This window comes from Diospyros lotus, chromosome 6 (assembly GCF_014633365.1).
Source record: "Diospyros lotus cultivar Yz01 chromosome 6, ASM1463336v1, whole genome shotgun sequence".
NCBI classification, from domain to species: domain Eukaryota; kingdom Viridiplantae; phylum Streptophyta; class Magnoliopsida; order Ericales; family Ebenaceae; genus Diospyros; species Diospyros lotus.
Window position 1 is genome coordinate 41,338,095 of NC_068343.1, and position 72,089 is coordinate 41,410,183.

The 72,089-nt window shown below is 42.2% G+C and overlaps 1 protein-coding gene across 1 annotated transcript; it reads right to left on the reverse strand.

The window, feature by feature from the left end:
* Positions 1 to 13,265: 13,265 nt before the first annotated feature.
* LOC127804529 (uncharacterized) lies at positions 13,266 to 19,931 on the reverse strand. The gene is made up of 5 exons (XM_052341402.1): positions 17,102 to 19,931; positions 16,709 to 16,924; positions 14,625 to 14,664; positions 14,433 to 14,531; positions 13,266 to 13,269 (listed from the first exon to the last, which is right to left on the reverse strand). The coding sequence occupies exons 1-5, from the start codon at positions 19,929 to 19,931 to the stop codon at positions 13,266 to 13,268; spliced, it is 3,189 nt and encodes a 1,062-aa protein (XP_052197362.1).
* Positions 19,932 to 72,089: the final 52,158 nt, after the last annotated feature.

Sequence of the window (72,089 nt, forward strand, 5' to 3'; positions counted from 1 at the left end):
TAGCTTTGCCACCTTAGTTGTCCCATGTGCATAACGTGTTTCATGTTTTGATGTTGAGGAAGTATATGCCAGATCCTTAGCATGTGATTGATTTTTTAGACTCTTGAAGTTAGAGAAGATGTGTCTTATGAAGAGATGCCTATCAGTATTCTAGAGTGAAGAGAAAGGATTTTGTGGGATTGATCAATTCCTCTTGTAAAAGTGCAATGGCAACGTCACTTGTCAGAAGAGGTAACGTGAGAATTAGAAGAAGAGATAAGGAGCTTTGCCGCTCATTGTTTGAGTAACCAGGTACGAATTTGGAGGACCAAATTCTTTTAAGGAGGGGAGAAATTGTAACGACCCATTAGAGGGCCCAGTATTTATTCAGGAATTATTTAATTAATTATTGAAGCATCGATTAAGAGATTTTGTCAATTAATTATTTAATGTGGCAATTTAGAGATTTTAAAGGAAAAGAATAGCATTTATTTCTTTTTAATGTTGGAGTTAAAGGAATTTGCCAAGCTGGCAATTTAGATTCTTAATTGAGAGAATAGTATTTAAATAGCATTTAAATGACATTTATTTTGTAGAAATTAAATGCAAGGGCATGAAGGTAATTTTGGAGTTTTATTATTATTTGAGAGTTTTAATAATAATTTTTGTATTATTATTAATTAAGTGGGACTATGTATTTAAAGAAGAATGAGAATCCATGTATGAGATGGAATTGGATTAAGAGTCTCCTAGTCCCAATAGGAGAAGATTTTGAGAGTCTCAAAGTTCAATTGGGAGAGGGATTCCAAGTTATAAAAGGAAAGGGATCTAGGACTTTATGTCTATATATAGAGCCCATAGCTTAGCTTTTCTTCACATTATGTGAAGAACAGAAAGGCTAAGAGATAGCAGAGGCTTGCTAGAGTCTTCAGGATCGCTCCAGGGTTCGATCAAAGAGTTCTATCAGGCAAGTATTCTTCCTGTAATCCCTTCCACTACAGGTTCATATCAGTTTTTCAGATTATTCCAGTTCTTCATTAAGTTCTCAGATTTTATATCAGTAAGCAGAGACGTATATATATTATATATGCGTATAACAGTGAAGTTATGAGCAAGTTTCATTAATCCTTATCCATTTTGGATTGCAAGTTCCATTAATCCTTATCCATTTTGGATTGCAAGTTCCAGTAATCCTAATCCATTTTGGATTGCAAGTTCTATTAATCCTCATCCATTTTGGATTGCAAGTTCTAGTAATCCTAATCCATTTTGGATTGCAAGTTCTATTAATCCTCATCCATTTTGGATTGCAAGTTCTAGTAATCCTTATCCATTTTGGATTGCAAGTTCTATAAATCCTTATCCTTTTTGGATTGCAAGTTCTATTAATCCTCATTCTTTTTAGATTGCAAGTTCCAATAATCCTTATCCATTTTGGATTGCAAGTTCCATTAATTCTTATCCATTTTGGATTGCAAGTTCTATTAATCCTCATCCATTTTGGATTGTAAGTTCTATTAATCCTTATCCATTTTGGATTGCAAGTTCTATTACTCTAAGTTCTAATATCCAGATACCTTGTATCGTATCCGGATGTATCTAAAGTTCTTCAAGTATGATATCCGGATGTCTCGCCTGATGTCCGGATGCCTCCCTCAAAAGTTGAATTTTTCATTCGAATAGTCCCCCAGTTATATCTGAATGCATCAGTGAGATATCCGGAGGACCAAAATCATATCCGGATGTCCTAGTTCATATTCGAATACTTCCTAGCATATCCGAATAGCTTCTTCTTTGAATGTCAGTGTATCCGGATGAGCCTTCTTCATATCTGGATGTCTTTCTTCTTATCCTGATATCCTTTCTGATATCCGGATGACTTTTCCAGAAATCTAATTTAGCTTCCAGTGAGTCCTAATTCAAGTTTAATTCAATCAATGTATTCAATACCTTCCAACATTGAATTCATAAGCCTGAACATGACAAGTTAATCATACCCATACCATAAATCATAATTCATAGAATCTTTGTATTCCAATATATAGATGAAGATCATATCATGTTCAGCATTATTTTATTTTGACATGATCAGCATTATTTTGTGAGATTATGTGCATACATTTTGGTATGAGCATAGAGCATGACTTTATATGGAGCACTACATATCGTGTGCCAGCATTTATGTGAGCATTGCATTGCATTATGCGCGCTAGGCGGCTTGTCCGTGGGGATCCCATCAGTTTCAGTTTCAGCTCAGTTTATGAGTTGCTCGCTTGGTGGCAACCAGGGGGCTAGGGGCTTTGCCCACAGTATGTGCTTACAGTTTTTTTTATGTATGCAGGTTTCAGATCAGACAGGTATGTATTATCAGATTATGTGGGCCTATGAGCCAAAGTTGCATACCTGCATTTAGTTTACAGTTTATGTGCATTACATTTTTATGAATATAATCAGACAGTGATTATTCAGTACAAGTTCAGTCAGTTATTTATCAGTATCGATATTCTTTGATTCAGCTTCAGTATTCTTTCCAGCTTATTACTTGCTGAGCTTTTGTAGCTCACCTTGTACTCTTCCCCCTCCAGGTTCTAGCAGGGGAGTACCAGATGTGGGGCCTAGCAGCAGTGGTTTATAGTGTGTGTACATGGAGCCACTCAAGATAAAAGATGTCTGGGAGTCTGTTGAGTTTTATAGTGTTTTCTCAGTTTAAATCTATTTTATATTTCAGTTGAGGGATTGTCCCTCAGACAGAGTTTATGGCTTTTAGTCTGTATTGACTCAGAGTTTTTATTCCAGTTGATTGAGATGTTCAGTTATGGTATCAGATTTCAGATTATCAGTTAGTTTATTTTATTATCCCCAGTAGCACCTCTTCTCGGGCAGTTCTAGGAGAGGGGGTGTTACACTACAAGTCCTAGTGGTTTTATATTTCTTGCTCCTCCCTTAACGACCTCAATAATTTCATCTTTGTCCTTGTACCAAGTGAGTAACCTTTGAGCTCGCCCTTATAACCACTATATATTTGTTCACTCTTCTTTCATGGATCTTCATCTCTTTTTTTTTTTTTTTTTTTTGCAGATGTCGCTAGTGGGAAACTCGAGCTGACCATCTCCGAGGCACAGGGACTTCAAAAGGCTTCCGAGGAGAAGACATACGAGGACGACTGCGAGTTCACGACTACTTACTCTGAGACTACCAGCTTGCTGCTTCTCTCAATCTCAAAAAAATTAGAAAGGGGGACATAGGAATTCAAGGCCAGAGAGAGATAGGGTTAGCCTTAGACATAGCTGATTTCAGCGGGAGTCCAGTTAGGGAAAGCATAGTTCGTCCAGAGGTGAAGGTTGTGGCCTTGCCAACGTTATCTTAAGCAATGAAACTCCAGCTTAAAGACTCGAAACCTCTACAATCTATAGCTTACCTAAGGTCGTTCGCGCGTCTTCTTCTCCTGTAAAAGTGCAAGGGACGAGAGTTTGCGTCGAGGCAGCCGACTCGAGTACTTACTCGCAGCGTGCGGTGGCGACGACCGTAGTGAATCGTGGTAAGGCTGTGGTTCGCGAGGAAATCCCTGCTACTGGGAGCAAAAGAAAAGCTCCACCTACTTCGCAGGCCACTCAATAGGCTTACGCAGATAAGGGGAAAAAGACAAATACTCTAGACAAACCGAGTGGACCCGAGGTCGCGGCCGGTGGGACATACTTCACTCATTTTCTCGATAGCTTAAATAGGGTTCTTGGTAACTACACCAAAAATTTGGACAGGAAGGAAGTATCGGGCGATGTGTTCGATGACTATGTCGCTCACCACGATCTTTTGGTAAGGTTCTTTACTCTTTCTTCATACTTTTTGTTTCATTCCTTTCAAGTGTATTGACCTTTCGAATCTTGTAGGCTTTTCTTGGCATTTTCAAGCAAAAAGAAGAGAGAGCTCGAGCCATAAAGGAAAAAGATAAACTCGAGGCTACCGTCGAAGTGCTGAGGCAAGATAAGAAAAAGTTGGAGGAGAGTCTGGCCTTTGTGACTAACGAGTTCAGAAAATACTGGAACCAGGTCGAAGGCTTGGAAGATCGAGTAAGGGAGGCCGAGCTAGCCAAGAGGGAGATTGAAGACGAGCTGTATCGCTAGAAGCAGGTGCTCGACTAGGCCTATTCCCAGGTTACTTCGAAGTTAAACAAAGCTGAAGTAGAGCTGGCTGCAATGTGAGGCGAATTGGAACAAGCTCGACAAAAGGTTGAGCAGTTAAAAGTCGATGTCGAGGTTCGGGTCGCGAAGAAGCGTGAGGTGGTTGAGTCTGACGTCTGTAGCGCATTTCTTTTCACTTTGTGGATAGCGCATCCAGATCTCGACTTCTCGTTCTTCGGTGAGGAAGCGGTGGAGGTAGTGAAGAAGTACGCTGCCGATGCTACGAGTTTAAGAGTCACTGCCACCTCGTCCAAACCCGACCAGACCACGGCCGATCTTTCTACTGGGGACGCCATCAATCCTACTTGCCAAGAAGCGACAGCTCCGAGCCCAGATCCTCTAGGGCATTAAACTCTTTTCTTTTTCCTTTATTTGTGTACTCGGACTTTGGAAGCAATACATTTCTATCATTTAATCGAAATTCTGCTTCTTTGTCATTTGCTGCGAATTGAAAATCGAACATAGAGAAAAAACTTAAATTTAGTTAATTCAAGAATGCCTGTAGCTTACTGCCTAATAGATCTTACAAACAAGCAACTTTATATAATATGTTTGAGCAATATATCGTTAGTTCGAGCCGTATGTCCCGTAGGTCATGATCTAAGCTAACATACGATAGCTCGTTGAATTGTTAAACTAATTCACTTTTCACAGTCAAGTTATACGCTCAGGTAGATTATAATCCAATCCCAGCTAATGTACCATGACTTTTAAGGGCTTAGCGAGGTCAAGATGAACATCCAGGTAGGTCGCGGTCCATGACCTTTGTTAAGATAAGAGGACCCCAGTTGGTGAACTATGACTCAGAAGTTTTTTTTTTTTTTTGGCTAATGTGGTGACTTATTTAGTGCCAAACAATGACACTACGGTCAAGATGAATGGGCTCCAGTTTGCCGACCATGACCTAGGGAAAACACTAAGATGAATGCTCAGATATGCCATAAATCATGGCACGCTGGCTAAGTTGAATGGGCTCTAGCTCGTAAACCATAGCCTTTTAACCCCTAGAGTATTTTCTGACTCTTAGTCTTAACAACCAAAATGTGGGTGTAAAAGGATTTAGCAGAGATGAAAGACACATTAATATTGTTCAAACAGAATGCTCGATTTAATAAAGAGATATCAACGAAGGTGAGACGTCAATTGATAGCTAAAAATACTAGAAAGAGAAAATGTTTGCTTATCGGAAATACGGTCTCAGATGCTTTGCGTTCCAAGCTCGTGGGAGAGCTGCTCCGTCCATGTTGGCCAAGTGGTATGCTCCATTGCCGAGGCTTTCCTTTACAGTGTAGGGGCCTTCCTAGCTTGGGCCTAATGTCCCCTCGCTGCTCTTACGAGCTCTAGGGAGAACAAGGCGTAGCACGAGGTCGCTGACGTTGTAGCATCGGACACGAACCCTCTAATTATAGTATCTCGTCATGTGCTATTGGTAGGTCGCCACTCTTAAGTGAGCTAACTCCCTTGCTTCTTCAAGCATATTGAGATTCGCGGCTAGTAGCCGGTCGTTGTTCTCTGGGTCGAAGATGGCTCTTCGCTGACTGGTTACCTCATTTTCTACCGGGATCATCGCCTCAGATCCATAAACCATAGAGAAGGTAGTTTCCCCCGTGGTTGTACGAGCTGTAGTTCGGTAGGCCCAGAGCACAGTTTGTAGTTCGTCCACCCAGGCTCCCTTTCTGGCTTCCAACCTGTTCTTTAATATCTATTTGATTATTTTGTTGACAGCTTCGACTTGGCCATTTGCTTGTGGGTGGTCCACGACTGTGAAACTCTTCTTGATCCCTAGTTATTCGCAAAAGTGGACCAACTGCTAGCTGGTAAATTGGGTTCCGTTGTTCGTGGCTATCTATTGAAGGACTCCGAACCTGCAGTTGATATTGCTCCGTACGAATTTTTCTACCTTTGCAGTAGATATCTGTGCGAGCTCCTTCCCTTCTGCCCACTTGGTGAAGTAATCTACGACCACAATAGCATGCTTACACCCGCCGTGAGCTGTTGGAAGTGGCCCGATTAGGTTGATGCCCCATATGGCGAAAGGCCAATGGCTGCTCATTTGTTGTAGGTAGGCGAGGGGAACTGGCGGTATTTTTGCAAACTTTTGACACGCGTCACATTTCCTCACCAGGTTTGTAGAGTCTCGCTTCATGGTAGGCCAGTAGAAACCCTAGCGAAATGCCTTTTGATCCAAGGATACTCTCCCAGCATGATTGTCGCAGTGGCTGACATGGATTTCTGTGAGAACCACTTGGCAATTAGGCTCGTCGATGCATCTAAGTAATGGGACTGAAAACCCTCTCTTATATAGTATATCATTGTAAATCCAATATCTGGATGCCCAAGCTCGAGTACGCCATGCTTCTAACTTGTCACTTAGCAACTTTCATTCTTGTAAATAGTCAACGATGGGCCTCATCCATGAATTGGGCCTTAGTTCGAGTGCTAATGTCTCATTTTGCCTCTCTGTGCTTCGTGTGGCTAAGGACTCCACGGGGATGACCCCCAATGTGTTTGCATCTCCTACTGACACCAAGTGAGCAAGGGCATCTATGTGAGAGTTCTGGCTCTATGGGACTTGATTCAATTGGCACTCCTCAAAGAGGCAGAATAACTCCTTGACTTTCTGAAGATATGCTGCCATCTTTGGGCACTTTGCCCGATACTCCCCTTATATCTGATAGACCATGAGTTGGGAGTCATTGAAAATTGCTAATCGCTCTGCCTTGACTTTTCTTGCCAAGCGCAGGCCAGTGATAGCATGCATATTTATGCTATATTTTGGCATTTCACCTCAGTCTTATTATGCCATTTAAAGTAATTTTTGCTGATCTTTCATGGTTTCTATTTTATTATACTTCAAATCATCCTTACACTATTTTCTATCTTACTTCTATGAATCCAAGCTTGCTCAACTTTAGGGAATATTGGATGGGCTAGAGAAGCAGCTGGAAAAGACTTGAAGTGGGTAGGCCGGCCTTGGGTAATTGTGGGACTCATCTAAAGGAGCTTGGGCTCACTTTCAAGGAGCAGATTTGGGCTGCTCGATTTTGCTGTTTTGGGCTCACTTATCTCTCTTTTGTTTCTTCTCTTTTTTGTTGGGCTAGGCCCAACCCTAGCCTTCCAAGCTTTTCCTTTCTTAGCCATGTATTTAAGGCCTCTTAGCACTTATTTCTAGGGGGATTGAGAGGAGAAATGAGAGGAGATTCTGGCCGTTTTTGTGGTTGTTAACATTTTTCTGTTTTCTTCATTTTGTCTCCATTTTGTCTTCCTTGCTGTAATGAAAGGCTAGAGCTATTATAACTGGTTGTGTATCTTGAACCCATGTGGAATCCGAGTCCCAGATGAGTTGCAAAAACCTGGTTTGTTGTTTGTTTCTTATTCATTTCCATTTGGTTTAGTTTGAGCAGATTTTTGAATGCATGGAGTTCATGGCAGGTTTGTGTGAATTTGCATGGATTCATTTTCTGTTAAATGCTTAAGAGAACAGAATGTTGTAGCCGGTTGGTATAACATCTCAGATATGAATATAATGTGCTTGAATGGTTGTTCTTGCATAGCTCCGGATGGGTTGAATAGAGAGTGAATGGTTGCATTTTGTTTATAAGAGATTTCTGTATTCATTTTGTTATTCCATTCATTCTAAACCTTGGACGGTTGTTGGGGATGCTTTAAGTTTGATACCCGGAGATTAAAACATCTAACAAGCCAAGATTTATAGGTTGGACGAGGAAGATTTCACAGAGGGGACAAATACACAGCCGGTTGCATTTCATTTATTGATCTTCATCTATCATTGTTTTTTTTTTTTTCTGTTTTGTTACTTAGTTTTCTGTCAAAACCCCCCCTAAACAAACTGTTGTTTATATTGGTTCTCCTTGTTGGTAGAAGAAAGTGAGGCTCCTTGTGAGAGACGACCTAGGGTGCACTTTGCTGCAAACTAGAGAAGAGATACATAGATTTCTAATTCTGGAGTGGTTCGACAGCCGACCAACCAGCCAGCAGCGCTTCGTACTCGGTTTCATTGTTGGTCGCTCTGAATCCAAACCTTAATGCATAAGGAATCTTATGTCCCTCCGGGCTTATTAAGAGCACGCCAACTCCAGATCCATGTTCGCTGGAGGAACCATTTATGAATAACTCCCAGACTGAAAGTACTGAGGAGGCGAGCTCTTCCACTTGTCTTGTGAATTTTGCTAGGAAGTCCACCAGCACTTGCCCCTTAATGGCTAACCTTGGCTTGTACTCTATTTTGAATTGGGCGAGCTCATTAGCCCATTTGAGTAGACGGCTGGATGAGTCAGGCTTTTGCAAGATCTACTTTAGTAGATGTTTGGTTAGTACGCCAATCTGATGAGCTTGAAAAGAAGGGCATAGCTTTTTGGATGCGACCACCAAGGAAAAAGTGAGCTTCTCCATGGGGGTGTACCTTGTTTCAGTGTCAAGTAGTATGTGGCTCACATAATATACCGGGTACTGCACCAAGTCTTCTTCTCGCACTAGTGCGACATTGATAGCATATTTAGACACTCCCAGGTAGACAATCAATTCCTCCCCTTCCTTTGGCTTTGACATAAGAAGAGCACATCCCATATATTCCTTAAGCTGTTGGAAAGCATTTTCACATTCCTCCGTCCACATGAAGCTTTTTACTTGCTTTAAGACATTAAAGAATGGGATGGACTTATCGGACGATTTGGAGACGAATCTGCTAAGGGCAGTGATCTGGCCATTAAGGCTTTGCACTTCTTTCGCTTTGGTAGGTGATCGCATGTCAATCAGAGCTCGAATTTTCTCAAGGTTGGCCTCAATCCCCCTTCCATTCACCATAAACCCCAAAAACTTCCGGAAGCCATGCCAAATGAACATTTGAGTGGATTCAATTTCATCTGGTACTTTCTCAAAACCTAGAATGCTTCTTCTAGGTCGCTGACGTGGTTAGCGACCTGTCTGGATTTCACCAGCATATCATCAACGTACACCTCCATGGTTTTTTCGATAAGTTCTCTGAACATCATGTTAACTAGTTGTTGATACGTTGCTCCTGCATTCCTTAGTCCAAAAGGCATTACCTTGTAGCAGTATAGCCCTCGATCCATCACAAAGGATGTATGTTCCTCCTCGTCAGGGTTCATAGGGATCTGGTTGTACCCCAAATAGGCATCCATGAAACTTAAAAGCTAATGGCCAGCTGTTGCGTCCATGAGCTGGTTAATTTTAGGTAAAGGGAAACTGTCTTTTGGGTAAGCCTTATTCAGATCTATAAAGTCGACACAGGTCCTCCACTTTTCATTCTTCTTCTTCACTAAGACCGGGTTTGCCACCCAGGTCGGGTAATAGGCTTCCCTAATGAACTTGTTGGCCAGTAGTTTGTCTACCTCTTCTTTCAGGGTCGTGTAACGTTCAGCCGTCATGGGTCTCCTCTTTTGGATAACCAGATTATAGTTGGGATCGATATTGAGTCGATGCTGCATTAAATTTGGGTCTATTCCCACCATATCTTTGTGGTTCCATGCGAACATATCTAAATTTGCTTCAAGGAAATCAGTCAGTTGGGACTTTACCTCAAGGGAGAGGCTTTTGCCCACCTGGAGGCGCCTTTTGGCGTTGAGGTTATTGACTACAACATCTTCCAGTTCGTCTACCGAGCTGGCAGCTCGGTCGCAATCCACGTCGCGCGGGTCTAGATCGTGGCTAACTCCCTGGCTACTAATGACTCGAGCTTCCCCCCTGGAGGCCATATTCACCTTTTTTCCTTTGAGCCCTATTTTTAGTGCCTCCTTATAGCAGTGTCTCGCTAAATACTGCTCGCCCCTCACACATCCAGTCCCTTTTGGGGTTGGAAACTTAATGGCCGGGGCCTTGGTTGAGACAACTAGGTCCAAGTCGTTCATGGCAGGTCTCCCCATGACGACATTGTACGCGAAGGGACTATTAATAATAAGGAAATCTATTATTGCTGTGGCTTGAAGGTTTGACTCCCCAACCGTTAACGGGAGTCTTATACGTTCTTTTGGGATTACTGCGTCACCAGTGAATCCATATAGCGGTTCTGGAGAGGCTATCAGCAAGTCTGGTCCCAGTCCCATCTAGTCAAAACATCCCCTGTACATGACGCTTACCGAACTACCTGTGTCCACCATGATCCTTCGCAGCTCCATATTGCCGGTCCGAGCTCAAACCAAGAGGGCATCGTTGTGCTGCCAGTGCACATCTCTAGAATCATCCTTGGTGAAAGCGATATCGTCAGAAGCTATTCTGGCTCTCTTGGAGGGCCCTTCTTGGCTACTATTCCCAACAAGCAAGAGGTGATCGGCTTCCCGAACATATCATTCATGGGACCTGTTAGAAGTCCCTGCAATATGAGGCCCTCCATGAATGGTAAAGATGGTTCTCACCATGGGCGTTTAGTTCGGCTCGAGAGCTTGGCGAGGACTTGGTTGGGCCGGCTGCTTGGACTGTTGATCTTTTGGGTGTACCATATAATCACGTAGGCGACTGATCGAGGCTGTCGAACACCGATAGATTAGATAAATGATGATTTGGATTTGCAGCAAGAGTGCAACCCTAAGTCGTCTCCCAACGAACCTTCAACGAATCTGTCAAAACAAGGTTAAACGGGGGGGGGAAAGTTTTGATGAAAAACAGAAAACTAAACAAGCAAGAACACAAGAAATCAAGATGCAATCAATTGCAAACCAACCTTCTATCCCAGTTTTCATCGCCTTCTCAATAAACCATTTGTTTAGTTTCGATTCTCAAATCAAAAACCAGAATAATCCTTTAACAACCGCCAAAGATTGGAAAGAAAACCAATAAACAGATTTCAGAAACCTCTTAGTTCGATTTATCAGTTTTTATTCCCCTTATTGCACAGATTCGAGACTAATTGTTCTTGCTTCTAGTTAAAGCCTCGAACGAGCACAAAAACCTTGGATTCTCAAACAAAGACAATGCATGCATTCATCCAACCGGCATCAACACATACACAGATTTAAGAGAGAACAGAAACAAGAGAACAACAAAGTTAAAACTAAAAACAAACAGATTTCCATTAAAACCAAAGACTCAAACCGGGAACAAGGATGGTATTGCAACTGATTACAGAACCTTAGCCCTCCATCTTGACAAGAATAATGGGGAGAATGAAAGCTGGCTACTGTTCACGCCCTTCGAAAGAATCCTCTCAAAATCGGCCACTTAAGGTGCTTAAATAGGGCTTAAGGAGGAAACCCTAGGTTACTGCCACTTCACAGCCGATTTCGGATAAGTTAGAGCGCGTTATGGGCTTCGGCCTCTTCATAATAATTGTAGATCAGGAAGATTATATTAATTTGGCCTTTTGAATCACTTGATTTGGATATCGGACGCCCAAGATATGGCCCTTTTAAGGAATCAGCATCTGTGCAGCTTTCCTAATTTGACCCAACTTCCTAGTCCCGACTTTGGAGTGCTGTTTGAAGGCCCAAACGAACTCGGATTTGGACAAACCATACCTTTAAAGAAATCCCTAGAAGTCCTATACAATATCTCTGAAGACATCATCTTCATTCTGGAACTTTATCTAGGCCAAAATACTGAAGGAAGTGCAGGAGGTTAAATCTGCTAAAAATGGCCCTCACTTCTCTATCTCCAATTTCCAAGATATCTCATTGCCATCAAGACGTTTCATGCCCCATATCATGCTCCCATAGCCCTAAACCTGGAAAAATAAAGTAAAATAGTGTGAAGCCCAATTTCTATAAAATAAAACCAAGATGAATAAAAAGGACACAACTAATGTGCAAAAAAGACTAAATTTGAGGGCTAAATAATATGAGAATATGTGCTCTATCAATTTCCCCCACACTTGGACTTTTGCACTCCTGGGCAAAACACTAAACACTAACATTCACTCTTTCGAACAAAAAGGATGCAAAGAATGCAAAATGAGAGGCATGGCAAGTTTTATAGGAATTCAACACTTCAAAGATCATCTTTCTTACACTTCCCAAACAAACAAGTAGCATGGCAATTTTACTTGGCAAGGCGAGTCAAAATAAGTAGACCCTCATAGAATAAGAACATGCTTTCAAGTTCCTCAAATGCTATGCCCAACTCCACTCAATCATAATTCCACTACCAGATATGCTCATCTTCTAAATCTCCACTCTTAGTGCTTTATGCATGCATATCGAAAGGACTTTTATTCAAGGCTCAAACATGGTAAGGTGAAAGGGATAGGAAGATAACAATGAAAAGTAAAGTAAACCTTAGGAAGAAAACATTCAAGACAACCCAAGATCAATGAAGAACTATTAAGCAAGTAGAAAATAGACACAATGTTTTTTTTTTTGAAAGGTGGGTGCGTTTTACGCTCCATCCCAACCTTTGTGAGTGCGTTTTACGCTCCATCTCACCTTGGCGAGTGCGTTTTGCACTCCATCTCACCTTAGCCTTTGGCCTTTCTATCTATTTTTCTTTTTGATTCCAAAGGACTTGCTTAATATGTTGCCATAATCAAGGGATGCAATGAATGTTCTTCAACCTAAAGAAGGGAAAAGATAACTCTTTTTTTTTTTTTTTTTTTTTCACATGCATGAGCATTGATAGCTTCAATAAAGATTCAAAACAAGCTCTGGAGTGATACCCATAATTAGTGGATATAGGCATAGCATAAGAAAGGACAAGAACATGCACAAATATCCCCACAAAGGCTACCTCAATCAACTCACCAAAGCCAAACTCATTTCCAATTTACTTGAAAGCCCAAAAAGATAAGATCAACTTTCTAATCATGCTAAATTCTTTCAAACTCAATTTGCCTCATTTTGCAAAAAAAAAAAAAAATTTATTATTATTTTATTTTTATTTTTATTTCAATTTTCTAAAACTCCTCCCCCCACACTTAAACATTACATTGTCCTCAATGTAAGCATGCAGCAAGAATCAGGTATAGGACAAGTAAATAATAAAAAATAAGGAGAGAGGAGAGGAACAGCCTGATTTTGTCAATTGTAGGCGGCGTTGAGGAGATGCAGCTCCTCCATAGTATGCTCTTGAAAGCTCTCGTAGAATGGCTTAAGCCGCTGCCCATTGACTGTGAATCGCTTTGCGGTTGACTCATCCATAAGCTCAACTGCACCATAAGGAAAAACATGAGTAACCACAAAAGGACCAATCCAACGAGAACGCAACTTACCTGGCATTAGTTTTAGACGGGAGTTGTATAGGAGGACTTTCTGGCCAACTTCGAACTCTTTCTTGTTGATGAATTTGTCATGAGCAGCCTTAGTTTTTTCCTTGTAAATTCTGGAGTTCTCGTATGCTTCCAATCTCAATTCCTCAAGCTCTTGCAATTGAAGCTTTCGTTGGGAACCAGCCTCTGTCATATCCATGTTGCATTGCTTTACCGCCCAATAGGCCTTATGCTCGATCTCTACCGGCAGATGACATGCTTTTCCAAAGACCAGTCGATATGGGGACATGCCAATAGGAGTCTTGTAGGCCGTGCGGTAGGCCCAAAGTGCATCTTCCAACCTTTTGCTCCAGTCTTTCCTGTTGGGCTGGACTGTCTTCTCTAGAATATGCTTGATCTCTCTGTTTGAAACCTCAGCCTGCCCATTGGTCTGTGGATGGTAGGGCGTCGCCACTTTATGTAAAACTCCATACTTTCGAAGCATGGATTGCATCGTTCTGTTACAGAAGTGGGATCCTTGATCACTGATGATGGCCTTGGGAATGCCAAACCTGCAGAAAATATGAGATCTAACAAAATCTGCAACCACAGAAGAATCATCAGTCCTGGTGGCTCTAGATTCCACCCATTTCGAAACATAATCCACAGCCAAAAGAATGTACACAAAACCAAAGGAGACAGGAAAAGGACCCATGAAATCAATGCCCCAAACATCAAAGATCTCGCAAAATAGTAAGGGTTGCTGAGGCATTTCATTCCTACGTGATATTGATCCTGTGTGCTGGCAACGTGTGCAATTCTTACAAAATGTATGAGCATCTCGAAAAAGGGATGGCCAATATAAACCTGAGTCTAGGACCTTTCTAGCTGTGCGTTGAGGACCAAAGTGACCACCACATGCAAGTGAATGACAGAAATGCAAGACTGAAGAAAACTCAATATCGGGCACACATCTCCTAAGGACTTGGTCACTACACATGCGCCATAGATATGGATCATCCCATACATAGTACTTGGCCTGACTTTTAAATTTACTTAGCTGATCTCTCTTAAGATGGGCAAGGATATCATATGCAGCTAGAAAATTAACAATGTCAGCATACCAGGGCTTAGTACCATGCAAGTGATAGAGTAACTCATCTGGGAAGTCATCTCTGATAGGCTGACAGTCCATGGTAGTGGCATCTGAAGAGGAAGGAAGCCTGCTCAAATGATCAGCCACAAGATTCTCAGCTCCACTCTTATCTTTGATCTCAACATTGAACTCTTGAAGCAGGAGCATCCACCGTATCAACCTGGGTTTGGCATCGTGCTTCTTCAAGAGATATTTCAAAGCTGCATGGTCAGAAAACACGACAACATTAGAACCCAGGAGATAAGAGCGAAATTTATCTAAAGCAAACACAATGGCAAGAAGCTCCTTTTCAGTAGTGGTGTAGTTTGCTTAGGCGTTGTCCAGAGTGCGCGAGGCATAAGCAATGACGTGTGACTTCTTCTCCACTCGTTGTGAAAGGACGGCACCAACTGCATAATTGGAAGCATCACACATGAGCTCGAATGGCAAGTCCCAGTTGGGTGGCTGGATGATGGGTGGAGAAGTCAAGCGCCTCTTGAGCTCCTCAAAGGCCATCTTGCAAGACTCATCAAATTTGAATTCCACATCCTTCTGAAGCAGGTTGGACATTGGAAGGGCAATCTTGCTGAAGTCTTGGATGAATCTCCTGTAGAATCCTGCATGTCCAAGGAAAGAACGTACCTCCCGCACAGACGCGGGGTAAGGCAAAGAAGAAATGATATCGACCTTGGACTTATCAACCTCTATACCCCTCTTGGACACAACATGACCCAAAACAATCCCCTGCTCAACCATGAAATGACATTTTTCAAAATTTAGGACAAGATTCTTCTCAACACATCTCTCTAGGACTCTACCCAAACTGATCAGACACTCATCAAAGGAGGTTCCATAGACGGAAAAATCATCCATGAAAACTTCCATGCAATGCTCAAGTAAATCTGAAAATATACTCACCATGCATCGCTGGAACGTACTGATAGCATGCATATTTATACCATATTTTGGCATTTCACTTCATTCTTATTAGGCCATTTGAAGTAATTTTTGCTGATATTTCATTGTTTCTATTTTATTATGCTTCAAATAAAGGAACTTGGGCTTACTAAAGGAACTTGGGCTATTTCTAGAGAAGTGGCTCACTAAAGGAACTTGGGCTATTTCAAATAAAGGAACGTACTGATAGCATGCATATTTCTAGAGAAGTGGCTCACTAAAGGAACTTGGGCTTACTTTCAAGGAGCAAACTTGGGCTACTCATTGTGCTGTTTTGGGCTCACTTGTTTTCTGTTGGGCTAGGCCCAACCCTAGCCTCCCTAGCCTTTCCTTTCTTGGCCATGTATTTAAGGCCTCTTAGCATTAATTTTCAGGGGATGATGAGATAGAAAGAGAGGAGAAAATAGAGAGGATTCTACCCGTTTTTGTTGTTGTAGCACTTTCCTGTTTTTTACATCTTTTGTTCCATTTTGTTTTCCTTTCTGTAATGATAGGCTAGAGCATTTGTAACCGGTTGTGTGTCTTGAATCCATGTGGAATTTGAGTCCCGGATGAGCTGCAAGAATCTGGTTTGTTGTTTGTTTCTTATTCATTTCTATTTGGTTTAGTTTGAGCAGATTTGTGAATGCATGGAGTTCATGGCAGGTTTGTGTGAATTTGCATGGTTTCATATTCTGTTAAGTGCTTAAGAGAACAGAATGTTATAGCCGGTTGGTATAACATCTCGGAAATGAATATTATGTGCTTGAACGGTTGTTCTTGCATAGGTCCGGATAGGTTGAATAGAGAGTGAATGGTTGCATTTTGTTTACAAGAGATTTCTGTATCCATTTTGTTGTTCCAATCATTCTAATCCTTGGACGGTTGTTGGGGATACTTTGAGTTTGTTTTCCGGAGATCAAAGCATCTAGCAAACCATAGAGTGGACAAGGAAGATTTCACATAGGAGACAAATACACAGCCGGTTGCACTCCTCTTATTGATTTTTCATCCATCTTCATCTTTCTGTTTTGCCAATTAGTTTTCTGTCAAAACAACCCCCCCTAAACAAACTGTTATTGGTATTGGTTCTCTTTGTTGGTAGAAGAAGGTGAGGCTCCTTGTGAGAGATGACCTAGGGTGCACTTTGCTGCAAACTAGAGAAGAGATTCATAGATCTCTAATTCTGGAGCGGTTCGACAATCGCTGGCCACGTACCTGGGGCATTACATAGACCAAATGGCATCCTCCAGTATGCAAAAGTGCCAAAGGGGCAGGTGAAGGTGGTCTTCTCCTGATCCTCCGGTGCTATGCAAATCTGAAAATAACCAGAGAAACCATCAAGGAAGCAGTAATGGGACTTTCCAGCTAACCTCTCTAGCATCTGATCAATGAATGGGAGTGGGAAATGATCCTTCCTGGTAGCTTGGTTGAGCCTCCTATAGTCAATGCAGACTCTCCAGCTGTTCTGCACTCGCATGGGCACTAGCTCATTCCTCTCATTGGCTACCACTGTGAATCCTGTCTTCTTCGGAACTACCTGCACTGGACTCACCCACTGGCTGTCAGAGATAGGATAAATAATGCCAGCCGAAAGTAGTTTACTTACCTCTTTCTTGACCACATCTAGAATGGTGGGATTGAGTCTCCTCTGGGGCTGTCTCACTGGTCGAGCTCTTTCCTCTAAATGAATCCTGTGCATGCATAAGGAAGGGGATATACCGGGAATGTCTGCAAGTGACCAACCTATGGCTCTCTTATGTTGCTTCAACAGATTCAGCAACTTCTCCTCTTGGTCAGGCTGAAGGTTGTCGGCGATGATCACGGGTAGCTTGTCTCCATCCGCCAAGTAAGCGTACTTCAGATTCTCGGGCAGGGGCTTACACTCCAAGGTGGGTGGCTGTTGAATTGAAGGCACCAGTCTGCTTATGTTGCCACCTACCTGCACTACATTCTCAACAACAGAAACTTCCTCTATGGGAGGCACATGAGAATCGGATATAGTATGAGAAGGTGCACTATCAACAATACTCAAAAACTCATCTATTTCAGAACAAGCATTACACTTACTGAGTCTGTCATGAGACTGAGGGCAATGCATATCATCAGTAAAATCATGGATGGTGGGGAATTCAGACTCAAGACTATACAACTCAACACATGCTTTCTCCACCATTAAGTCAATAAAGTTAACATGCAAGGCAGAATGATCTTCTAAGGGATACTTCATGGCATCAATGATATTGAATTGAATTGTGTTACCAGCGAACTCCATAGATAAAGTACCCTCATGCACATTAATTATTGTCCTTGCAGTTTTCAAGAAGGGCCTACCTAGAATGAGTGGTGCGTGTCCGGGTGTGCGATCATCCTCCATATTCAAAACATAGAAGTCAGCAGGGAATATGAAATCCTTTACCTTTACTAATACATCCTCTAATACTCCCTCAGGGTATGCTGTGCTCCTATTTGCCAACTGGACCACCACTCCTGTAGATGTCAATGTGCCTGCACCTGCCTGCAAAGAAGAATATACAGATTTAGGCATCACATTAATAGAGGCTCCTAAATCCAACATAGCATTATGAAATTGCAAATTTCCAATAGTGCAAGGAATGGTGAAAGTCCCTGGATCTTTGCATTTCTGAGGCATGGCAGGTTGAATCAATGCTGACACATTTCTTCCCAAGTTGATTTTTTCATTTCCTTTCAGTTTCCTTTTGTGGGTGCACAAGTCTTTGAGAAACTTGGCATACTTGGGAATCTGTCTGATGGCCTCCAAGAGTGGTATGTTCACCTCAACTTTTTTGAAAGTTTCCATTATCTCCTTGTCCAACTCAGCTTCTGCCCTCTTTTTATTTTGAGTGGCTCGGTGAGGAAATGGCAGTGGATGGTTGTAAGAAGTCTCTCCTCTATCTTGATCAATAGTGGTGGGCTGCTTGTCCTTTTGAATGGGAGGAGGTTGATCTTCCCTTTGGCTTTCTTGTTGCTGCCCAAGTTCTGGTTGTGGAGAGGGTGGGCTGCTTAACTCTTTGCCACTGCGGAGAACGATAGCACTTACATTGCCCCTTGGATTTGAAACTGGTTGTGAAGGCAACTGACCCGAACCTTGACTCCGTAGCTCACTGATGTTGGTTGCCAGCTGTCCAATCTGTGTCTCCAAATTTTGTATGGCAGTGTCGGTCCTTTGCTGAAACTGGAGATTGTTGGCAACGAGCTGCTTCATGATATCTTCCAAGCTTGATTCGGATTTAGGAGCTGGTTGGGGTTGCTGCATTGATTGACTTGGTCTTTGTGCATTGAATCTGTGCTGCTGAGGTTGCTGTTGCTGTGGCTGGAATGGCTGGTTGGAAGGACCTCCATACCTCAAATTCGGATGATCTCTCCACCCTGGATTATAGGTGGCAGCATATGGATCATATCTTTGTTGCTGATGATGCTGTGGCTGGAAGGGTCTTCCTGGAAAAATGCCAGCACAAGCTTCTGTATTCTCCTGCAGTTGAGGACATTGGTCAGTACCATGGGAGGATAATGAGCAAATACCACATACCTGCTGAGATTTGGACTGTCCTTTATCAAGGGCTAGCTGTCTGACCATGGAGGCCAATTCCTCCAGTTTGTTCTCTATTCTCTGTTGGTCATTGATGGCAGCAACACCAATCTCATTGGCTTGTCTCATGGGAGTGGCTGACCTGGTACCAAATTGTTGGGCATTCTGTGCCATCTTGGAGATTAGCTCTTGAGCAGCTGCTGGTGTCTTTTCAGAGAGGGCTCCTCCACTAGCTGCATCCACCAAATACCTATCCATTGGAATAAGACCTTCATAGAAGTATTGGACCAGCAGCTGGTCACTGATTTGATGGTGTGGACAACTAGAACAGAGTTTCTTGAATCGCTCCCAATATTCATGTAATGTCTCCCCATGATTCTGCCTTATGCCACAAATTTCTTTTCGAATGGCGGCTGTTCGGGATGCTGGAAAGAACTTCTCCAAAAAGATCCTTTTTAGCCCATCCCAACTTGTGATGGCAGCAGGTGGTAGGTAGTATAACCAATCCTTTGCAGCTCCATCCAATGAAAATGGGAAGGCCCTAAGTTTTATCTGCTCCTCATCAACTCCTTGTGGCCTCATTGTGGAGCAGACAACATGGAATTCTTTGAGGTGCTTGTGCGGATCTTCACCTGCAAGGCCATGAAACTTGGGAAGCAAATGGATTAGCCCAGATTTCAATTCAAAGGTTGCATCCAATTGGGGATATTGAATGCATAAAGACTGGTAGTGCACATCAGGGGCAGCCAATTCTCTAATGGTTCTACCATCCAAATGACCATGATTTACATTATTTCCATTCCTATTGTGTTCATTCCCATTACCTGCCATTGTGCTGAAGTCAGGGGTAGGTATAGAAACAGAAGGAATAGCAGTGGCAGAAGAGGCAGGAGGATTATCAGGTATCCGAAGCTCTAACTCTCTAGCCTTCCTTTGCTTCCTAAGGGTCCTTTCTATTTCAAGGTCTAGGTCAATTGGTATGCCCTTAGAGGACCTGGTCATGCACTAAAGATCAGCACAAAAACACACTCAAAATGACTCACAAAAAATAGCACACAAACTGGCCTATGCACACCAAAAACTGAAAAACACAAAAAACACAGAAACACAAAAACACTAAAACACTAAAATAGGTCAAACAAGAAGCCCTTAGATGATTTTTTATTGCAATTTTTCACAAAATTCCACCACTAAAACACTGAGGGACCTAAAAACACTAAAAACCACACAAAATTAGCCACTGAGAAACACAAAATGGACCAAAAAGTGGTCTAAACGTTGGAATTTGACCAAAAAACGATCTCCTCACCGCAAAGAGGTGACTCATAATCCTCACACCCCCATTTCTTTGGACACCAAATTTCAAAAAAATCGGAGAAAGTTGGAAGTAGTGAACAGTAACTGTCAAAATCGTTTTTTTTTCAAATCAGCTCCTATTTTGCCTCAAAGACCACTCTAAATGCAAGAAAACATCAAGGGAGGCATAAAGACATGAAATAACATCAAGTAAGGATGAGAAAGGAAGAGGATAGAACCGGTATCTTGTTCTCAATCCTTAAATTTTGCTATCTGTCATGGAGGCTTCCAAAACTGCTGAATTTTGCACTTGCTGAGTTTTCTATCTTAGCTGCTGAATTCGGCTATGTCTTGCACTTGGATGCAGCTTGCCGGTCTCACTACAAAACAGAGAATAAGAGTTTTCAATCAGCAGCTATTCTTGAAAGCATGTTCACTTCTTGATTTATGGCATAAACTTGGTACGTGGCATTGTATCTAGCAGTGCCGAGTATGGTTAACTCGCTTTGGACCAGTAGCCCGCAACCAGCTAGTTTCCAACCTATATACCAAGTAGCAACCACAATATCTGCTATTAGATTATCAAGGAATATATATATATAATTTTTTTTTTTTTTTTGAATCAGTCTTCTTTTGACAGAAACGAGATTGGTTCCCCGGCAACGGCGCCAAAATCTGATCGGGGCTGTCGAACACCGATAGATTAGATAAATGATGATTTGGATTTGCAGCAAGAGTGCAACCCTAAGTCGTCTCCCAACGAACCTTCAACGAATCTGTCAAAACAAGGTTAAACGGGGGGGGGGAAAGTTTTGATGAAAAACAGAAAACTAAACAAGCAAGAACACAAGAAATCAAGATAAAATCAATTGCAAACCAACCTTCTATCCCAGTTTTCATCGCCTTCTCAATAAACCATTTGTTTAGTTTCGATTCTCAAATCAAAAACCAGAATAATCCTTTAACAACCGCCAAAGATTGGAAAGAAAACCAATAAACAGATTTCAGAAACCTCTTAGTTCGATTTATCAGTTTTTATTCCCCTTATTGCACAGATTCGAGACTAATTGTTCTTGCTTCTAGTTAAAGCCTCAAACGAGCACAAAAACCTTGGATTCTCAAACAAAGACAATGCATGCATTCATCCAACCGGCATCAACACATACACAGATTTAAGAGTGTAACACCCCCTCTCCTAGAACTGCCCGAGAAGAGGTGCTACTGGGGATAATAAAATAAACTAACTGATAATCTGAAATCTGATACCATAACTGAACATCTCAATCAACTAGAATAAAAACTCTGAGTCAATACAGACTAAAAGCCATAAACTCTGTCTGAGGGACAATCCCTCAACTGAAATATAAAATAGATTTAAACTGAGAAAACACTATAAAACTCAACAGACTCCCAGACATCTTTTATCTTGAGCGGCTCCATGTACACACACTATAAACCACTGCTGCTAGGCCCCACATCTGGTACTCCCCTGCTAGAACCTGGAGGGGGAAGAGTACAAGGTGAGCTACAAAAGCTCAGCAAGTAATAAGCTAGAAAGAATACTGAAGCTGAATCAAAGAATATCGATACTGATAAATAACTGACTGAACTTGTACTGTATAATTACTGTCTGATTGCATTCATAAAAATGTAATGCACATAAACTGTAAACTAAATGCAGGTATGCAACTTTGGCTCATAGGCCCACATAATCTGATAATACATACCTGTCTGATCTGAAACCTGCATACATAAAAACTGTAAGCACATACTGTGGGCAAAGCCCCTAGCCCCCTGGTTGCCACCAAGCGAGCAACTCATAAACTGAGCTGAAACTGAAACTGATGGGATCCCCACGGACAAGCCGCCTAGCGCGCATAATGCAATGCAATGCTCACATAAATGCTGGCACACGATATGTAGTGCTCCATATAAAGTCATGCTCAATGCTCATACCAAAATGTATGCACATAATCTCACAAAATAATGCTGATCATGTCAAAATAAAATAATGCTGAACATGATATGATCTTCATCTATATATTGGAATACAAAGATTCTATGAATTATGATTTATGGTATGGGTATGATTAACTTGTCATGTTCTGGCTTATGAATTCAATGTTGGAAGGTATTGAATACATTGATTGAATTAAACTTGAATTAGGACTCACTGGAAGCTAAATTAGATTTCTGGAAAAGTCATCCGGATATGAGAAAGGATATCAGGATAAGAAGAAAGACATCCAGATATGAAGAAGGCTCATCCGGATATACTGACATTCAAAGAAGAAGCTATTCGGATATGCTAGGAAGTATTCGAATATGAACTAGGACATCCGGATATGATTTTGGTCCTCCGGATATCTCACTGATGCATTCAGATATAACTGGGGGACTATTCGAATGAAAAATTCAACTTTTGAGGGAGGCATCCGGACATCAGGCGAGACATCCGGATATCATACTTGAAGAACTTTAGATACATCCGGATACGATACAAGGTATCTGGATATTAGAACTTAGAGTAATAGAACTTGCAATCTAAAATGGATAAGGATTAATAGAACTTACAATCCAAAATGGATGAGGATTAATAGAACTTGCAATCCAAAATGGATAAGAATTAATGGAACTTGCAATCCAAAATGGATAAGGATTACTGGAACTTGCAATCCAAAATGGATGAGGATTACTGGAACTTGCAATCCAAAAAGAATGAGGATTAATAGAACTTGCAATCCAAAAAGGATAAGGATTTATAGAACTTGCAATCCAAAATGGATAAGGATTACTAGAACTTGCAATCCAAAATGGATGAGGATTAATAGAACTTGCAATCCAAAATGGATTAGGATTACTGGAACTTGCAATCCAAAATGGATAAGGATTAATGGAACTTGCAATCCAAAATGGATAAGGATTAATGAAACTTGCTCATAACTTCACTGTTATACGCATATATAATATATATACGTCTCTGCTTACTGATATAAAATCTGAGAACTTAATGAAGAACTGGAATAATCTGAAAAACTGATATGAACCTGTAATGGAAAGGATTACAGGAAGAATACTTGCCTGATAAAACTCTCTGATCGAACTCTGGAGCGATCCTGAAGACTCTAGCAAGCCTCTGCTATCTCTTGGCCTTTCTGTTTATCACACGGTGTGAAGAAAAGCTAAGCTAATGGGCTCTATATATAGACATAAAGTCCTAGATCCCTTTCCTTTTATAACTTGGAATCCCTCTCCCAATTGAAATTGGAGACTCTCAAAACCTTCTCCTATTAGGACTAGGAGACTCTTAATCCAATTCCATCTCATACATGGATTCTCATTTTTCTTTAAATACATAGTCTCACTTAATTAATAATCATACAAACATTGTTATTAAAACTCTCAAATAATAATAAAACTCCAAAATTACCTTCATGCCCTTGCATTTAATTAAATAAATAACTAGAATTAAATGCTCTTTAAATGCTATTTATATACTATTCTCCCAATTAAAAATCTAAATTGCCACCTTGGCAAATTCCTTTAACTCCAACATTAAAAGGAAATAAATGATATTCTTTTCCTTCAAAATCTCTAAATTGCCACATTAGATAATTAATTGGCAAAATCTCCTAATCAACACTTCAATAATTAATTAAATAATTCCTGAATAAATACTGGGCCCTCTAATGGGTCGTTACAATTTCTCCCCTCCTTAAAAGAATTTGGTCCTCCAAATTCGTACCTGGTTACTCAAACAATGAGGGGTAAAGCTCATTATCTCTTCTTCTAATTCTCACGTCGCCTTTTCTGACGAGTGTCACTTCCATTGCATTTTTCACGAGAGGAATTGATCGATTCCTCAAATTTTTTTCTTTTTGCTCTAGAATATTGGTAGGCATCTCTTCATAAGACACATCTTCTCTAACTTCAAGATTCTGAAAATCAATCACATGCTAAGGATCTGGCACATACTTCCTCAACATCGAAACATGAAACACATTATGAACATAGGACAACTGAGGTGGCAAAGCTAACTCATATGCCAAAGTCCCTATTGTCTCAAAATTTCAAAGGAACCAATGTTACCGGGACTAAGCTTCCCTGTTACGCCAAATCTGCGAACTCCTTTAATAGGCATGACCCTCAACCAAGCATGGTCACCTACCTCAAACTTGAGGTCTCGACGTCGCTTATCTGCATAAATTTTCTGTCTGTCTTGGGTTATTTTCATTCTAGCTTTGATAACTTGAATCTTTTCTAACGTCTGCTCAACAATTTCAGGACCCAATAAAGCCCTATCTCCAATCTCTTCCCAACATATCGGCGATCGACACAGTCGCCCATACAAGCCTCATACGGTGACATTCAAATACTTGAATGGAAACTATTATTGTAGGCAAATTCCACCAAAGGAAGATACTCATCCCAACTACCTTGGAAATCTAGAACATAAGGTCTCAACATGTTCTCAAGAGTCTTGATAGTCCTCTCTGACTGACCATCTGTCTAATGATGAAATGTTGTGTTGAACTTCAACTGAGATCTCAAAAATGAGAAGTGAAACGAGGATCTCGATCTGATACAATGCTGGATGGAACACCATGTCACTTCATGATCTCCTCAATATAATTTCTGGCAAATCTATTCAATGGATAAGTCTTCTTGATAGGTAAAAAATTGGTTGATTTAGTCAAACGATCAACAATCATCCATATAGCACCATAGCCTCTAGTCATCCTGGGTAACTCATCATAAAATCCATAGCAAATTATCCCACTTCCACTCTAGAATAGGTAATGGAACTAATAAACCTACAGGTTTCTAATGTTCCGCTTTAACTTGTTGGCATACTGAACACTGTGAAACATAATTGGCTATATCTTTCTTCATACCACTCCACCAATACTGCCGCTTTAGGTCGTGGTATATCTTCGCAACACCTGGATGAATAGTGTAACAACTCTTGTGTGCTTCATTCAAAATCTCTTTTTTAAGATTCCCATCATCGGGTATACAAATACGTCCTTGAAATAAGAGTATACCATCACTTCGTAGAGTATATCCCAAAGGAGAAAATTTCTTAATATCTGCTAAAATCTACGCCAACTTCTCATCTTTTGATTATTGGTTCTTGAGTAAAACAAATAACTTGGGTTGTATTCTCATGTAAGCACAACTCATCACTGTACTATCCTCTGGGGCTGAAATAGATAGAGCATTCAATTTTTTTTTTTTCAAATAACTTCCATTCTTGAACCATCATTGTAGCTATAAAAGCTCATCGCCTACTCAAGGCATCAGCTACTACATTAACCCTTCCTGGATGATATAGAATCTCATAGTCGAAGTCTTTAAATAACTCGACACAACGTCTTTTTCTCATGTTCAATTCTTTCTGGGATAAGAGATAATGTAGACTCTTATGATCTCTATAAATCTCAACATTCTCACCATATAAATAGTGTCTCCATATCTTTAATGCAAATACTGCCGCTATCAACTCTAAATCATGAGTAGGGTAGTTCACCTCGTGTTTCTTCAATTGTCTGGAAGCATAAGCATTAACTGGACCCTCTTACATCAATACACATCCCAATCCTAATGGGAAGCATTACTGTAAATGGAATATTTCTCTCCACTTCTTGGTATAGCTAAAACTGGTGTAATAGTTAACTTCTACTTTAATTCTTTGAAAGCACGTTCACACGTGTCATTCCTTCACACGCGTCATTCCATTCCAACTTCTCTCATTTCCTTGTTATCTTAGTCATAGGGGAAGATAAACGAACAAACCCCTCAATAAATTGCCTATAATAACCTGCAAGTCCCAGAAAACTACATATCTCAGTCACTGTCGTCGGCCTCAGCCAATCCATAACTGCTTTAGTCTTGTCTAGATCCACTGAAATACCATCTCCTGACACCACATGGCCTAGAAATCCAATTTGAGTGAGCCAAAACTCACACTTACTAAACTTGACATACAGTTGCACTTCTCTGAGCCTCTATAGTACTAAAGTAAGATGCTCTGTATGCTCTTCTATATTAGGTGAGTAATTAGAACTCGATTCATCAAATCCATGAAAACAGCTAGAGCATTTTTTAACCCAAATGGCATCACCACAAACTCAAAGTGTCCTTAGTGAGTCCTGAAAGCAATCTTCTGAATATCATTATCTCTTACTCGCACCTGATGGTAACCTGATCTTAAGTCTTATCTTTGAGAACACTTTAGCTCATCGCAACTGGTCTAATAAATCATCCACTTGAGGTAAGGGGTACTTGTTCTTCACTATCACCTAATTCAATTGGCTATAATCTAAGCACAACCTCAAAGATCCATCTTTCTTCCTCACAAACCATTCTGGTAAGCCTCATAGGGATGAACTGAGTTAGATAAAACCCTTTTCTATTAATTCTTCTAACTAGGTCCTTAACTCCTTTAGCTTATCAGGTGCCATTCGATATGGAGCCTTAGAAATAGGTTGTATACCAAGAAATAAATCAATAGGAAACTCTGCTCCTCTCCGAGGAGGTAATCCTGATAATTCATTAAGGAAATATCTGAGAAATCTTGTACTACTGGCACCTCAAACAACTTCCTCTTGCTTCCCTCATCTGAGGTAACAAAAACTAGGTAAGCTTCACATCCATTACACATCAGCTTCTCTACTTTCATTACTGAGATTATAGGAATCATAGCCATAGGCTTAACTCGTTTATATATCTAGACTGGCTGTCGAGCTAGATCAAAGTCTATAATCTTCCATCGACGGTCAACTCTTGTATAATGCCGTGACAACCAATCCATGCCAAGGATCAAATCAAAATTCCTAACATCAAGAATTTCTAAGTCTCCAAATAATTTCTTATCATATACCTCAATCTCATAATTCTCAAACATTTCTCTTGATAGCATATGCTTGCTAAACTATTGTAGCATAATCCACACTCTGAGCTCCTCTAAAAGCGTGGCAAATATCAGCATGCAATCCTCTCCGAAATTTAGCATCCTTCTTTGCTTCAGTGGACACCAACTCTGAGACCTATCTAATCAAGGCTGTAAACTCTGCCTCACTTTAGGCCACTATCTTGGTACCTTACACCAACTCAACAAACTCAAAAACTTTTTGGTCCTTGACCCATGCTGAATAATAAGCGTCATTGAACACTTGCTAAAATTAGACCCATGTGGGTTCTTGATTACCAATCTCTGACAGGTGGTCTTCCACTATCTCTCGGCATCGCCTCTAAACAAGAATGTGCTAAGTCGCACTTGGCGATTGTCTGTATAATTGATAGCATATAATTTTCAACTGCTGCTGCATCTGTGCCTCCCTGGAACACTGGTGGTCGGAAGGCGATGAAATCTTTTAATAGCTAACTCCCTGTATCTGCCTCCATAACTAGAGCTGCTAGAGCGACTAGCTTATCTCCTCTACTACCTTTTATTTCTTAGGGAACTTGCGATTCCCTTCCCTGATTAGTAACTAGGGTATCTATCACCCTCATCAATCATGCTAACATACATTGCATCTCAACTATTCGTTATTGTAGATCACGACTAGACTCTCCTAGTGAGCCTAGTGTGGACACTAGAACCTCGTCTTCCATAGAAGCAGCCTTACTGCGAGTACGGGGTCATCCACCTCTATTACTCATCTTTCTGCATCACCACTTAGGGTTAGAATACTGCTAATTGGGCCAACCTATCTAACTGATGGACACAAGTCCTAACTCTACCCAACATCCTATGTGTGTACGGGAGACTCAAAATACTGCTCTGATACCAATACTGTAACACCCCCTCTCCTAGAACTGCCCGAGAAGAGGTGCTACTGGGGATAATAAAATAAACTAACTGATAATCTGAAATCTGATACCATAACTGAACATCTCAATCAACTAGAATAAAAACTCTGAGTCAATACAGACTAAAAGCCATAAACTCTGTCTGAGGGACAATCCCTCAACTGAAATATAAAATAGATTTAAACTGAGAAAACACTATAAAACTCAACAGACTCCCAGACATCTTTTATCTTGAGCGGCTCCATGTACACACACTATAAACCACTGCTGCTAGGCCCCACATCTGGTACTCCCCTGCTAGAACCTGGAGGGGGAAGAGTACAAGGTGAGCTACAAAAGCTCAACAAGTAATAAGCTAGAAAGAATACTGAAGCTGAATCAAAGAATATCGATACTGATAAATAACTGACTGAACTTGTACTGTATAATTACTGTCTGATTGCATTCATAAAAATGTAATGCACATAAACTGTAAACTAAATGCAGGTATGCAACTTTGGCTCATAGGCCCACATAATCTGATAATACATACCTGTCTGATCTGAAACCTGCATACATAAAAACTGTAAGCACATACTGTGGGCAAAGCCCCTAGCCCCCTGGTTGCCACCAAGCGAGCAACTCATAAACTGAGCTGAAACTGAAACTGATGGGATCCCCACGGACAAGCCGCCTAGCGCGCATAATGCAATGCAATGCTCACATAAATGCTGGCACACGATATGTAGTGCTCCATATAAAGTCATGCTCAATGCTCATACCAAAATGTATGCACATAATCTCACAAAATAATGCTGATCATGTCAAAATAAAATAATGCTGAACATGATATGATCTTCATCTATATATTGGAATACAAAGATTCTATGAATTATGATTTATGGTATGGGTATGATTAACTTGTCATGTTCTGGCTTATGAATTAAATGTTGGAAGGTATTGAATACATTGATTGAATTAAACTTGAATTAGGACTCACTGGAAGCTAAATTAGATTTCTGGAAAAGTCATCCGGATATGAGAAAGGATATCAGGATAAGAAGAAAGACATCCAGATATGAAAAAGGCTCATCCGGATATACTGACATTCAAAGAAGAAGCTATTCGGATATGCTAGGAAGTATTCGAATATGAACTAGGACATCCGGATATGATTTTGGTCCTCCGGATATCTCACTGATGCATTCAGATATAACTGGGGGACTATTCGAATGAAAAATTCAACTTTTGAGAGAGGCATCCGGACATCAGGCGAGACATCCGGATATCATACTTGAAGAACTTTAGATACATCCGGATACGATACAAGGTATCTGGATATTAGAACTTAGAGTAATAGAACTTGCAATCTAAAATGGATAAGGATTAATAGAACTTACAATCCAAAATGGATGAGGATTAATAGAACTTGCAATCCAAAATGGATAAGAATTAATGGAACTTGCAATCCAAAATGGATAAGGATTACTGGAACTTGCAATCCAAAATGGATGAGGATTACTGGAACTTGCAATCCAAAAAGAATGAGGATTAATAGAACTTGCAATCCAAAAAGGATAAGGATTTATAGAACTTGCAATCCAAAATGGATAAGGATTACTAGAACTTGCAATCCAAAATGGATGAGGATTAATAGAACTTGCAATCCAAAATGGATTAGGATTACTGGAACTTGCAATCCAAAATGGATAAGGATTAATGGAACTTGCAATCCAAAATGGATAAGGATTAATGAAACTTGCTCATAACTTCACTGTTATACGCATATATAATATATATACGTCTCTGCTTACTGATATAAAATCTGAGAACTTAATGAAGAACTGGAATAATCTGAAAAACTGATATGAACCTGTAATGGAAAGGATTACAGGAAGAATACTTGCCTGATAAAACTCTCTGATCGAACTCTGGAGCGATCCTGAAGACTCTAGCAAGCCTCTGCTATCTCTTGGCCTTTCTGTTTATCACACGGTGTGAAGAAAAGCTAAGCTAATGGGCTCTATATATAGACATAAAGTCCTAGATCCCTTTCCTTTTATAACTTGGAATCCCTCTCCCAATTGAAATTGGAGACTCTCAAAACCTTCTCCTATTAGGACTAGGAGACTCTTAATCCAATTCCATCTCATACATGGATTCTCATTTTTCTTTAAATACATAGTCTCACTTAATTAATAATCATACAAACATTGTTATTAAAACTCTCAAATAATAATAAAACTCCAAAATTACCTTCATGCCCTTGCATTTAATTAAATAAATAACTAGAATTAAATGCTCTTTAAATGCTATTTATATACTATTCTCCCAATTAAAAATCTAAATTGCCACCTTGGCAAATTCCTTTAACTCCAACATTAAAAGGAAATAAATGATATTCTTTTCCTTCAAAATCTCTAAATTGCCACATTAGATAATTAATTGGCAAAATCTCCTAATCAACACTTCAATAATTAATTAAATAATTCCTGAATAAATACTGGGCCCTCTAATGGGTCGTTACAAAGAGAGAACAGAAACAAGCGAACAACAAAGTTAAAACTAAAAACAAACAGATTTCCATTAAAACCAAAGACTCAAACCGGGAACAAGGATGGTATTGCAACTGATTACAGAACCTTAGCCCTCCATCTTGACAAGAATAATGGGGAGAATGAAAGCTGGCTACTGTTCACGCCCTTCGAAAGAATCCTCTCAAAATCGGCCACTTAAGGTGCTTAAATAGGGCTTAAGGAGGAAACCCTAGGTTACTGCCACTTCACAGCCGATTTCGGATAAGTTAGAGCGCGTTATGGGCTTCGGCCTCTTCATAATAATTGTAGATCAGGAAGATTAGATTAATTTGGCCTTTTGAATCACTTGATTTGGATATCGGACGCCCAAGATATGGCCCTTTTAAGGAATCAGCATCTGTGCAGCTTTCCTAATTTGACCCAACTTCCTAGTCCCGACTTTGGAGTGCTGTTTGAAGGCCCAAACGAACTCGGATTTGGACAAACCATACCTTTAAAGAAATCCCTAGAAGTCCTATACAATATCTCTGAAGACATCATCTTCATTCTGGAACTTTATCTAGGCCAAAATACTGAAGGAAGTGCAGGAGGTTAAATCTGCTAAAAATGGCCCTCACTTCTCTATCTCCAATTTCCAAGATATCTCATTGCCATCAAGACGTTTCATGCCCCATATCATGCTCCCATAGCCCTAAACCTGGAAAAATAAAGTAAAATAGTGTGAAGCCCAATTTCTATAAAATAAAACCAAGATGAATAAAAAGGACACAACTAATGTGCAAAAAAGACTAAATTTGAGGGCTAAATAATATGAGAATATGTGCTCTATCAGCGACCCCTCCTGATTAATTCTTCAATCACGTCCTTTAGCGCCCAACATTCGGAGGTGATGTGTCATGCCTCATTGTGATAAGCACAAAACTTGTTCTTGTTTCTATATTTGTCGGGAGTTCTTAGAGGGTTAGGCCTTCCAAAGTCTTCATTGTTCTGCTCTGTGGCAAAGATCCTGTCTTGGGCGTGCAAGTCATTTCACTCCTTGTCCATATCTTGCCTTCTTGGCAATCTGATCGTTGGGGCTCCGTCCGCGACCTTCTTTTTGGGTGTCTTCATCACCCCTCTTCTTATTTTGGCTGGTGTGTTCTCCCCCATTTTTTCTGATCGCTTGGCTATTTCAAGCCGAAAGCTTCCTCCCATCGGACCTCCTTTGCAACTTGCTCATAGAACTCACCGAGGTCTCTTACTAGGGACTTCTAAATGCTTTCGTAGAGCTTCCCATCCTTTCAAAGCCCGGCGGAGATTGCGGTCAAGATATTCTCGTCAAAAGGGCTTTCCACATTATTGACTTCGTGCCTGAACCTCTCTATATAATCTTTCAAAGAATCACCGGACGGTTGGAACACCGTAGCGAGGTGGCATGTTGGGGCAAGCTGCCTTCAGAGCGACCTATACTGGTCTATAAATTTCTTCTGGCATTCCTCCCAACTGCAAATACTGCGAGGGTGGAGCCTCCTTAACCATGCCCTAGATATGTCTCCTAAGGTCGCAAGGAAAGGTTGGCATTTTGCTAATGAGCTGGAAGTTTGTAGGTCCATCTAGACATTAAAAGCATCCAGGTAATCATATGGGTCACTGTCCCCATTGTACTGAGGGATACAAGGGACCTTGAATCTGCGGGGGAGAGGCTCTAGCTCGATTTCTCTGGAAAATGGGATCCTTTCTTCACAAGCTTCCCTATGTGGTATGCCCCGTGTCTTGCCTCCAGCTGTTGGATCCTCAGCAGCAGTTCCCCCACTACGGGGTCCTAATTAGCAAATCACCTCGTGAGGAGCTGTCTTTCCCGCGCGGGGTCTCACTCAGGGGAATGACGATCCCGCAAATGAGGTCGCCTCCTAAGCTCACGATTAAGGGAGTTACGGTGGGTAGCGTAGCTAGGGTTGACTTCGACTGAGCTATCCCTTCGGCGTGAACCCCCACGTCGTTCACTTCCTTTACAAACATCTTCACGATGATCTTTGCAAGGACTTTCACATATCTTCTTCTTAGTGGGATGCCTTTCTGGTTCATTTTCATGGTGTCGTCGCTCCCCTGACCTTCGAGAGTTCAAGTTTGAGGAGCGGACCAACGCAGCTCGCGGCTTCTCTTTCATCTGGAGAAGGCATTCTGGCTAGAAGTCGGGAGGGGCGCCCACTGGTGGAAAGGCCCCTGCCTGCATTTGTGCTGTCTAGACTTGTGTTTGGGCCAGCACCCTAATTGCCTCAGCGAGTTGCATGATGGTGTTCTCCAATGCTTCTTGACGCTGCTGCCAGGCCTACGTCGCCTCTACCCTAGAGGTACGGGCCACAGGTGGGTAGGGGCACCATATGGGGATGTCAGGGATTGATCCAACCGAAGGGGGCACAGAAGCGAATGCAACCGTGCCCCCAACTGGTGGAATTTCTAGCAACTGGTTGGCATGGCCTGCCGGTTGGTCGGTCATAATCTCGGAACCTCTTGTATTTCTCATTTTGGGCGTCGATATTGACCAGAGCGGCCCCTTCCTCTAGCGCCAAAATGTCGATGTTCGAAATCGGTCGACAGTGATTCGTTGGCCCGCACTGGTGTGGTTGATCCAAGAGGGAAAGAATGGGATATCTGGTTCGATTTGTTGACCCGCCGGCCCATCCCTGCAAGGTACTCCGATGTTCAAGTCAATGAACGAGTAAGTAAGTGTGCAAGGTATTAGTAAGTGGGTAGAAGAAAAAACATACCATGACTTTGAAAAGAGCTAGCTGATATATAGGAGAAGATGCCCTCCTGCATGCGTTGTACGTATGTAGGTGATGGGATAGAATAGTCAGTGTTGGAGAGAACGCCCATGCAGTAGCAAGGCGCCGACGATACCCTCATTAATGTGGATGGGATCCGTCATTAATGAGGATGAGATCTGAGGTGAATGCGCGGAAATCTAGATGCGTCTGTAATGATGTTATTGCAAAGGGGTTAGAATGAGACTGACATGGGCCGATCAAATATGTAATGACCCGCTCCCAATTACGAGCGCCACCGGTAAATAATCGACCGAATTACTCACCCGACAACCATAACTGAAGGGTTGGACTATGTTTCAACAGGAAACACCCTAGGTGGGAACTAGGCTTCGTCCTTCCCTTCGCTCCACTCAGGAATCGGTCTCAACTCAAATAAGAAAAAAATCCAACGGACCAAGACCCGAATCCCGAGTGAGCTTCACCTCTCTTCAGCTCACCCTATAGCAAGCCAGAGGCGACCCAGGCACAAAGCTAGCATGCAAACACTTCGCTAAGTATTGGGGATTTATGAGAACATACCTTGCTGATCTTGACTCGGTCCGAAACTTAGCTTTACTGACTATGCCACATTCAACAAGCAATCTCACAATCATCTATCACACTATGATGATTACACAATTAAATACATTTAAGCTCAATAACACAGACATTTACTCACAAGGGTATATATACACCACACCCCCTGGCTACATACAAGCAATATTAAAATACGTAACTCGGGCAACACAGCTAGTTGCCACAACAGCCTCCTAGCGCCATCCCTGCTTGTATCCGGACTTGCATCATCTACATATGAGGTAAAACCTCATGAGTCATAAAGACTCAGTAAGGGTGCAATGCATGTAAATATGAATATAATCATGTTTATGTATGCCAATGCATGCAAATGAGGCTAGGCTCACACATCCTCACAACCCTCCAAGGTTTGAGGCATCAACCTATCAGCCCCCACCACTAGTCCTCCTTATGGCCACAGGTCCAGTAGAGCTTGCATCACAGAAGATATAACCACTACATGCCAATGCAACATAAAAACATTATCAAACACATTTACCAACTTGCAAGGCCACCTCCACATGGGGCCATCCCTTACCTGGCTTGAAGCCTCAGCTCTGCCTCAGCATGAATTCCAGCCCGAACTCCGAGCTCTTCTAGGATCACCGCCTCCCCGGTCAAACCTAGATACAAATACACACAAACCCAACTCTATCAACATCCGGCATTAAACCAATGCGTTCGTTTTTGCTTACATCACAAAATCACCCATCAATACTAAGCACGGCATACGCCAGCCATCAATAAAAGCCAAACAACCCCCAACCCAAGGTTTAATTCAACAATTAATTACTCTACACAATTTAATATCTCACATAAGGAAATATTTTGAAAAGAGTTAATTAACTCACCTCAGTTAGTTTGGAAGAGAAAATCGGCTTATCGCCCACATTGGCATCGCCTATTGGACCGCCATAAAGCCCTCGAATTCATATACCGAACCTCCGGCCCACTCCTCGAGCCCCAAATTAATTTCTAGGACTTTCCCCCAATTTTTCTGGATTTTTCGGCTATTTTCTCCAAATTTTCATTTCTTTCTTTTTCTTTCTTTTTTCTTCTATTTTATTTCTTCTTCACTATTCATCTTCCTTGCCTTTTTCCCGCGCCCTGCGCACATGACCTGCGCCTTCTTCCTCACCGAGCTTGCGCGCACAGCGCACCAGCGCGGCTGCTGCCGCCGCCGCTCGCCTCTCTGGTCGCCACCTACGGCCAACGCCGCCTCCGCTAGCCACCCTCAGCCGCGACTGCCATGGCCGCCCTCTATTGCTCGGCCTCGCGCTGCCTATGGCCGCATCTGCTATTTCTTCAGGCAATTGCTGGCCCTTAATCCGGCTAGCCGCTTCACGCGAGCTTTCGCACGCCTCAGTGCACTTGCTGGTGCCCCCTTTTGCTCGAGGCTGCCTCCTCGTCGGCCATGGCAGCGGCTGCCATGGCCGAACAGCTCTCGCTCCCGGTCTCTCTCCTTCCTCTAATCGCTCGCTTGTCTTGGCCCTCGCTCTTTCAGCATCTCTCAATCACGAGCACTCCCGAGCCCTCTTAACTCTCTCGGCCATCACTCACAATCTCTGCATTTTCAATTAACAGAGGCAAAGGAAGAGACAAAGGAAGCTTCCTGGAAGCTCCCTCACGCCCACAGCCATATATACATATATACATATATATAAATTTCATATTAAACCCTCTAATTCTCTAAATTCCACTTAAGCAATTAATAATTGCTCTTGAAGATTTTTTATAATTACACCTGGGCCCTCCCAATGCTTAAATTAATTATAATTAAACAACTCAAAATCTCGATTTATTCAAAGTTAATAATCGACTGCTACTCGGGAATACCGACCCTGAACTTGCGCCTGCACGGGACCTTTATTCGACCAGAAAGCACTTAAGGGTTGCGTTATTCGCAAAACCGGACCACCCCTAGGGTCCCCTCAGCTTCCAGGAGGTCCCTTGCAACCATTCGGTATTTACACTCACTCGGGCTTATACATAATTTATTCTGAAAATTATTCCCGGTCGGACCGTCAACAGCGTCACTATCCTCATCTCGAGACGCTCACCAATCCCTTGCCTTCTTCCCTGGACATCCAAGTCCCGAGGCACTCTCTGCCGCCAATTCGACAATTTATATTAATTAATTACTCGAATTCAACTCTTGGGCTTCCCGGACCACTCAAGATCCTTTCAAAATAATCAAAAATTATTTATTTTCAACACCATGTAATACCGGGTATTACATTCCACCCTCCTTAAAGAATTTCGACCTCGAAATTTACTTTGCCTTACTCTTTTGCCCAAGATAATCACATTCTCCGGCAACTCTCCGAATCTCTTGCTCGAGAATCTCATAGCCGAACCACTTCTCAGCCTTTACCTTAGGTTATTCCCACCTCAAGGCTTCACTTAAACATTTGATCCTCCGCCTCTCGAGGACATTTATCAACCAAACACCGCTTTGGCCTCTCGCCAAGCCACACCACTGGTCGCTGGTCATCCTTACAGCAACGACATTCATCTCCGGATGAATTTTCTCTATCTCGAAGCATCGCTTTGCAGGTTTTCTTCCCATTTCCCCTTTTCGCTTCAACCAAAACAACTCTCACTAACATTGCATTACTGATCAGTCTACCACAATTTTACGCCGATCACACACGGTAACGTTTCCCACTGCCAATCACACATGGCCACGATTTTACGCTGGTCCAACCAGCAACGTCTTAGCACTGATCATTAGCCGCAATGTTTCTTTTTAGTGCCCACAAGACACTCAGACACCCATTTATCATGGCATACCGTCATTAATCACACACATGCATAGCTTGAGTTGATCCTCATGGCAATCTCTCATTACCGATCAACTTATCACTCTAGCACTACATGGGAAGCACCCATTTGGCCCACCCTGCCAACTTCAACCATTTCATACATGGTCTTCTACTTTGACCAGCCGACCCTCATTTATTGATATGATTACGTAAAAGCGATATACCTAACACCATGTCAGGTAATTACACATTTCAACCATACGTGCATTACTCGAGTCCACCTCGAGCTTGGCGATGCACGCACCATGACATTCTCACCTCGAGTTTAACCATGCTCGAGCCACAACCTTCTCCCAACTAGGAGTTTTTCACATAAGCACACAAGAGTACTTTGGCCTTCCTTACTGGCCAATATTGCATGCTAATAGGGTCTCATGTCCATACCAGGTAACTCTTCATAGAGCAACCCCCTTCAATACGCCACCCAATCCAGCTTTCATAATTATGCCCCATGCTAGGCCTTACTTTAGCTGTTAAACCCTACTGCGAGTCAAGGATCTTACCATTACGCTTAAGGTTGTGGAACCATTAATCGGCCCTCGTTATCACCCACGGTGCGTGGCATAAGTGATTGGCTTATTACTATCTGCACAATCACTTATTGCATCGCATCTATAGGATGACTCGTGCCTTTAGTCCTCACCACAACAAGTTAATATGGTTACACCCCCACTCTTGTAGCGGTCCTCTAGCCAAATTTACTCGCCTAGCTTCAATTTGATTGGAACTTTTCAAATCTCACTGTTTCTTGACAGAGCCTTTTACCTTGGAGGCACAAAACTTTCAGCCATCCTAACTCAGGTTTATTCGAAATCCGCAGTAGACCCCTGACTTAACCATGCATGATGGTTTTCCTTTGTCCTCCTCGGCAAGGACAACACCATGACAGCAACAAATTTTTCTCCACGGTCGTTGCATTTCAAATTTCACAGGCACCAGCCTTTGTGGTCATTCATACTCGGCTTCGAGGTCTTACCATGCAAAATGGTTACCTTTGACCTTCCTGACATCTTTTCCTGACAGCGACAATGACCCTACCATGCCATCTCGAAAGACTCGCTGCTCCATGAATCTCACTAGCCATCACAACCAGCACGACCTCACCCTTAGGCCGCCTTCCTCATATCACTTTGCTATGCTTATAGCAGCCAGTTAATTCCCTGAGAAACTTTGGCTTCTCCCAAGTTTTTTTTTTTTTTTTTTATAACTTTTGCTACAACCAGCTCACATTACTTAGTGAGCGATCACCTTAGCCTTAACGCCATCATTATCAGCTAAGACGATCTCTTGCTATCACTTAGTGCCACATCCAGCAGCTACCGCGACTCCAAATCCACCAACGCCACTGACCAACTACTCTTACGATGCAACATGACCATGGCCAGCCATCGCTCGCCGCTGCTGCTATCACCAATTGGCGCCTTTGGTCGCCATCGGCTACCCTCAGCCAGTCACCAATCAGGTCCACTAGCTGATTTCCTTTCACAATCGTTAACCTTTAGCCACGAGGTTAAATCTCATAATTGCCCAAACTCCAAAGCATCCCTCTAGCTGTATTACTCATAGCTTCCAGGTGATTTCATCACCTCCACATCATTCCTGGGAACCAATCTCGTCCCCTAAGCTCTTCCTTCGAGCTCTCGTCACCCATTGGCGACATCTTAAATTCGCCTTCACCTGCCATCTAATCAACTCGATTAGCTTTAACCGGATCGCCCGGCTCATAACCAACTCAACTTTTCTCCAGGCACTACTCTTGCACTCATCGACTATGATTTTTTATTTAACTCCACCCATTGAAAATCACCCCTGCTACTCCTGTGGAACTCACACTTCCACTAGATGGCGTAGGACTCACATTCCTACTCAGGCACTTGCCATCACGCTAGCTTTCCCTGGGTGATGCATCCTGTTAGAGTGGTAGTGCCTTAGGAGGTCCATTTAATGTTGTTGCCCTAGGCTTGACCTTTCTCGGGAGAACCTCTCGCGTTCTACCCAGGACACATTTCAACTCCACCATTTATAACTCTCGTTACAGGTAGCACTCCTTCAAGCGGCACAACTTTGCCTTGACCAACCATCTTTTATCCCCTTGGATCTCTTTCTCAAAATTCGCCTGGTCTAACCACCAGGACTCACTGAACCTTTATACTAGAGGCATACACGGCACCCAACAAGGCTTTACTTCACAGTCCTCGAGCCTCACGCTCTCACCATTGCCCTCAGGGGCTACCACCTGGCAACTAATCTTGTGTCAACAACTGGAAACCCATCCAGTGCCACATGAAGATACTTCCTTAATTTCGCATCGACACCACAGGACTAACACCAGACTGTGCAATTGCGAGCCTTTATGGATTTCGAACCGTGCCTTAGCCCTACATTCAGCCTACCACAACTCACATCACAGGATTAGAGATCCCCATACTTGAAACTTTTGCACGCTTCAACATTCACATCTCATGGTTGGCTTCTAACTCGTAAGTCTCGCCCTCCACGGCACTTACGTAACATCCTGGAGTCATTTACCGACTCCACCAATTGACCCATCTTCTTACATCACCGTAAGGTCACACAGGGTCCATCATCTCAATTTATTCAATCAACTTCGATCAAATTCAACCACAACTGCGTTAGCATCCTTTAATAGGGAGCATCGCCACACATCTTATTTTCACACCACAAGATATCACTCAATCTATTCACGAACCTTCTTTTACAATAACAACAAAGGTACTACCATGATACTTCAACCCTCACGGACATTTAGGTCTGGCCCAAACATAACCTACAGCATACCCCAAGTCTTTGACGTCTAATCGTCTCCACCGCAGACAGGTTACTCCACATAGAGGGCTGCAGTCCCTCCCGTGAACTAACCGTCTATATTCAGTGGTCCTTAGCATTAGACCCGTCAACCATAGGCATCAACTGTAGCGTTATTCCCACGCTAGACCCGTTTCTTTTCCCTGGGTTTCTTTCTCAAACATCTCAAGATGCTGCCACACTTGAACATACGCTAAATTGCTTTGACACCACTTGGGTGTTGGAAATGTATGCCCTAAAGACACGTTTTGTTTAATTTATGGTAATGATGTTTCTTTTATTCAGTTTATGGCACATATATTAATTGCATTTAATTGTTGGAAAGGTGTCCATGCTATTAAGTAAGTGATTCATGTGATGGGTCGTTCTTCACAGTTAGGCATGAATCATGGGTACTTAATAAGTAAGAAAATATAACTCTTGATCTTTTGATAGAACTGGGCATTCTATCATGATAAGATCGTTGTTCAATAGATCCTAATGGAGGATGGCTTGCCTTAGCCAGTAAACAGTCCGTTTACTCTAATTGTACAAGCGCATTTGGAATGCGTAGAGTGGACCTGTGATAGAAGCTAATGACAAAGTACTAATTATCATGGAGCTAGTCTATCACTGCTACTACGTGGACGAGTACTCTAATACTTGAGTATTAGTTGGTGGTCTAGTGAACCTAGAGCTATATTCTTAGATTCATTGTAGGTGAGGTCTATTAAAGATCAATATCCTTTTGAGTTGGGAGTATGGTTTCTAATTAGCTAAGACAGACTAATACAAGATAGTTTCTGTGATTCACCCCCTTGTGATTGTCCAAGAATAATCGAATAATCCAGGGCCCTGGGAACGTGACTTAAGAGTGTGTGCTTCTGGGTAGCTCCCAGTGATGAGCAAGTACATTCGAGTAGTCACGGATTATTGGACTAGTGATCTAAGGATGGTAGAAGTCATTTAGAAAGGTGTTAGTACATTATTCCTTTCTAAATGATGGGTGTTACGCAGAGGGGTATTTTCGTCATTACACTAGTAGGTCAAAGACATGGCATATGCAAAATTATTCGTGGGGTCAGTGTTACCATATGGTGATAGTTGGAACACTTAGAATGACAAAATATAGCTACTAGGTAGCAGGGATATTTTGGTCATTTTAGCAGCCGTGAATAATTTGTCTTTTGGTCCTCGGGGTAGCTCGATGTAACTCATGTATTTTTTAATACATTTGGCTTGTTGGATGAATTACATTAAGAGAGAATTATTTTATTTAGAATGGTCCATTGGGCTAAAATAAAATAATAGTTCATTAGGGTTTTAATTAATTAATTGGGCTAACCCAATTAGAAAATTAATTAAAAGATCTTGGCCCACTAGGGTTTTAACCCTAGGGTTCTCCCTATATATATCTCTCTTTAGTTGTTTTTTCATCTAAGTCGTTTTTCATTCTTCTTCACCGAAGAGAGGCCACGAGTTCGAGTCATACTCCGGAAGATCGAAAGGGTGCGTTTGAGGTCTGATGCGACGGAGCCGAAGGCTAGCAGGACAGCCGTCGTCTCCACCACGCCAAGAAGCTCCAATCGCTCCATTCCGTCCGGTAATCCGCCGCAAAAGTAAGTCTCCTAGACTCTAACCAATACGAGGATCGTTTTTATTTTAAAACGCTTCCGTTGCATGCTTTTGATCCTCGTGCATGATCCTTCATTGGGTGCAACACCCTGACAGCTCTTATTACTAGCAGTTGAGTTATGGGACTGGCCACAACTTTCGTCACCCTACCGCATTTCACAAATCTTTAGCCCCTGACCATCTGCATAATCACTGTGTTGCCCTGTGCTTTAGGCGAGCCAACACTTGGTCATCATTACCGTGTCACTCCCACACACTGGCCCAACACTGGTTCCCCATCGTGTTGCCCTGTGCTTCGGAGAGCCAACACCTAATCATCATTACCGTGTTGCTCCCATACACTGGCCCAACAACAGTTTCCAACAGCATGGCTCAGGCCCATCACTGATTTGCTTCGCACCCGTAGCTTCATCCTACCAAGCTTCCTACTCGGCTACTAATCCATCAGAACGTTTTCGTGTTCCATGATTTCTCCCTAGGACTACTCTAGGTGTCTTATCCCTTGTAGGAGACTATCGATCTCACCTGACTAACTCTCTTAAGGTGCTGCTCCAGGTTTTTGGCATCTGATCGTCACCTGCAGTTCACTAAACTGCTCAGGCCCATGGGCCACTTGCCCTCAACGTGAGCCAACTCATTAGTCCTCTGCCACACGGTCCATAGCATCAGATCCGTCACAACGAGCCTTACACTTGTAGCATTAAAGCTACTGAAAGCCTTCCCAAACTACGATGGTTCTACCACCATCATATCAAAGCCATCTTATTTGGTTATCCTTGCCTTGATAACCTCAAGTTCATATCATGAGTCTCGCTTCTCAAGACTTTGCATCTCTTACCGCTTAAGAGACTCTCAAACCACAACCAACATGTTGAGCCTATCTCAAGCTCAGGTACCCATAACCATCGAGCACCTACCATTACCTTCCAGGTAAATCGAGACCTCCCGTCTCTTCTTGTACACCCATAGTGCGTTTAGTCACGACGACCGGCCTAGCCTTCCAGCACGCCTCGCACGGGCTTCCATAACTTGGAATTTAAAATTCGGGGCCTCGACATTGATCACCCTGCCCCTGCCGACTTGGCATCCGAAGTTGTCCTTTCCATTGCGCGCATTGCCTATGGATGTCCTGTTGCCACACACTCATCGCCCTCGGACCACACACACCCTTTCATACCCTTCATTGGGTGACCTCCGTGTCTCCCATCAAGGGTCTCGTGACCTTAGGCATCATCCCGACCCCTAGCATCACAATGAGGGTCTATTCACCTCTCATCTCCCGACCTTAGGCGTCCCACCAGACCCCAAGTGTCATAATGAGAGTTTTGATTGGCCCCTCATCCATCAATCATATGAACGGTCTTTTGGCCCTTCACAACTAGGACTTCTAACCCAAAGGCTCTCACACGCATATCAACGCATGCCCAACTCCTTAAGCCCAAATCTGGATTCCCCTGGATTCCAGCTCGACTCACTTAGGATTTTCATCTCATACAAACACCTACTAGGGTCAACTTGCCACACGCCTATCATTCCCAAGGGTAGACCTCGTCTCATCACTAAACCAAATAGGGTCCACTCATACCCTAGTCAGGTCCCCTCCGGGATCATCATAACATTACGATCACATCGCATCACATACATCTAGCATCCTGACTCCCCTCAGAGTCCTTTCGGATGCTACTTACTTCATGCCGTCATTGGCCATGACATACTGATGCCTTACAGGCACACTCTCCATAGAGCCTCACTGACGTCTCATCTCCTTGAGTCTCGAGCTAACTTCCACTTTAGCTCACTCTATCCCAAGCGCACAAGCCTTACTGCACCATTTCCAAGGGACAACTCTATTCCCTCGAACATGCTCGGCAAATCCCTGACATAGGGACGCTCCACTAATTCCCTCCCGGACTAGTCAGGCCTCGGCTTCGTGTCCCCACACGAGCCTCAATACTTCATATCCCCGAAATGCCACATTCGGGTTTCTTGACACCGACACCCACACTTGCGTTTTTGGTTTTTCTTTGCTCAACCCGTATACCTCTCACAGGTATATCATCTCAATCCAAGACATTTTCTTATCCCTGGATCAGGAACATCCAAGCATACCCACAAAGCTATCACAGGCCTCAATGCCTTGACCACTTCCCTTAGGGTCCTCAGACCACATGTGAACTTTCAAGGTTATTGGACCAACCTTACATTGAAATCTCAAAATTTCAAATCAATTGTTCTCGACTTCAACTCAGCAGTTAAGACATTCCGACTTACATTTAAATCATGCCAGACAACCTCTATTCCAATTTTGGCAATTACTCACATTAATCACTTAACCGACCATTGATAGAGCACATATTTTCATATTATTTAGCCCTCATATTTAGTCTTTTTGCACATTAGTTGTGTCATTTTATTCATCTTGATTTTATTTCATTTTATTTTATAGGAATTGGGCTTCACACTATTTTACTTTATTTTTCCAGGTTTAGGGCTATGGGAGCATGAGATGGGGTATGAGACGTCTGAAGGATCATAAACGAGGAAACATAGCATGCAACGGAAGCGGTTTAAAATCAAAACCGTTCCTCGTATTGATTAGAATCTAAGAGGCTTACTTTTGCGGCGGATTACCGGACGGAATGGAGCGATAGGAGGGGGATGAGCGGGAGCTTCTTCACATGGCGGAGACGACGGCTGTCCTGCAATCCTTCGGCTCCTTCGCATCAGAACTTGAAGGCACTCTTTCGGTCTTCCGAAGTATGACTCGAACTCGTGGCCTCTCTTTCCGGTGAAGAAGAGTAAAAACGACCTTGGATGAAAAATAACCAAATGAGAGAATATATAGGGAGAACCCTAGGGTTAAAACCCTAATGGGCCAAGATCATTTAATTAATTTTGTAATTGGGTTATCCCAATTAATTAATTAAAAACCCTAATGAACTATTATTTTATTCTAGCCCAATTAATTATGGACCATTCTGAATAAAATAATTTTCTCTCAATGTAATTCATCCAACAAGCCAAATGTATTAAATAATACATGAGTTATATCGAGCTACCTCGGGAACAAAAAGACAAATTATTCATGGCTACTAAAATGACTAAAATATCCCTGCTACCTAGTAGCTATATTTTGTCATTCTAAGTGTTCCAACTATCACCATATGGTAACACTGACCCCATGAATAATTTTGCATATGCCATGTCTTTGACCTACTAGTGTAATGACGAAAATATCCCTCTGCGTAACACCCATCATTTAGTAAAAGGAATAACGTACTAACACCTCTCTAAATGATTTCTACCATCCTTAGATCACTAGTCCAATAATCTGTGACTACTCGAATGTACTTGCTTATCACTGGGAGCTACCCAGAAGCACACACTCTTAAGTCACGTTCCCAGGGCCCTGGATTATTTGATTATTCTTGGACAATCACAAGGGGGTGAATCACAGAAACTATCTTGTATCAGTCTGTCTTAGCTAATTAGAAACCATACTCCCAACTCAAAAGGTTATTGATCTTTGATAGACCTCACCTATAGTGAATCTAAGAATATAGCTCTAGGTTCACTAGACCACCAACCAATACTCAAGTATTAGAGTACTCGTCCACGTAGTAGCAGTGATAGACTAGCTCCATGATAATTAGTACTTTGTCATTAGCTTCTATCACAGGTCCACTCTACGCATTCCGAATGCACTTGTACAATTAGAGTAAACGGACTGTTTACTGGCTAAGGCAAGCCATCCTCCATTAGGATCTATTGCACAATGATCTTATCATGATAAAATGCCCAGTTCTATCAAAAGATCAAGAGTAATATTTTCTTGCTTATTAAGTACCCATGATTCATGCCTAACTGTGAAGAACGACCCATCACATGAATCACTTACTTAATAGCATGGACACTTTTCCAACAATTAAATGCAAATAATATATGTGCCATAAACTGAATAAAAGAAACATCACTACCATAAATTAAACAAAACATGTCTTTAGGGCATACATTTCCAACAACGTCTTGATGGCAATGAGATATCTTGGAAATTGGAGATAGAGAAGTAAGGGCAATTTTAGCAGATTTAACCTCCTGCGCTTCCTTCAGTATTTTGGCCAAGATAAAATTCCAGAATGAAGATGATGTCTTCAGAGATACTATAGAGGACTTCTTGGGCTTTATGGAATGGTATGTTTTGTCCAAATCCGAGTTCGTTTGGGCCTTCAAACAGCACTTCAAATTCGGGGCTAGGAAGTTGGGTCAAATTAGGAAAGCTGCACAGATGCTGATTCTTTAAAAGGCCATATCTTGGGCGTTCGATATCCAAATCAAGTGATTCAAAATCCCAAATTCATCTAATCTTCCTGATCTACAATTATTATGAAGAGGCTGAAGCCCAGAACGCACGTTAACCTATCCGAAATCGGCTGTGAAGTGGTAGTAACCTAGGGTTTCCTCCTTAAGCTCTACTTAAGCACCTTAAGAGGCAATTAAAAAAAAAAGGAGAAGAGTATTCTTTTGAAGGGCGAAAAGCAGTAGCCAAATTTCCTTCTCTCCATTGTTCTTGTCAAGATGGAAGGCTAAGGATTCTGTAATCAGTTGCAATACCATCCTTGTTCCCGGTTTGAGTCTTTGGTTTTAATGGAAATCTATTTTTTAGTTTTAACTTTATTGTTCTCTTGTTTCTGTTCTCTCTTAAATCTGTGTATGTGTTGATACCGGTTGGATGAATGCATGCATTGTCTTTGTTTGAGAATGGTTTTTGTGCTCGGTTGAGGTTTTAACTGGAAGCAAGAACAACCTGTTTGGATGGTATTTCAATCAGTGTCGAATCTGTGCAATAAGGGAATCAAAACTGATAGATTAAACTAAGAGGTTTCTGAAATCTGTTTATTGGTTTTCTTTCCAATCTTTGGCGGTTGTTAAAGGATTTTTCTGATTTTCGATTTGAGGATTAAAACTAAACAAATTGTTTATTGAGAAGGCGATGAAAACTGGGATAGAAGGTTGGTTTGCAACTGATTGCATCTCGATTTATTATGTTCTTGCTTATTTTGTTTTCTGTTTTTCATAAAAAACCTTCTCCCCCGTTTAGCCTTCTTTTGACAGATCCGTTTGAGGTTCGTTGGGAGACGACTTTGGGTTGCACCCCTATTGCAAATCTGAATCATCATTCATCTAATCTATCGGTGTTCGACAACCCCGATCAGATTTTGGCGCCGTTGCCGGGGAACCAATCTCGTTTCTGTCAAAAGAAGACTGATTCAAAAAAACAAATATTCTTTGATAATCTATTAGCAGAAATTATGGTTGCTACTTGGTATATAGGTTGGAAACTAGCTGGTTGCGGGCTACCGGTCCAAAGCGAGTTAACCATACTCGACACTACTAGATACAACGCCACGTACCAAGTTTATGCCATAAATCAAGAAGTGAACATGCCTTCAGGAATAGCTGCTGACAGAAAACCCTTGTTCTTTGTTTTGTAGTGAGACCAGCAAGCTGCATCCAAGTGCAAGAGATAGCAAAATTCAACAGTTTTGACAGCAAACTCAGCAAGTGCAAGACAGAAAACTCTTATTCAGCAGTTTTGACAGCCTCCATGACAGATAGCAAAATTTAAGGATTGAGAACAAGATACCGGTTCTATCCTCTTCCTTTCTCATCCTTACTTGATGTTCTTTCATGCCTTTATGCCTCCCTTGATTTTTTCTTGCATTTAGAGTGGTCTTTGAGGCAAAATAGGAGCTGATTTGATAAGAAAAAAATGATTTTGACAGTTACTGTTCACTGCTTCCCACTTTCTCCGATTGAGCTGAAACTTGGTGTCCAAAGAAATGGGGGTGTGGTGAGCAATACTCATTGTTTTACAGTGTAAGAGCCTTTTTTGGCCAAATTCCAACGTTTGGACCACTTTTTTTGCCACTTTTGTGATTTTCAGTGGCTGGTTTTGGTCCTTTTAGGGTCCTTAATGTGGGTGTGGTGAAATTTTGTGAAAAAAAAAATGCTTAAAAAAATCATCTTAGGGCTTCTTGATTGATAGGTTTTATGTGCCTTACGCTTTTGCGTTTTTGGTGTGCATAGGCCAGTTTGTGTGCTGTTTTTTTTGTGAGTCATTTTGAGTGTGTTTTTGTGCTGATCTTTAGTGCATGACCAGGTCCTCTAAGGACATACCAATTGACCTAGACCTTGAAATAGAAAGGACCCTTAGGAAGCAAAGGAAGGCTAGAGAGTTAGAGCTTCGAATAGCTGATAATCCTCCTGCCTCTTCTGCCACTGCATCTGATATTCCTTCTGTTTCTATACCTACCCCTGACTTAAACACAATGGCGGGTAATGGGAATGAACACAATCGGAATGGAAATAATGTAAATCATGGTCATTTGGATGGTAGAACCATTAGAGAATTAGCTGCCCCTGATGTGCACTACCAGTCTTTATGCATTCAATATCCCCAATTGGATGCAACCTTTGAATTGAAATCTGGGCTAATCCATTTGCTTCCCAAGTTTCATGGCCTTGCAGGTGAAGATCCGCACAAGCACCTCAAGGAATTCCATGTTGTCTGCTCCACAATGAGGCTACAAGGAGTTGATGAGGAGCAGATAAAACTTAGGGCCTTCCCATTTTCATTGGATGGAGCTGCAAAGGATTGGTTATACTACCTACCACCTGCTGCCATCACAAGTTGGGATGGGCTAAAAAGAATCTTTTTGGAGAAGTTCTTTCCAGCATCCCGAACAGCCGCCATTCAGAAAGAAATTTGTGGCATAGGGCAGAATCATGGGGAGACATTACATGAATATTGGGAGCGATTCAAGAAACTCTGTTCTAGTTGTCCACACCATCAAATCAGTGACCTGCTGCTGGTCCAATACTTCTATGAAGGTCTTATTCCAATGGATAGGTATTTGGTGGATGCAGCTAGTGGAGGAGCCCTCTCTGAAAAGACACCAGCAGCTGCTCAAGAGCTAATCTCCAAGATGGCACAGAATGCCCAACAGTTTGGTACCAGGTCAGCCACTCCCATGAGACAGGCCAATGAGATTGGTGTTGCTGCCATCAATGACCAACAAAGGATAGAGAACAAACTGGAGGAATTGGCCTCCATGGTCAGACAGCTAGCCCTTGATAAAGGACAGTCCAAATCTCAGCAGGTATGTGGTATTTGCTCATTATCCTCCCATGGTACTGACCAATGTCCTCAACTGCAGGAGAATACAGAAGCTTGTGCTGGCATTTTTCCAGGAAGACCCTTCCAGCCACAGCATCATCAGCAACAAAGATATGATCCATATGCTGCCACCTATAATCCAGGGTGGAGAGATCATCCGAATTTGAGGTATGGAGGTCCTTCCAACCAGCCATTCCAGCCACAGCAACAACAACCTCAGCAGCACAGATTCAATGCACAAAGACCAAGTCAATCAATGCAGCAACCCCAACCAGCTCCTAAATCCGAATCAAGCTTGGAAGATATCATGAAGCAGCTCGTTGCCAACAATCTCCAGTTTCAGCAAAGGACCGACACTGCCATACAAAATTTGGAGACACAGATTGGACAGCTGGCAACCAACATCAGTGAGCTACGGAGTCAAGGTTTGGGTCAGTTGCCTTCACAGCCAATTTCAAATCCAAGGGGCAATGTAAGTGCCATCGTTCTCCGCAGTGGCAAGGAGTTAAGCAGCCCACCCTCTCCACAACCAGAATTTGGGCAGCAACAAGAAAGCCAAAAGGAAGATCAGCCTCCTCCCATTCAAAAGGACAAGCAGCCCACCACCATTGATCAAGATAGAGGAGAGACTTCTTACAACCATCCACTGCCATTTCCTCACCGAGCCACTCAAAATAAAATGAGGGCAGAAGCTGAGTTGGACAAGGAGATCATGGAAACTTTCAAAAAAGTTGAGGTGAACATACCACTCTTGGAGGCCATCAGACAGATTCCCAAGTATGCCAAGTTTCTCAAAGACTTGTGCACCCACAAAAGGAAACTGAAAGGAAATGAAAAAATCAACTTGGGAAGAAATGTGTCAACATTGATTTAACCTGCCATGCCTCAGAAATGCAAAGATCCAGGGACTTTCACCATTCCTTGCACTATTGGAAATTTGCAATTTCATAATGCTATGTTGGATTTAGGAGCCTCTATTAATGTGATGCCTAAATCTGTGTATTCTTCTTTGCAGGCAGGTGCAGGCACATTGACATCTACAAGAGTGGTGGTCCAGTTGGCAAATAGGAGCACAGCATACCCTGAGGGAGTATTAGAGGATGTATTAGTAAAGGTAAAGGATTTCATATTCCCTGCTGACTTCTATGTTTTGAATATGGAGGATGATCACACACCCGGACACGCACCACTTATTCTAGGTAGACCCTTCTTGAAAACCGCAAGGACAATAATTAATGTGCATGAGGGTACTTTATCTATGGAGTTCGCTGGTAACACCATTCAATTCAATATCATTGATGCCATGAAGTATCCCTTAGAAGATCATTCTGCCTTGCATGTTAACTTTATTGACTTAATGGTGGAGAAAGCATGTGTTGAGTTGTATAATCTTGAGTCTGAATTCCCCACCATCCATAATTTTCCTGATGATATGCATTGCCCTCAGTGTCATGACGGACTTAGTAGGTGTAGTGTTTGTTCTGAAATAGATGAGTTTTTGAGTATTGTTGAGAGTGCACCTTCTCATACTATATCCGATTCTCATGTGCCTCCTATAGAGGAAGTTTCTATTGTTGAGAATGTAGTGCAAGTAGGTGGCAACATAAACAGATTGGTGCCTTCAATTCAACAGCCACCCAACTTGGAGTGTAAGCCCCTGCCCGAGAATCTGAAGTACGCCTACTTAGCGGATGGAGACAAGCTACCCGTGATCATCGCCGACAACCTTCAGCCTGACCAAGAGGAGAAGTTGCTGAATCTGTTGAAGCAACATAAGAGAGCCATAGGTTGGTCACTTGCAGACATTCCCGGTATATCCCCTTCCTTATGCATGCACATGATTCATTTAGAGGAAGGAGCTCGACCAGTGAGACAGCCCCAAAGGAGACTCAATCCCACTATTCTAAATGTGGTCAAGAAAGAGGTAAGTAAACTACTTTCGGCTGGCATTATTTATCCTATCTCTGACAGCAAGTGGGTGAGTCCAGTGCAGGTAGTTCCGAAGAAGACAGGATTCACAGTGGTAGCCAATGAGAGGAATGAGCTAGTGCCCATGCGAGTGCAGAACAGCTGGAGAGTCTGCATTGACTATAGGAGGCTCAACCAAGCTACCAGGAAGGATCATTTCTCACTCCCATTCATTGATCAGATGCTAGAGAGGTTAGCTGGAAAGTCCCATTACTGCTTTCTTGATGGTTTTTCTGGTTATTTTCAGATTTGCATAGCACCGGAGGATCAGGAGAAGACCACCTTCACCTGCCCCTTTGGCACTTTTGCATACCGGAGGATGCCATTTGGTCTATGTAATGCCCCAGGTACGTTCCAGTGATCGAGGCTGTCGAACACCGATAGATTAGATAAATGATGATTTGGATTTGCAGCAAGAGTGCAACCCTAAGTCGTCTCCCAACGAACCTTCAACGAATCTGTCAAAACAAGGTTAAACGGGGGGGGGGAAAGTTTTGATGAAAAACAGAAAACTAAACAAGCAAGAACACAAGAAATCAAGATGCAATCAATTGCAAACCAACCTTCTATCCCAGTTTTCATCGCCTTCTCAATAAACCATTTGTTTAGTTTCGATTCTCAAATCAAAAACCAGAATAATCCTTTAACAACCGCCAAAGATTGGAAAGAAAACCAATAAACAGATTTCAGAAACCTCTTAGTTCGATTTATCAGTTTTGATTCCCCTTATTGTACAGATTTGAGATTGATTGAAATACCATTCAAACAGGTTGTTCTTGTTTCTAGTTAAAGCCTCAACCGAGCACAAAAACCTTGGATTCTCAAACAAAGACAATGCATGCATTCATCCAACCGGCATCAACACATACACAGATTTAAGAGAGAACAGAAACAAGAGAACAATGAAATTAAAACTAAAAAAATAGATTTCCATTAAAACCAAAGACTCAAACCGGGAACAAGGATGGTATTGCAACTGATTACAGAACCTTAGCCTTCCATCTTGACAAGAACAATGGGGAGAATGAAAGCTGGCTACTGTTCACGCCCTTCGAAAGAAACCTCTCAAAATCGGCCACTTAAGGTGCTTAAATAGGGCTTAAGGAGGAAACCCTAGGTTACTGCCACTTCACAGCCGATTTCGGATAAGTTAGAACGCGTTATGGGCTTCGGCCTCTTCATAAGAATTGTAGATCAGGAAGATTAGATTAATTTGGGCTTTTGAATCACTTGATTTGGATATCTGACGCCCAAGATATGGCCCTTTTAAGGAATCAGCATCTGTGCAGCTTTCCTAATTTGACCCAACTTCCTAGTCCCGACTTTGGAGTGCTGTTTGAAGGCCCAAAAGAACTCGGATTTGGACAAACCATACCTTTACAGAAATCCCTAGAAGTCCTCTACAATATCTCTGAAGAAATCATCTTCATTCTGGAACTTTATCTAGGCCAAAATACTGAAGGAAGTGAAGGAGGTTAAATCTGCTAAAAATGGCCCTCACTTCTCTATCTCCAATTTCCAAGATATCTCATTGCCATCAAGATGTTTCATGCCCCATATCATGCTCCCATAGCCCTAAACCTGGAAAAATAAAGTAAAATAGTGTGAAGCCCAATTTCTATAAAATAAAACCAAGATGAATAAAAAGGACACAACTAATGTGCAAAAAAGACTAAATTTGAGGGCTAAATAATATGAGAATATGTGCTCTATCAATTTCCCCCACACTTGGACTTTTGCACTCCTGGGAAAAACACTAAACACTAAAATTCACTCTTTCGAACAAAAAGGATGCAAAGAATGCAAAATGAGAGGCATGGCAAGTTTTATAGGAATTCAACACTTCAAAGATCATCTTTCTTACACTTCCCAAACAAACAAGTAGCATGGCAATTTTACTTGGCAAGGCGAGTCAAAATAAGCAGACCCTCATAGAATAAGAACATGCTTTCAAGTTCCTCAAATGCTATGCCCAACTCCACTCAATCATAATTCCACTACCAGATATGCTCATCTTCTAAATCTCCACTCTTAGTGCTTTATGCATGCATATCAAAAGGACTTTTATTCAAGGCTCAAACATGGTAAGGTGAAAGGGATAGGAAGATAACAATGAAAAGTAAAGTAAACCTTAGGAAGAAAACATTCAAGACAACCCAAGATCAATGAAGAACTATTAAGCAAGCAGAAAATAGACATAATTTTTTTTTTGAAAGGTGGGTGCGTTTTACGCTCCATCCCAACCTTTGTGAGTGCGTTTTACGCTCCATCTCACCTTGGCGAGTGCGTTTTACGCTCCATCTCACCTTGGCCTTTGGCCTTTCTATCTATTTTTCTTTTCGATTCCAAAGGACTTGCTTAATATGTTGCCATAATCAAGGGATGCAATGAATGTTCTTCAACCTAAAGAAGGGAAAAGATAACTCTTTTTTTTTTTTTTCTTTTTTCTTTTTTCTTTTTTTTTTTTTTCACATGCATGAGCATTGATAGCTTCAATAAAGATTCAAAACAAGTTCTAGAGTGATACCCATAATTAGTGGATATAAGCATAGCATAAGAAAGGACAAGAACATGCACAAATATCCCCACAAAGGCTACCTCAATCAACCCACCAAAGCCAAACTCATTTCCAATTTACTTGAAAGCCCAAAAAGATAAGATCAACTTTCTAATCATGCTAAATTCTTTCAAACTCAATTTGCCTCATTTTGCAAAAAAAAAAAAAAAAAAAATTTATTTTTTAATTTTATTTATTTTTTTTTTTTCAATTTTCTAAAACTCCTCCCCCACACTTAAACAGTACATTGTCCTCAATGTAAGCATGCAGCAAGAATCAGGTATAGGACAAGTAAATAATAAAAAATAAGGAGAGAGGAGAGGAACAGCCTGATTTTGTCAATTGTAGGCGGCGTTGAGGAGATGCAGCTCCTCCATAGTATGCTCTTGAAAGCTCTCGTAGAATGGCTTAAGCCGCTGCCCGTTGACTGTGAATCGCTTTGCGGTTGACTCATCCATAAGCTCAACTGCACCATAAGGAAAAACATGAGTAACCACAAAAGGACCAATCCAACGAGAACGCAACTTACCTGGCATTAGTTTTAGACGGGAGTTGTATAGGAGGACTTTCTGGCCAACTTCGAACTCTTTCTTGTTGATGAATTTGTCATGAGCAGCCTTAGTTTTTTCCTTGTAAATTCTGGAGTTCTCGTATGCTTCCAATCTCAATTCTTCAAGCTCTTGCAATTGAAGCTTTCGTTGGGAACCAGCCTCTGTCATATCCATGTTGCATTGCTTTACCGCCCAATAGGCCTTATGCTCGATCTCTACCGGCAGATGACATGCTTTTCCAAAGACCAGTCGATATGGGGACATGCCAATAGGAGTCTTGTAGGCCGTGCGGTAGGCCCAAAGTGCATCTTCCAACCTTTTGCTCCAGTCTTTCCTGTTGGGCTGGACTGTCTTCTCTAGAATATGCTTGATCTCTCTGTTTGAAACCTCAGCCTGCCCATTGGTCTGTGGATGGTAGGGCATCGCCACTTTATGTAAAACTCCATACTTTCAAAGCATAGATTGCATCGTTCTGTTACAGAAGTGGGATCCTTGATCACTAATGATGGCCTTGGGAATGCCAAACCTGCAGAAAATATGAGATCTAACAAAATCTGCAACCACAGAAGAATCATCAGTCCTGGTGGCTCTATCTTCCACCCATTTCGAAACATAATCCACAGCCAAAAGAATGTACACAAAACCAAAGGAGACAGGAAAAGGACCCATGAAATCAATGCCCCAAACATCAAAGATATCGCAAAATAGTAAGGGTTGCTAAGGCATTTCATTCCTACGTGATATTGATCCTGTGTGCTGGCAACGTGTGCAATTCTTACAAAATGTATGAGCATCTCGAAAAAGGGATGGCCAATATAAACCTGAGTCTAGGACCTTTCTAGCTGTGCGTTGAGGACCAAAGTGACCACCACATGCAAGTGAATGACAAAAATGCAAGACTGAAGAAAACTCAATATCGGGCACACATCTCCTAAGGACTTGGTCACTACACATGCGCCATAGATATGGATCATCCCATACATAGTACTTGGCCTGACTTTTAAATTTACTTAGCTGATCTCTCTTAAGATGGGCAGGGATATCAGATGCAGCTAGAAAATTAACAATGTCAGCATACCAGGGCTCAGTACCATGCAAGTGGTAGAGTAACTCATCTGGGAAGTCATCTCTGATAGGCTGACAGTCCATGGTAGTGGCATCTGAAGAGGAAGGAAGCCTGCTCAAATGATCAGCCACAAGATTCTCAGCTCCACTCTTATCTTTGATCTCAACATTGAACTCTTGAAGCAGGAGCATCCACCGTATCAACCTGGGTTTGGCATCGTGCTTCTTCAAGAGATATTTCAAAGCTGCATGGTCAGAAAACACGACAACATTAGAACCCAGGAGATAAGAGCGAAATTTATCTAAAGCAAACACAATGGCAAGAAGCTCCTTTTCAGTAGTGGTGTAGTTTGCTTGGGCGTTGTCCAGAGTGCGCGAGGCATAAGCAATGACGTGTGACTTCTTCTGCACTCGTTGTGAAAGGACGGCACCAACTGCATAATTGGAAGCATCACACATGAGCTCGAATGGCAAGTCCCAGTTGGGTGGCTGGATGATGGGTGGAGAAGTCAAGCGCCTCTTGAGCTCCTCAAAGGCCATCTTGCAAGACTCATCAAATTTGAATTCCACATCCTTCTGAAGCAAGTTGGACATTGGAAGGGCAATCTTGCTGAAGTCTTGGATGAATCTCCTATAGAATCCTGCATGTCCAAGGAAAGAACGTACCTCCCACACAGACGCGGGGTAAGGCAAAGAAGAAATGATATAGACCTTGGACTTATCAACCTCTATACCTCTCTTGGACACAACATGACCCAAAACAATCCCCTGCTCAACCATGAAATGACATTTTTCAAAATTTAGGACAAGATTCTTCTCAACACATCTCTCTAGAACTCTACCCAAACTGATCAGACACTCATCAAAGGAGGTTCCATAGACGGACAAATCATCCATGAAAACTTCCATGCAATGCTCAAGTAAATCTGAAAATATACTCACCATGCATCGCTGGAACGTACCTGGGGCATTACATAGACCAAATGGCATCCTCCGGTATGCAAAAGTGCCAAAGGGGCAGGTGAAGGTGGTCTTCTCCTGATCCTCCGGTGTTATGCAAATCTGAAAATAACCAGAGAAACCATCAAGGAAGCAGTAATGGGACTTTCCAGCTAACCTCTCTAGCATCTGATCAATGAATGGGAGTGGGAAATGATCCTTCCTGGTAGCTTGGTTGAGCCTCCTATAGTCAATGCAAACTCTCCAGCTGTTCTGCACTCGCATGGGCACTAGCTCATTCCTCTCATTGGCTACCACTGTGAATCCTGTCTTCTTCGGAACTACCTGCACTGGACTCACCCACTGGCTGTCAGAGATAGGATAAATAATGCCAGCCGAAAGTAGTTTACTTACCTCTTTCTTGACCACATCTAGAATGGTGGGATTGAGTCTCCTCTGGGGCTGTCTCACTTGTCGAGCTCCTTCCTCTAAATGAATCCTGTGCATGCATAAGGAAGGGGATATACCGGGAATGTCTGCAAGTGACCAACCTATGGCTCTCTTATGTTGCTTCAACAGATTCAGCAACTTCTCCTCTTGGTCAGGCTGAAGGTTGTCGGCGATGATCACGGGTAGCTTGTCTCCATCCGCCAAGTAGGCGTACTTCAGATTCTCGGGCAGGGGCTTACACTCCAAGGTGGGTGGCTGTTGAATTGAAGGCACCAGTCTGCTTATGTTGCCACCTACCTGCACTACATTCTCAACAACAGAAACTTCCTCTATGGGAGGCACATGAGAATCGGATATAGTATGAGAAGGTGCACTATCAACAATACTCAAAAACTCATCTATTTCAGAACAAGCATTACACTTACTGAGTCTGTCATGAGACTGAGGGCAATGCATATCATCAGTAAAATCATGGATGGTGGGGAATTCAGACTCAAGACTATACAACTCAACACATGTTTTCTCCACCATTAAGTCAATAAAGTTAACATGCAAGGCAGAATGATCTTCTAAGGGATACTTCATGGCATCAATGATACTGAATTGAATTGTGTTACCAGCGAACTCCATAGATAAAGTACCCTCATGCACATTAATTATTGTCCTTGCAGTTTTCAAAAAGGGCCTACCTAGAATGAGTGGTGCGTGTCCGGGTGTGCGATCATCCTCCATATTCAAAACATAGAAGTCAGCAGGGAATATGAAATCCTTTACCTTTACTAATACATCCTCTAATACTCCCTCAGGGTATGCTGTGCTCCTATTTGCCAACTGGACCACCACTCCTGTAGATGTCAATGTGCCTGCACCTGCCTGCAAAGAAGAATATACAGATTTAGGCATCACATTAATAGAGGCTCCTAAATCCAACATAGCATTATGAAATTGCAAATTTCCAATAGTGCAAGGAATGGTGAAAGTCCCTGGATCTTTGCATTTCTGAGGCATGGCAGGTTGAATCAATGCTGACACATTTCTTCCCAAGTTGATTTTTTCATTTCCTTTCAGTTTCCTTTTGTGGGTGCACAAGTCTTTGAGAAACTTGGCATACTTGGGAATCTGTCTGATGGCCTCCAAGAGTGGTATGTTCACCTCAACTTTTTTGAAAGTTTCCATTATCTCCTTGTCCAACTCAGCTTCTGCCCTCTTTTTATTTTGAGTGGCTCGGTGAGGAAATGGCAGTGGATGGTTGTAAGAAGTCTCTCCTCTATCTTGATCAATAGTGGTGGGCTGCTTGTCCTTTTGAATGGGAGGAGGTTGATCTTCCCTTTGGCTTTCTTGTTGCTGCCCAAGTTCTGGTTGTGGAGAGGGTGGGCTGCTTAACTCTTTGCCACTGCGGAGAACGATAGCACTTACATTGCCCCTTGGATTTGAAACTGGTTGTGAAGGCAACTGACCCGAACCTTGACTCCGTAGCTCACTGATGTTGGTTGCCAGCTGTCCAATCTGTGTCTCCAAATTTTGTATGGCAGTGTCGGTCCTTTGCTGAAACTGGAGATTGTTGGCAACGAGCTGCTTCATGATATCTTCCAAGCTTGATTCGGATTTAGGAGCTGGTTGGGGTTGCTGCATTGATTGACTTGGTCTTTGTGCATTGAATCTGTGCTGCTGAGGTTGCTGTTGCTGTGGCTGGAATGGCTGGTTGGAAGGACCTCCATACCTCAAATTCGGATGATCTCTCCACCCTGGATTATAGGTGGCAGCATATGGATCATATCTTTGTTGCTGATGATGCTGTGGCTGGAAGGGTCTTCCTGGAAAAATGCCAGCACAAGCTTCTGTATTCTCCTGCAGTTGAGGACATTGGTCAGTACCATGGGAGGATAATGAGCAAATACCACATACCTGCTGAGATTTGGACTGTCCTTTATCAAGGGCTAGCTGTCTGACCATGGAGGCCAATTCCTCCAGTTTGTTCTCTATTCTCTGTTGGTCATTGATGGCAGCAACACCAATCTCATTGGCTTATCTCATGGGAGTGGCTGACCTGGTACCAAATTGTTGGGCATTCTGTGTAACACCCCGTCTCGCCAGGCGTGTCACTATAAGGGTATTCCCGGGATTTCTTTTTTTTTTTTCTCTTTAAGTTACACACTCGCGGTATTTCAAGAACAATCTTCACATGCAGAAACAAAACCCCGCGAACCCCAGTCTTGCCCGTTTAACTATCAAGATCAATAATCTTAAACTAAACGAGTCTTAATACAACGCAGCGGATACACTAATACTAAAACACCATTGTATTTCCATAGCAAAATACTTAATACAGATCAAATGATAAAATCGCTATTATACAACTGTTCATTTACAACCTGAAATACATACTAAAGCCTCCAAACGTTACAACGACTAACAAACTAAGCACCATTGGCCCTCAACCGGCCACATCCTTGCCTTCGCAGCAGTCCCTGGCTGGAACATTAAACGTTCCAGGGGCATAACCCAGATTAGATGATAAACATCTAAGTGAAGGTATGAAACAGTTATACAATGCATGAAAGACATACGAACATGACATACTATACGACAACATGCAAGACACGTCTAACTCGAGATATCACCTTGACATACTTAATCCCTCGAATGTCCCACTGTGACACACGTTCACCTGGTCCAACGTTAATCCCTCGAGTGCACCGTCGTGACACCCGTTCACCTGGTTTAACATTATTCCCTCGAGTGCCCCAGTGTGACACCCGTTCACCTGGATTAATATTGTCCCAATCTCAAGTAGACCCCGTCCCGCCCCATACGGACCCAACGATGCAATTTAAATGATATGAAAATTACACGCCATGTACCAACATTTTAAAATAAAACAGTTAATGCAATGTAGCAAATATCGACACAATGATCATAAGCAAAAGCCTTGTAAAACAATCTATGTCTAGGAGGGTATAACCGCTCACTAGAACTCACCACAGGCACCTAAAAACACTTCCAAGACAAGGAAAAGTTGGAATCAAACCACTCACCTTGAACGAATTTGGATTGCCTCGATCCTTGTGCACGGCCTCGAATCTATTTAATACTTGAACTTGTGCTCAACCTCAAGCCAAGATACTTCCTAAACATCATATTTAATTAAGGAAGCATTAAAATCTATTTTCCTCAATTTTTCCATAATTTCCTCTATTTTCTCCCATTTTTCCCAATTTTCTCCTTGATAATTCCAAAATAATTATTTCCTCAAACATTTTCCAAAATGTTTCAACATGATAAATCCTCAATTAAATTAACAAAAATACTGGAAGTAAAATTACTGAATTACCCTTTGGCACGCGCTCTCACGCGCCTAGCGCGTGGCTGCGCGTGAAGGCTGGCGCGTGCAGCCACGCGCGACCATCTTCTCCAATTTTCCGGCCGCCGTCGACGTCTCCGATGCCCAAACAAAAGATACCCCCTTGAAGCCCTTGGAGAATCGATCCTAATGGCATGATTTTCGTGCCGAAACGTCACCGGAAAACGCCCCAAACGGGCAGTTACAGGCGGCCAGTGGCGGTCCGCCACCCGTTCTCGGCCAAGCCTCGTTTGGCCTCTAAACTGATCCAAAATGCTTCAAAACACTCCCATTTTCTTCTCCTTGACACAAGGATCAGAAACCCCTTAATCAATCTCCCAAAATCATTCGAAAACAAGGTCGATTTCACGCCCCAAAATCCGAAACCCTCGGCCCCTTTTATACCCAAAAACCGTTCGAATTCCGGCCAATCAACGGCCTCAACTTGGACCCCAAGCATCCCATCGCCGTATACGACCTCCCCCGAACCTCCCTCGGCCGTCCAATCTCCAGATTTGGCCTCCATGTGCGTGGATTTGCGGCGGCCACCTTCCTACGCGTTCACACCATCATTTTCCATTAATTACACTTTGGCCCCCAATTTCTTTAAACGACACTTCTGCCCTTTTCACAACACCCCTGATAAATCCAAATATACCACTAAGTCCCTCAAGCTTAGCACATCTCGTTTGACCCTCGAAATTCCTGAAAAATTACCGTTTTGACCTCCCTCTGGCAGATTTAGAAAACTGCACTTAGCCCCGACTAGTTAAATTGACCCTAAATCCATTTAATTTAACCTGAAATCACTTAAGGGTTGTTTTATACTTAAAATATTAGTCCTTGACACGTTCCGTTGACCTTTTCAGATATCTCTAACGTCGATTCGATTTTCTCAGCCCAGTCGACAGCTGTACCGAAAACTGTTCTTGATCCAATTTCTTTCATCATTAAAAATCATAATTCGAATCACTTGTCGATATTGTATAATTTTCTTTGGCTATCTAAGGTCCTGGTTACTCCCTCCGACTGATTTAATTATCTAAAACTGCGTTAGTGTGTCATATAGCCTTATTCTTTCGATAATTCCACTTGTACCCTTAATCAAATATTACTTATGACCTCAAATCATTCCTGGGTATTACATTCTGTGCCATCTTGGAGATTAGCTCTTGAGCAGCTGCTGGTGTCTTTTCAGAGAGGGCTCCTCCACTAGCTGCATCCACCAAATACCTATCCATTGGAATAAGACCTTCATAGAAGTATTGGACCAGCAGCTGGTCACTGATTTGATGGTGTGGACAACTAGAACAGAGTTTCTTGAATCGCTCCCAATATTCATGTAATGTCTCCCCATGATTCTGCCTTATGCCACAAATTTCTTTTCGAATGGCGGCTGTTCGGGATGCTGGAAAGAACTTCTCCAAAAAGATCCTTTTTAGCCCATCCCAACTTGTGATGGCAGCAGGTGGTAGGTAGTATAACCAATCCTTTGCAGCTCCATCCAATGAAAATGGGAAGGCCCTAAGTTTTATCTGCTCCTCATCAACTCCGTGTGGCCTCATTGTGGAGCAGACAACATGGAATTCTTTGAGGTGCTTGTGCGGATCTTCACTTGCAAGGCCATGAAACTTGGGAAGCAAATGGATTAGCCCAGATTTCAATTCAAAGGTTGCATCCAATTGGGGATATTGAATGCATAAAGACTGGTAGTGCACATCAGGGCAGCCAATTCTCTAATGGTTCTACCATCCAAATGACCATGATTTACATTATTTCCATTCCTATTGTGTTCATTCCCATTACCTGCCATTGTGCTGAAGTCAGGGGTAGGTATAGAAACAGAAGGAATAGCAGTGGCAGAAGAGGCAGGAGGATTATCAGGTATCCGAAGCTCTAACTCTCTAGCCTTCCTTTGCTTCCTAAGGGTCCTTTCTATTTCAAGGTCTAGGTCAATTGGTATGCCCTTAGAGGACCTGGTCATGCACTAAAGATCAGCACAAAAACACACTCAAAATGACTCACAAAAAACAGCACACAAACTGGCCTATGCACACCAAAAACTGAAAAACACAAAAAACACAGAAACACAAAAACACTAAAACACTAAAACAGGTCAAACAAGAAGCCCTTAGATGATTTTTTATTGCAATTTTTCACAAAATTCCACCACTAAAACACTGAGGGACCTAAAAACACTAAAAACCACACAAAATTAGCCACTGAGAAACACAAAATGGACCAAAAAGTGGTCTAAACGTTGGAATTTGGCCAAAAAACGATCTCCTCATCGCAAAGCCGTGACTCATAATCCTCACACCCCCATTTCTTTGGACACCAAATTTCAGAAAAATCGGAGAAAGTTGGAAGTAGTGAACAGTAACTGTCAAAATCGTTTTTTTTTCAAATCAGCTCCTATTTTGCCTCAAAGACCACTCTAAATGCAAGAAAACATCAAGGGAGGCATAAAGACATGAAAGAACATCAAGTAAGGATGAGAAAGGAAGAGGATAGAACCGGTATCTTGTTCTCAATCCTTAAATTTTGCTATCTGTCATGGAGGCTTCCAAAACTACTGAATTTTGCACTTGCTGAGTTTTCTGTCTTAGCTGCTGAATTCGGCTATGTCTTGCACTTGGATGCAGCTTGCCGGTCTCACTACAAAACAGAGAATAAGAGTTTTCAATCAGCAGCTATTCTTGAAAGCATGTTCACTTCTTGATTTATGGCATAAACTTGGTACGTGGCATTGTATCTAGCAGTACCGAGTATGGTTAACTCGCTTTGGACCAGTAGCCCGCAACCAGCTAGTTTCCAACCTATATACCAAGTAGCAACCACAATATCTGCTATTAGATTATCAAGGAATATATATATATGATTTTTTTTTTTTTTTTTGAATCAGTCTTCTTTTGACAGAAACGAGATTGGTTCCCCGGCAACGGCGCCAAAATCTGATCGGGGCTGTCGAACACCGATAGATTAGATAAATGATGATTTGGATTTGCAGCAAGAGTGCAACCCTAAGTCGTCTCCCAACGAACCTTCAACGAATCTGTCAAAACAAGGTTAAACGGGGGGGGGGGGGGAAGTTTTGATGAAAAACAGAAAACTAAACAAGCAAGAACACAAGAAATCAAGATGCAATCAATTGCAAACCAACCTTCTATCCCAGTTTTCATCGCCTTCTCAATAAACCATTTGTTTAGTTTCGATTCTCAAATCAAAAACCAGAATAATCCTTTAACAACCGCCAAAGATTGGAAAGAAAACCAATAAACAGATTTCAGAAACCTCTTAGTTCGATTTATCAGTTTTTATTCCCCTTATTGCACAGATTCGAGACTAATTGTTCTTGCTTCTAGTTAAAGCCTCAAACGAGCACAAAAACCTTGGATTCTCAAACAAAGACAATGCATGCATTCATCCAACCGGCATCAACACATACACAGATTTAAGAGAGAACAGAAACAAGAGAACAACAAAGTTAAAACTAAAAACAAACAGATTTCCATTAAAACCAAAGACTCAAACCGGGAACAAGGATGGTATTGCAACTGATTACAGAACCTTAGCCCTCCATCTTGACAAGAATAATGGGGAGAATGAAAGCTGGCTACTGTTCACGCCCTTCGAAAGAATCCTCTCAAAATCGGCCACTTAAGGTGCTTAAATAGGGCTTAAGGAGGAAACCCTAGGTTACTGCCACTTCACAGCCGATTTCGGATAAGTTAGAGCGCGTTATGGGCTTCGGACTCTTCATAATAATTGTAGATCAGGAAGATTAGATTAATTTGGCCTTTTGAATCACTTGATTTGGATATCGGACGCCCAAGATATGGCCCTTTTAAGGAATCAGCATCTGTGCAGCTTTCCTAATTTGACCCAACTTCCTAGTCCCGACTTTGGAGTGCTGTTTGAAGGCCCAAACGAACTCGGATTTGGACAAACCATACCTTTAAAGAAATCCCTAGAAGTCCTATACAATATCTCTGAAGACATCATCTTCATTCTGGAACTTTATCTAGGCCAAAATACTGAAGGAAGTGCAGGAGGTTAAATCTGCTAAAAATGGCCCTCACTTCTCTATCTCCAATTTCCAAGATATCTCATTGCCATCAAGACGTTTCATGCCCCATATCATGCTCCCATAGCCCTAAACCTGGAAAAATAAAGTAAAATAGTGTGAAGCCCAATTTCTATAAAATAAAACCAAGATGAATAAAAAGGACACAACTAATGTGCAAAAAAGACTAAATTTGAGGGCTAAATAATATGAGAATATGTGCTCTATCATCCAGCGATGCATGGTGAGTATATTTTCAAATTTACTTGAGCATTGCATGGAAGTTTTCATGGATGATTTTTCTGTTTATGGGACCTCCTTTGATGAATGTCTAATCTGTTTGGGTAGAGTCCTAGAGAGATGTGTTGAGAAGAATCTTGTCCTAAATTTTGAAAAATGTCATTTCATGGTTCAACAGGGGATTGTTTTGGGTCATGTTGTGTCCAAGAGGGGTATAGAGGTTGATAAGTCCAAGGTCGATATCATTTCTTCTTTGCCTTACCCTGCGTCTATGCGGGAGGTACGTTATTTCCTTGGACATGCAGGATTCTACAGGAGATTCATCCAAGACTTCAGCAAGATTGCCCTTCCAATGTCCAACCTGCTTCAGAAGGATGTGGAATTCAAATTTGATGAGTCTTGCAAGATGGCCTTTGAGGAGCTTAAGAGGCGCTTGACTTCTCCACCCATCATCCAGCCACCCAACTGGGACTTGCCATTCGAGCTCATGTGTGATGCTTCCAATTATGTAGTTGGTGTTGTCCTTTCACAACGAGTGGAGAAGAAGTCACACGTCATTGCTTATGCCTCGCCCACTCTGGACAACGCCCAAGCAAACTACACCACTACTGAAAAGGAGCTTCTTGCCATTGTGTTTGCTTTAGATAAATTTCGCTCTTATCTCCTGGGTTCTAATGTTGTCGTGTTTTCTGATCATGCAGCTTTGAAATATCTCTTGAAGAAGCACGATGCCAAACCCAGGTTGATACGGTGGATGCTCCTGCTTCAAGAGTTCAATGTTGAGATCAAAGATAAGAGTGGAGCTGAGAATCTTGTGGCTGATCATTTGAGCAGGCTTCCTTCCTCTTCAGATGCCACTACCATGGACTGTCAGCCTATCAAAGATGACTTCCCATATGAGTTACTCTATCACTTGCATGGTACTGAGCCCTGGTATGCTGACATTGTTAATTTTCTAGCTGCATCTGATATCCCTGCCCATCTTAAGAGAGATCAGCTAAGTAAATTTAAAAGTCAGGCTAGGTACTATGTATGGGATGATCCATATCTATGGCGCATGTGTAGTGACCAAGTCCTTAGGAGATGTGTGCCCGATATTGAGTTTGCTTCAGTCTTGCATTTCTTTCATTCACTTGCATATGGTGGTCACTTTGGTCCTCAACGCACAGCTAGAAAGGTCCTAGACTCAGGTTTATATTGGCCATCCCTTTTTCGAGATGCTCATACATTTTGTAAGAATTGCACACGTTACCAGCACACAGGATCGATATCATGTAGGAATGAAATGCCTCAGCAACCCTTACTATTTTGTGAGATCTTTGATGTTTGGGGCATTAATTTCATGGGTCCTTTTCCTGTCTCCTTTGTTTTTGTGTACATTCTTTTGGCTGTGGATTATGTTTCGAAATGGGTGGAAGCTAAAGCCACCAGGACTGATGATTCTTCTGTGGTTGCAGATTTTGTTAGATCTCATATTTTCTGCAGGTTTGGCATTCCCAAGGCCATCATCAGTGATCAAGGATCCCATTTCTGTAACAGAACGATGCAATCCATGCTCCGAAAGTATGGAGTTTTACATAAAGTGGCGACGCCCTACCATCCACAGACCAATGGGCAGGCTGAGGTTTCAAACAGAGAGATCAAGCATATTCTAGAGAAGACAGTCCAGCCCAACAGGAAAGACTGGAGCAAAAGATTGGAAGATGCACTTTGGGCCTACCGCACAGCCTACAAGACTCCTATTGGCATGTCCCCATATCGACTGGTCTTTGGAAAAGCATGTCATCTGCCGGTAGAGATCGAGCATAAGGCCTATTGGGCGGTAAAGCAATGCAACATGGATATGACAGAGGCTGGTTCCCAATGAAAGCTTCAATTGCAAGAGCTTGAGGAATTGAGATTGGAAGCATACGAGAACTCCAGAATTTACAAGGAAAAAACTAAGGCTGCTCATGACAAATTCATCAAGAAAGAGTTCGAAGTTGGCCAGAAAGTCCTCCTATACAACTCCCGTCTAAAACTAATGCCAGGTAAGTTGCATTCTCGTTGGATTGGTCCTTTTGTGGTTACTCATGTTTTTCCTTATGGTGCAGTTGAGCTTATGGATGAGTCAACCGCAAGGCGATTCACAGTCAACGGGCAGCGGCTTAAGCCATTCTACGAGAGCTTTCAGGAGCATACTATGGAGGAGCTGCATCTCCTCAACGCCGCCTACAATTGACAAAATCAGGCTGTTCCTCTCTCCTTATTTTTTTTTTATTATTTACTTGTCCTATACCTGATTCTTGCTGCATGCTTACATTGAGGACAATGTAATGTTTAAGTGTGGGGGGAGGAGTTTTAGAAAATTGAATTTATTAAAAAAAAAAAATTGCAAAATGAGGCAAATTGAGTTTGAAAGAATTTAGCATGATTAGAAAGTTGATCTTATCTTTTTGGGCTTTCAAGTAAATTGGAAATGAGTTTGGCTTGGTGAGTTGATTGAGGTAGCCTTTGTGGGGATATTTGTGCATGTTCTTGTCCTTTCTTATGCTATGCCTGCATCCACTAATTATGGGTATCACTCCAGAGCTTGTTTTGAATCTTTATTGAAGCTATCAATGCTCATGCATGTGAAAAGATGATTAAGGCATTCTTTCATTTTACTCGTCATACCAAAAAAAAAAAAGTGGTTTTTTCCCTTCTTTAGGTTGAAGAACATTCATTGCATCCCTTGATTAAAAAAAAAATTTAAGCAAGTCCTTTGGAATCAAAAGAAGAAAAAAAAAAAATAGATAGAAAGGCCAAAGGCCAAGGTGAGATGGAGCGTAAAACGCACTCACCAAGGTGGGATGGAGCGTAAAACGCACTCACCAAGGTGGGATGGAGCGTAAAACGCACCCACCATGCGAAAAAAAAAAAAGAAAAAAAAAAGGGTTCTATTTTTTTTGCTTGCTTAATAGTTCTTCATTGATCTTGGGATTGTCTTGAATGTTTTCTTTCTTCCTAAAGTTTACTTTTCATTGTTATCTTCCTATCCCTTTCACCTTACCATGTTTGAGCCATGAATAAAAGTCCTTTTGATTTGCATGCATAAAGCACTGAGAGTGGAGATTTAGAAGATGAGCATATCTGGTAGTGGAATTATGATTGGGTCGAGTTGGGCATAGCATATGAGGAACTTGAAAGCATGTTCTTATTCTATGAGGGTCTGCTTATTTTGACTCGCCTTGCCAAGTAAAATTGCCATGCTACTTGTTTGTTTGGGAAGTGTAAGAAAGATGATCTTTGAAGTGTTGAATTCCTATAAAACTTGCCATGCCTTTCATTTTGCATTCTTTGCATCTGTTTTGTTCGAAAGAGTGAATGTTAGTGTTTAGTGTTTTTCCCAGGAGTGCAAAAGTCCAAGTGTGGGGGAATTTGATAGAGCACATATTTTCATATTATTTAGCCCTCATATTTAGTCTTTTTGCACATTAGTTGTGTCATTTTATTCATCTTGATTTTATTTCATTTTATTTTATAGGAATTGGGCTTCACACTATTTTACTTTATTTTTCCAGGTTTAGGGCTATGGGAGCATGAGATGGGGCATGAGACGTCTTGATGGCAATGAGATATCTTGGAAATTGGAGATAGAGAACTAAGGGCAATTTTAGCAGATTTAACCTCTTGCGCTTCCTTCAGTATTTTGGCTAAGATAAAATTCCAGAATGAAGATGATTTCTTCAGAGATAATGTAGAGGACTTCTTGGGCTTTCTGGAATGGTATGGTTTGTCCAAATCCGAGTTCGTTTGGGCCTTCAAACAGCACTTCAAAGTCGGGGCTAGGAAGTTGGGTCAAATTAGGAAAGCTGCACAGATGCTGATACTTTAAAAGGCCATATCTTGGGCGTCCGATATCCAAATCAAGTGATTAAAAAGCCCAAATTCATATAATCTTCCTGATCTACAATTATTATGAAGAGTCTGAAGCCCATAACGCATGTTAACCTATCCGAAATCGGCTGTGAAGTGGCAATAACCTAGGGTTTCCTCCTTAAGCTCTACTTAAGCACCTTAAGAGGCTATTAAAAAAAAAAGGAGGAGAGTATTCTTTTGAAGGGCGAAAAGCAGTAGCCAAATTTCCTTCTCTCCATTGTTCTTGTCAAGATAGAAGGCTAAGGATTCTGTAATAAGTTGCAATACCATCCTTGTTCCCGGTTTGAGTCTTTGGTTTTAATGGAAATCTATTTTTTAGTTTTAACTTTATTGTTCTCTTGTTTCTGTTCTCTCTTAAATCTGTGTATGTGTTGATACCGGTTGGATGAATGCATGCATTGTCTTTGTTTGAGAATCCAAGGTTTTTGTGCTCGGTTGAGGCTTTAACTAGAAGCAAGAACAACCTGTTTGGATGGTATTTCAATCAGTCTCGAATCTGTGCAATAAGGGGAATCAAAACTGATAGATTGAACTAAGAGGTTTCTGAAATCTTTTTATTGGTTTTCTTTCCAATCTTTGGTGGTTGTTAAAGGATTTTTCTGATTTTCGATTTGAGGATTAAAACTAAACAAATTGTTTATTGAGAAGGCAATGAAAACTGGGATAGAAGGTTGGTTTGCAAATGATTGCATCTCGATTTATTGTGTTCTTGCTTATTTTGTTTTCTGTTTTTCATCAAAAACTTTCCCCCCCGTTTAGCCTTGTTTTGACAGATCCGTTTGAGGCTCGTTGGGAGACGACTTTGGGTTGCACCCCTATTGCAAATCCGAATCATCATTCATCTAATCTATCGGTGTTCGACAGCCCCGATCAACCATACTTATCACCCAATCATGCTAGCCTTCCTCACCTTTATAGCTAGCCATGCTCTGATACCAACTGTAACAACCCGCTCCCTATTATGGGCGCCACCGGTAAATAATCGACCGGATTACTCACCTGACAACCATAACTGAAGGGTTGGACTATGTTTCAACAGGAAACACCCTAGGTGGGAACTAGGCTTCGTCCTTCCCTTCGCTCCACTCAGGAATTGGTCCCAACTCAAATAAGAAAAAAATCCAGCGGACCAAGACCCGAAACCTGAGTGAGCTTCACCTCTCTTCAGCTCACCCCATAGCAAGCCAGAGGCAACCTAGGCACAAAGCTAGCATGCAAACACTTCGCTGAGTATTGGGGATTTATGAGAACATACCTTGCTGATCTTGACTCGATCCGAAACTTAGCTTTACCGACTATGCCACATTCAACAAGCAATCTCACAATCATCTATCACACTATGATGATTACACAATTAAATACATTTAAGCTCAATAACACAGACATTTACACACAAGGGTATATATACACCACGCCCCCTGGCTACATACAAGCAATATTAAAAATACGTAACTCGGGCAACACAGCTAGTTGCCATAACAGCCTCCTAGCGCCATCCCTACTTGTATCCGGACTTGCATCATCTACACATAAGGTAAAACCTCATGAGTCATAAAGACTCAGTAAGGGTGCAATGCATGTAAATATGAATATAATCATGTTTATGTATGCCAATGCATGCAAATGAGGCTAGGCTCACACATCCTCACAACCCTCCAAGGTTTGAGGCATCAACCTATCAGCCCCCACCACTAGTCCTCCTTATAGCCACAGGTCCAGTAGAGCTTGCATCACACAAGATATAACCACTACATGCCAATGCAACATAAAAACATTATCAAACACATTTACCAACTTGCAAGGCCACCTCCACATGGGGCCATCCCTTACCTGGCTTGAAGCCTCAGCTCTGCCTCGGCACGAACTCCAGCCCGAACTTCGAGCTCTTCTAGGATCACCGCCTCCCCGATCAAACCTAGATACAAATACACACAAACCCAACTCTATCAACATCCGGCATTAAACCAATGCCTTCGTTTTTGCTTACATCGCAAAATCACCCATCAATACTAAGCACGGCATACGCCAGCCATCAATAAATTCCAAACAACCCCCGACCCAAGGTTTAATTCAACAATTAATTACTCTACACAATTTAATATCTCACATAAGGAAATATTTTGAAAAGAGTTTATTAACTCACCTCAGTTAGTCTGGAAGAGAAAATCGGCTTATCACCCACATTGGCATCGCCTATTGGACCGCCATAAAGCCCTCGGATTCATATACCGAACCTCCGGCCCACTCCTCGAGCCCTAAATTAATTTCCAAGACTTTCCTCCAATTTTTCTGGATTTTTGGGCTATTTTTCCCAATTTTTTCCAGATTTTCATTTCTTTCTTTTTCTTTTTTTTCTATTTTATTTCTTCTTCACTGTTCATCTTCCCTGCCTTTTTCCCGCGCCCTGCGCACATGACCTGCGCCTTTTTCCTCACCGAGCTTGCGCGTACAGTGCACCAGCGCGGCTGCTGCCGCCGCCGCTGGCCTCTCCGGCCGCCACCTACGGCCAACGCCGCCTCCGCTAGCCACCCTCAGCCGCGACTACCATGGCCGCCCTCTGTTGCTCGGCCTCGCGTTGCCCATGGCCGCATCTGCTATTTCTTCAGGCCATTGCTGGCCCTTAATCCAGCTAGCCACTTCATGCGAGCTTTCGCGTGCCTCAGTGCACTTGCTAGTGCCCCCTTTTGCTCGAGGCTGCCTCCTCGTCGGCCATGGCAGCGGCTGCCATGGCTGAACAACTCTCGCTCCCGGTCTCTCTCCTTCCTCTAACCGCTCGCTGGTCTCGACCCTCGCTCTTTCCGCATCTCTCAATCACGAGCTCTCCCGAGCCCTCTTAACTCTCTCGGCCATCACTCATAATCTCTGCATTTTCAATTAACAGAGACAAAGGAAGAGACAAAGGAAGCTTCCTGGAAGCTCCCTCACGCCCACAGCCATATATACATATATACATATATATAAATTTCATATTAAACCCTTTAATTCTCCAAATTCCACTTAAGCAATTAATAATTGCTCTTGAAGATTTTTTATAATTACACTTGGGCCCTCCCAATGCTTAAATTAATTATAATTAAGCCACTCAAAATCTCGATTTATTCAAAGTTAATAACCGACTGCTACTCGGGAATACCGACCCTGAACCTGCGCCTGCACGGGACCTTTATTCGACCCAAAAGCATTTAAGGGTTGCCTTATTCGCAAAAACGGACCACCCCTAGGGTCCCCTCAGCTTCCAGGAGGTCCCTTGCAACCATTCGGTATTTACACTCACTCGGGCTTATACATAATTTATTCTGAAAATTATTCCCGGTCGGACCGTCAACAGCGTCACTATTCTCATCTCAAGACGCTCACCAATCCCTTGCCTTCTTCCCTGGACATCCAAGTCCCGAGGCACTCCCTACCGCCAATTCGGCAATTTATATTAATTAACTACTCGAATTTAACTCTTGGGCTTCCCAGACCACTCAAGATCCTTTCAAAATAATCAAAAATTATTTATTTTCAACACCATGTAATACCGGGTATTACAAAATAGGCCAAGAAAATGGGCCTGAATGGTCCAGCTGGGGCGGCCCCTGACTTACTGGTATCCCGTGGCATACGACCCTCTCGTTATGCGAGCTGATCGACTAAGCCGACGAACTGCAAGAGTCGCTGGGAGCTCGTTAGAAGTGTAGTTGGGAGCTTGCTTAGATAAACTGACGAACTAAGGGTATTTCTGGAAGCTCGCTCTGTCCCACGATTTGATCTTGGGCTCCGGCAAGAAATGAGCTCGCTTCGATGAACTAAGTTTGGGGCCTACTGGGCTTTATGCAATTTGGTTGGTCTGCTGATTTAGGTCCAGTCCATGAGTATAGCGAAAAATACCCACAATATGTGTATATATATTGTTTATAATTTTTTAAAAAATAACTTAAAAGTTATTTTAATTATAAATTATTTATTTGTGATAAGATGTTTTTAAGTATATATAATTTACCTAATTCCCCCAGCCTTCCAATATCCCCTCCCCCCGGGGGGGGCCCTTTTGATTTTCAGTACCCCTCCCTCTCTCGCTCTTTCCACCCGCCCTTCCCTCCCCATCTCACCACAACAACTTGCAAACCCCCGCCTCTCACCGCCGATCGCCATCGCGCTGCCGTCGCCCCCACCGCCATAGCCCATTCTGCCACCGTCGCACCCCAGCGCCGCTCACCGCTGATCGCTATCGCCGTCGCCCCCACAGAAGGCGTCCACAGAAACTGCCAGTTGCACACGCCACTGCCGTTAGATCCGCCGTTGCACCATTCCTCTGCCACTAGATTCTCCGTTGCTCCCTTCTACCACCGCTCGATCCGCCGTCGCCCCCGCCAGTCACACCCCCAAACTTCAGTTCCATCCGTCAGTGGTCGCTCGCTCGCCCTCGTTCAATCGCTCGCAGCCCCTTGCTCGCCCGCTGCCCCTCCCTTGATCTGCTTCATTCTTGTCCGGAATCTGTACAATGGGTATGTTCTCTTCTTCGATTCTCTTGATAGATTGGCAGCTAAATCTAGATATTATTGGTTAATGGTTATGGTTATGGTTATGTTTTGCTTGCGGTTTGTCTGCTCTTTGGCTATATTGTTTTACCTGTTGTTTATGCTTGATTTGTTTGATTAAGTTTGGGTC

Bases quoted from the DNA above. Each gene is read 5' to 3' on its own strand.
- LOC127804529 (XM_052341402.1), bottom strand. From the start codon at position 19,931: ATGACCAGGTCCTCTAAGGGCATACCAATTGACCTAGACCTTGAAATA. The intron at 14,665-16,708 runs GTTATTTTCAGA...CTGACCATGCAG, and splicing joins CTTCCTTGATGGTTTCTCTG to CTTTGAAATATCTCTTGAAG. The intron at 14,532-14,624 runs GTTGATACGGTG...TCATTTGAGCAG, and splicing joins AAGCACGATGCCAAACCCAG to GCTTCCTTCCTCTTCAGATG.